General features: G+C 44.9%; 1 protein-coding gene across 2 annotated transcripts; it reads left to right on the plus strand.

Moving 5' to 3' along the window:
- The first annotated feature begins 9,701 nt into the window (after window positions 1–9,701).
- LOC311135220 (kelch-like protein 25) lies at window positions 9,702–51,405 on the plus strand. 2 transcript variants are annotated; one of them, XM_084169153.1, is made up of 4 exons: window positions 9,717–9,831; window positions 14,874–14,991; window positions 26,980–28,837; window positions 50,072–51,405. In XM_084169153.1, the coding sequence occupies exons 2-3, from the start codon at window positions 14,928–14,930 to the stop codon at window positions 28,797–28,799; spliced, it is 1,884 nt and encodes a 627-aa protein (XP_084025279.1). In that variant the 5' UTR covers window positions 9,717–9,831; window positions 14,874–14,927; the 3' UTR covers window positions 28,800–28,837; window positions 50,072–51,405. The 2 variants fall into 2 exon arrangements, with proteins under 2 accessions (XP_084025280.1, XP_084025279.1); XM_084169154.1 differs by lacking the exon at window positions 14,874–14,991 and having other exon boundaries at window positions 9,702–9,831.
- The last annotated feature ends 20,684 nt before the right edge of the window (window positions 51,406–72,089 follow it).

The following is a 72,089-nucleotide window of genomic DNA, read 5'->3' on the forward strand; positions in this document are numbered from 1 at the left end:
GGTACAGAAAGGATACTGAGATCCTTGAGAGGGCATACTTGTCAACCCTTGAGCTTAGCGAAAGATAACCTTGGTATGCGATGAATGCAGATCCGCATCTCAAGTTGCTGGATTAAAGGATTTCAACTGCTCTCATTGCTTTTGTTTGGGAAGGCTATCTGAAATTAAAGCCACATCTTCCTTTACTCATTTTATAAATCCAAAGTCCAATGTGTTAGAACAACATTGCTGGTGCTGATAATGAAGTGAAAATGACAGTGCAAGTGCTAGGATGGGCAAGGCAGCCTATCTGATCTCATGTCCATTCCTGCCCACTGTTCCTTTGCTTATGTGTCTAGCACTGGAGAAACTCCTCTGTTTTCATTTGGGATGCTTTGACTTGACGTGTTGCTTTTTAGCTCCTAGTTGACAAAGGGCCTCAACAGCGCTTCTCTATCAAACCCTGTTTTGGGCAGTTTTATTATTTCAAGTTACTATTAGCAGAATTGGTAGCCTCGTAATTACCAGACTGATAACAGAATGTAAGCTCGCGAGACTTCCGGATGGTTGTACGAGGTTATAGAATTGGAGCCATCTTTTTCCCCATTAGCCATCCAGAATGGTCTATGTGCCTTCAGTTTCATTACCCTTGTAACTAGAGCCTGTGATGGTCAGGGTAATGGCTCTGCTCTGTTTTTTTTCCATGGAAGAGAGGGGAGATTTATGGAGGGGCACAGGCAGCCCTGTATTCTGACGTTCAAAGCTGTCCATCACCCGGGATTGTAACGTGAGCAATCGGCCCAACACAGGACTTGGCATGCTCAGGATGGCTGAAATAGCATTTTCCATAAGGCATGAAGAGAGGGTCGTGAAATCCAACCACACTCTAGGCGCTGGGCCAAATGCTCCTCTGGCGCACTGCAACCTTCCCTCCCCCCACACAACTATTTCACACACACACACACTCCACCTCACACAAACTTGGAACATGTGCAGCGAGGACTGAAAACACACGAAGCCTCTGAAATGACACCCTCTCTCAGGCCACTTTATTACATTTTACATTTAAGTCATTTAGCAGACGCTCTTATCCAGAGCGACTTACAGTTAGTGAGTGCATACATTTTTCATACTGGCCCCCCATGGGAAACGAACCCACAACCCTGGCGTTGCAAGCGCCATGCTCTACCAACTGAGCTACAGGGGACATTTCATCAAGAGTATCATAGGTGCACACCTGTTCCAAGAGGAATCTGAAATACCAGCAGCATTGGTTATGCCATTTGATATCATTTGATAACTTTTAAACAGGAATTGCATTCATTTTTAATTGTTTTAAAGCGTAAACTCTAAACTCAAATTTGAGAAAATAATGCATGATTTGAGAGCAATGTAAGGGCATACACAAGATTCTCAGGATTCACTCAGGATTTCAAATAGGTTAAATAGAAGGATTAAAATAGATGTGATAATATCAGTTGCAATATTTAGAAATGGTTTCATTCACATGAGCTGAATCAGTTAGTTGGCCGTTGTTTTCAAATCGACATCACATGTACCATATGATCTATTCAAGGGATGGGCAACTGACAGCCCTCTATTGAAATTTGGTTGTGCATCAGTTTTTATCTTGTTACGTCAGTCACTGTCAGTCACTCAATTAGCCTATGTCAGCAAAAAAAAAAAGTGATTGATAAGTTAGTCTAGCCAGCTATCTAAACTAGTAGTAATAATGATCGAATTACCGACCATGAGCACCCAATTGATTTTGTTAGTCACACTCACTCAGATATCATATTAAAAGCTGCAAACATTTCTTTCCACCCTATGACAAAATGTGTAGAATTGCATGAAGTTAGTTAAACATTTTCAAACTCTTCTCTCCACCCTATGGAAAAATTTAACTTAGGGCCCCCAAAAGGCTGGGCCATCTCTGACTGCATGTGTGGGTATGGATATGGTTATGTAGACCCCCAAGCCACTGAGTCCCCGCATGATAAGGTCAGATTTTTTGTGGCCCCCACCCCCATCAAATTTGCCCATCCCTGTGCTAGACCATAAGGCATGAAGTGATACACCTTATTAAAGTGATACACATTTATTGGGATATTGGAGACACATTCTTTAAATGAACACTGACCAAGCAATTAGAATAGTTCATGAAGATTTCATTTCAGCTTTTCTGTCATCAAGTGTTTTACAGGTATTATTTACTCTGATTCTGCAGTTCTATAGTGTTGAGACATGCAGGGTATCAAAGTCAAAGACGTGCATGAATAGCATGGCTTGGCTGGCACATCACAACTCTTGGCTCACGTCAGCTCACGCATTTGATTTGCACTACACTAAACTACACAGCAGAAGGGAAACGAATGCTGTATATATTTCATGCTGAACACAAAAGCATCATTTCAGCAAGCCATGTGTCACGGTTTCGGCCGAGGCTGCCTCTCTTCCTTGCTCGGGCAGGCTTCAGCGTTCATCGTCTCCGGAATACTAGCTGCCACCGTTGCATGTTTCTATGTTCGTTTGCTTTTGTCTGATTGTTGTCACACCTGTTATCATTTAGTGTCATTAGTGTCCTATTTAGTTCTCGTTGTGTTTGTCAGGTGTTGTGTGTGATTGTTTTACTGTCGTGCCGGTAGGCTGGATATTTTACTGTTTGCTCGGTTGAGCTAGTTTGCTCCTTAGTTTTGGAGTATTTTGTCGCACCTGTTTGTGCGCTTGTGTTTACGCCTACGTGCGGAGCTTGTGCCTCAGGGCATTTATTTCGTGTTTGTTTTGCTGTGCCTCACTAAAGTCTGTTGGACTAACGTACTGCGTCCTGCGCCTGATTCCACCCACACCCACCTACATCTACCTTGACACCATGACACCCACCATCTTAGATTGTTCTGAAGTTTCTGTAGTTAGAAACAGATAAGATTGGCATTCCTGAAACATTATTTTGTTGAAATGTAATTGGATCTGGGAGAAATTAAGCTAATTGATTACACCCAAATTGGCCATTTTAATTTATAGGATTCAGATAATATTCAATAAATATAGTACCCAACATCCGATTTGGACCAAACTTCTTCCTACCAATGAGTAAGGCATTAGGAATCCCCCCACCCACGGACCCCCCACGCCAATTCAACATCCACAACCAGTATACTGTACCAGTTCTCTATATTTGACAAGCAGTATGAAGCTGCGGCTTGGAGAATTGCTTCTCCATACTATGTAATGTATTCCCAGTGAGATTCACTGATGGTTATTTTCCCCTGTTCAGAGAAATGTATAATTGAAGTCACTTATTTACCATAAAGAAGTGTGAAAGTGCCAGGTTTTGACCAGTAGATGCCGCTGTTCCTGCTATATCGCTACACTTTTTTAATACATTTTTGTAACGTAGACGCAGGGAGTCAGGAAGCAGGTGCAGTTAGTGAGTTTAACAACAATGAAGATGGAACGATACAAAAGTAGAGAAGCGTCTGACATGGAAACACAAACAATACTACTTGACGACTACTAACAAAAGAGTGCTATAAGAAGGGTAAGTAATCAGGGAGTAATGAGATCCAGGTGCGTAATGGTGGTTGCCAGATGTGCGTGAAGATGGGTTGCCAGGACCGGTGGTTAGTAGACTGGCGACATCGAACGCGAGGAGTGGGAGTAGATGTGACAGTACCCCCCCCCACCCGACGCAAGCCAGGGGGATGGCCCCGAGGGCGAGGAGCGGGCCGGTCAGCGAAGGTGGAAATCTCGAATGATGTTGGGATCCAGAATGTTGTCAACTGGAACCCAACGCCGCTCCTCTGGACCGTACCCCTCCTAGTCCACCAGGTACTGGAGCCTACCCCCACAACGTCGGGAGTCCAGGACGGATCTGACGGCATAGGCGGGGATTCCCTCGATGTTCAGGGGAGGTGGAGGGGTGTCGTGGGGGACAGCATCAGCCAGGGGACCAGGAACCACCGGCAAGAGGAGAGAAACGTGAAAAGAGGGTGAGATCCGGTAGTTAGAGGGGAGGTGTAATCTGTATGTTAGCTCGTTGACCCTCCGGAGGACCTTGAACGGCCCCACAAACCGGTGACTCAGCTGATTACAGGGCAGGCGGAGCGGGAGGTTCCTGGTGGAGAGCCAGACACGATCACCAGGATGGAACACGGGCGCCTCACTGCGGTGGCGATCCGCCTGCTCCTTCTGACGGCGAATGGCGCGCTGGAGCTTCACGTGAGCATTGTTCCACACCTCTTCTGTGCGCCTAAACCACTCGTCCACCGCAGGAGCTTTGGCACAGGAAGGAGTTTCCCTGCTGGAGCGTTGCGGGGGGATTTGGATTGAACACAAACCGAACACGAATTGACATAGTGGGCTACGTCCTGTGCCAAAGTGGGCCACCAGTATTTACCATAAAGGGATTGGATAGTGCGGGTGATACCTGGGTGTCGAGCGGCGAGGGATGTGTGTGCCCAGGTCAACAGCCGATCTCTCACCCCTGTGGGAACGTAGATGCACTCTGGAGTTTGGTCCAAATCCAAAGGGGGAAAGTGACCCCTTGTTATACAACCATTAAAGGAAATGATGTACTTAGAAAAAGGTCAAAGATGTGTGCAATGCGCCTGGACACATTTTCACAGGCCATCTATGATGATTCTTCACATTTTCTGAGTAACTCACAATAAATCCCTGTCTCTATGCCTCACATCTTTCACCCCAACCTCTCTCTACTGTTCTTAAGGGACAGAGCAACATAAACAACACCAGATGGCAGGATACAGAAACCACCAGTCTGAATTTAAATTTCACTGCTCCAATTACGTGTTTAAAACCTCCAAAAAGCCACACTTCTCATCTTTGTGACTTTTCAGCACTAACAACGTTGTTAATGTACGATCATTTAACATCAGATGCACTGGCTTTAAATAGATTACTTTACCACACTTTTTATTTCATAGGTCATAGTAATGCAATTAGACTGTTATCACCTAGTCATTTCAAGTGAATTCCAGGTAAACCACATCAGATCATAAAGCAGTTCAAACATACATGTTACTGTTTAACACTGCACAATACTGTATATATTTTATTCAAGAGAGGATCAAGATGAGCATGTTTGCTGGGATAACTACCCTCTAGTCTACTGAATAGATTTGTAAGGGATATTGTCCCTGTGTGTATTTAACCAAAAAATATAATATACTGGTAAACAAAATGTGTTGATAAGGCAGAGTCAACATATTGTACAGAAAGATAATGGATAACCAGAACACCATTGTCAATCACAAATAAGAGAATCTGCTCTCTAATCTGCTCACAAACCATGAACCGTGTCATGAAGCCTTTACGCAATAAACATTTTGTTCTGCAAAAACAATGTTGGTGCCAAATTGGTGTATAATATGGCAAACATGCAACTGAAGGTGCAAATACCCCTCCCAGCTGTTCAAATCTATGCCTACTTCCATAGATGTATTTTGATGATCCATCTGGTACCAGATCACAGGCTGTTCTCAACACATTATTCAGTTTCACTGATAGCTATCATACATCTAAATATGGGACTGCTGCAAAACCACAACGAGCTCAATGACCTGACATTTGCTAATTTACTATCAACTGTGAGAGACAGCCCACTCAGCATATCTAACCTAACCTGATCCAGTGTGACTCAGAGAAGACCAACTTACTGCAGCACTATTTGGGAGCACACCTCAGTCTGATACTCCCACCTCCCTCTAGCAGTTTCATCAGATCTGCCAACAATGAAGAGTTGGGACCAAGGGGAAGGGCTAATCTCTGATTTGGGACTGGCTAACATACTTTGTCTCTATGTCCTCAAATGTATCCTCAATCACTGCCCTCCTCCCTTCTCTGTTTTTTTTCATGCTATAATGGCCAAACAACCACTGAGGTTTGAAAATGGCTTGGTTGTATGTGTCAGTTTTCAGATAGATATTCAATTTGAATTAGTTCAGATTTCCCTATCTTATAATACTGATGTTGAAGAGCTTCAGTAAACGAATAGCTGACAAACCAATATATTTTCATATTATGAGGAATCTCAACAATGCCTTTAGAAAGTATTCATACCCCTTGACTTTTTCCACATTTTGTTGGGTTACAGCCTGAATTTAAAATGGATTAAATTGTGATTTTGTGTCACTGGCCTACACACAATACCCTGTAATGTCAAAGTGGATATGTTTTTAGACATTTTTACAAATTAATTAAAAATTAAAAACTGAAATGTCTTGAGTCAATAAATATTCAACCCCTTTGTTATGGCAAGCCTAAAGTTCAGGAGTACAAATTTAGTTTAACATTATTTTTTAATGACTACCTCAACTCTGTACCCCACACATTTCATTATCTGTAAGGTCCCTCAGTCAAGCAGTGAATTTCAAACACAGATTGAATCACAAACACCACAGAGGTTTTCCAATGCCTCACAAAGAAGGGCACCTATTGGTAGATTGGTAACAATAAATTAAATATCAGAGGAATTGACTCAGGGGTGTGAAAATGTATGTAAATGAGATATTTCTCTATTTCATTTTCAATAAATTTGCTACAATTTCTAAAAATATGTTTTCACTTCGTCATGATGGGATATTTATTGTGTGTAGATGGGTGAGATTGTTTTGTGCAATTTTGATTTCAGGCTGTAACAACAAAATGTGGAATGAGTATGAATACTTTCTGAATGCACTGTAGATCCACACAAAATGTTTAGTTCAATGAAGAAACTCTGATGAGTGGTAAGAACAATCAATCACTAAAACTGCTCTCTCCAAAAACCTGAAGCTTGAACAATTTTACTAATAATAATGTGCAAATATTGTACAGTCCAGGTGTGAAAAGCTCTTAGAGACTTACTCAGAAAGACTCAAAGCTGTAATCGCTGCCAAAGGTGATTCTAACATGTATTGAATCAGGGGGTTGAATACTTATGTAATCAAGATATACAGTGGGGAGAACAAGTATTTAATACACTGCCGATTTTTCAGGTTTTCCTACTTACAAAGCATGTAGAGGTCTGTAATTTTTATCATAGGTACACTTCAACTGTGAGAGACGGAATCTAAAACAAAAATCCAGAAAATCACATTGTATGATTTTTAAGTAATTAATTTGCATTTTATTGCATGACATAAGTATTTGATCACCTACCAACCAGTAAGAATTCCGGCTCTAACAGACCTGTTAGTTTTTCTTTAAGAAGCCCTCCTGTTCTCCACTCATTACCTGTATTAACTGCACCTGTTTGAACTCGTTACCTGTATAAAAGACACCTGTCCACACACTCAATCAAACAGACTCCAACCTCTCCACAATGGCCAAGACCAGAGCGCTGTGTAAGGACATCAGGGTTAAAATTGTAGACCTGCACAAGGCTGGGATGGGCTACAGGACAATAGGCAAGCAGCTTGGTGAGAAGGCAACAACTGTTGGCGCAATAATTAGAAAATGGAAGAAGTTCAAGATGACGGTCAATCACCCTCGGCCTGGGGCTCCATGCAAGATCTCACCTCGTGGGGCATCAATGATCATGAGGAAGGTGAGGGATCAGCCCAGAACTACACGGCAGGACCTGGTCAATGACCTGAAGAGAGCTGGGACCACAGTCTCAAAGAAAACCATTAGTAACACACTACGCCGTCATGGATTAAAATCCTGCAGCCCACGCAAGGTCCCCCTGCTCAAGCCAGCGCATGTCCAGGCCCGTCTGAAGTTTGCCAATGACCATCTGGATGATCCAGAGGAGGAATGGGAGAAGGTCATGTGGTCTGATGAGACAAAAATATAGCTTTCTGGTCTAAACTCCACTCGCCGTGTTTGGAGGAAGAAGAAGGATGAGTACAACCCCAAGAACACCATCCCAACCGTGAAGCATGGAGGTGGAAAAATCATTCTTTGGGGATGCTTTTCTGCAAAGGGGACAGGACGACTGCACCGTATTGAGGGGATGGAAGGGGCCATGTATCGCGAGATCTTGGCCAACAACCTCCTTCCCTCAGTAAGAGCATTGAAGATGGGTCGTGGCTGGGTCTTCCAGCATGACAACAACCCGAAACACACAGCCAGGGCAACTAAGGAGTGGCTCCATAAGAAGCATCTCAAGGTCCTGGAGTGGCCTAGCCAGTCTCCAGACCTGAACCCAATAGAACATCTTTGGAGGGAGCTGAAAGTCCGTATTGCCCAGCGACAGCCCCGAAACCTGAAGGATCTGGAGAAGGTCTGTATCATTTTACATTTTAGTCATTTAGCAGACGCTCTTAACCAGAGCGACTTACAGGAGCATGTATGGAGGAGTGGGCCAAAATCCCTGCTGCAGTGTGTGCAAACCTGGTCAAGACCTACAGGAAACGTATGATCTCTGTAATTGCAAACAAAGGTTTCTGTACCAAATATTAAGTTCTGCTTTTCTGATGTATCAAATACTTATGTCATGCAATAAAATGCAAATTAATTACTTAAAAATCATACAATGTGATTTTCTGGATTTTTGGATTCCGTCTCTCACAGTTGAAGTGTACCTATGATAAAAATTACAGACCTCTACATGCTTTGTAAGTAGGAAAACCTGAAAAATCGGCAGTGTATCAAATACTTGTTCTCCCCACTGTATATTAGTGTTACATTTTTCATATATATTTTTTACAAATGTTAGCATTTTTCTTACACTTTGACATTACAGAGTATTTTGTGTAGATAGTTGACAAAAAATGACAATTAAATCCATTTTAATCCCATCTTGTAACAAAATGTGGAAAAAGTCAAGGGGTGTGAATACTTTCTGAAGGCACTGTACCTGCAGCAGTACAAATCTCAAGTGTAGCTAATTAGCAAGTACCAGTATTAGGGATGTTTCTCTGCTGCCCTCTGGCATTCAGGAGATACTGTATCATTTAAGTTATATACTAGTTCCTCCTAAAACTGCATTTTAGGTTATTCTCTAGGTCTATCTCTATTGGACTGCATAATGTACCTTGCTTGCTTATACCTCCTTTTGTAAGTGACTTATTCATTCCCTTGAAGATGTCTTTTCTATGGATAAAGTTACGTTTTATTTACACTATATGCAAAAATATATGCAGCAGGGTACAGTTGTAGGCCTACTTCCACTAGATGGAACTCTATACTAGATTAATGCAAAATGATAGACATGAAGCCACACCAAGCAAAAAAAAAAAAAAAAAAAAAGGCTATATCAAGTCAACGTAGTACAAAACATGAACCGAATAAAAATACCTACCAGAGTAACTAACATGTATTTTTCCTTGTTAAATGGTTTAGCTTCAATGTTCATTCTCATTTTTCAGTTGATGTGGCATATTTTGTAAAAAGCCTTGTCTTTATAGTAATATCATGGCTAGGGAGAGAGGGAGTGCCCTAACATTTGTGGGAAGACATGAGGAAAACAATAATTTAAGACAAATTATAGAGGTTGCGGCGAGCGTTCTTACAAATTACTGTATCTCTGTACTGTAATTAATTGTCGACGGGCGTGCTATTGTTTTGCTGTTACCGTCAAGAGGAAGAGGGCGGAACCCACTTCGTCGTTCAATTCGATTGGTGTATTAGTTGTCAAAATCGCTCGTATTTCCATAAAGGTCTACTTTTATTGGTTGTTGTGCTGATTTGCATGAAATAGGTTCACGGGATTGGTTGAGGAGACATCAATCACTTGCAAGCGAGACCACTGGATATGAATTTTTCTGATTTCCCACCTCAGACAGAACCCAGTTGCAGACAAAGTGTCTTGAAAGGACCTCAACTACTAGAGTGAAATTTTAATAATGGTTTTAGCAATCAATCAGAAACTGTACACCTCTTGGATTCCCGTTTAACAACCATATTTATGTGAGTATACGGTTAAGTGTTATTAGTTTACTTTACAAATGTTCGTTTATGTGGATAATGTTTGCTAGCTTGTCATCTGACTAAAGTCTTGACAGAACAGGGGTAACAGTTAGCTAGCTGGACTGCGCTAGCTAAAGTTAGTTTGTTTTGTTAGCTTGCTAACTGTTAGCCTAGCTAAGTGGCTGGTTAGGCTGTTGAATAACTTATTTGCATAGTATAAGTAACTAGCTAGCTAGGTAGACAGTTAAAACAGGGTTACACCTGTTTCTTTGGTGCCACTTTGTGGTCACTCTAGACTAGAGCCCATTTCCCCCCTAACAATCTAGTTAATGTAACGAGCTACTCTAGTTAGCTTGCAAAGCGGTTAGGTAGCTTACGTTAGCTAGCTGGCTAACGTTACTCCTTTGCAAAACCATCGTGAAAGCGCTGACTACAGCGTTCTATTTTTAAAATATAAAAGCTATGTTTGGCCGTGGCTATAGCTGTGTCAGCAGCCTGGTTAACTTGCCTTACCAATGTGAGATTTTGCCATCATAATCAGACTATTCATTAGCTAGCGTTCAGTGCAACGTATTGGAATGCCCAGCTTTGATGGCCACATGTGGCTTGTGTTCGATTGTCTCAATGAAATCAATGGCACTACAGGCTCTCTACAGTTCTTTCAGTTCTGTCAGATAGCATGTGGAAGCTTTCTAGCCAAGCCGACTAGCTAATAAAATCACATTTGGATGTATTCAACTTTTAGTACACTTCAGATGTTTTAATATTGACTCAATTGACATCCCCACTCAATAACAAAACTGAAATACCATTAGCATCTACTAGTACTTCCTGACCCATTGAATATGACTAATTGAATAGCCATTGAAGTCTGTTGAATATATTTTTTACCGCACCTTTGTTTACACTTTTTGTTTGCATTTTACCAATTGTTAAAACTGCGGTTAGCTAGAGGTCCCTGAGCTGTTTCAACAGCAGTTGTAGCCTAGGTGATACTTTGTTACCTAATTATTTCTCAGACATTGGTTTGGATTAGGTAGCAGATTGTAACGGGCCAATGTGATGCTCCATGTGATGCCCTTGGCGATACTGTCTAAATACTCGATTCAGGTAAAAATGTATCTTAGAAATGTCTGTGTCAAGTTGCAGGTGGTGCTACAAAAACCAGAGAACTCAGAAAGATATTAAAGTGGAACTGACAGCATTTTAACTACTTTGCAGATAGTAATATCACATTCCCAGTTTATGCTATAAAACCAACGTTATAAGAGGTTTAAAAAAAATAGTTTCTATTTGACTCAAAATTCCATGACATAGAGTAAGGCATTGTTGGTAGAATAGATGGATGTAGTTCAATGCATGATTTAATATAATTCACCAATACATTTCTTGGTAGTCCAAAAAATATTGCTGTCAGGTTGTAAATCACAGCTGGCCTGGTACATTGTTTGCAGCCTCCACCCATAAGGGATGCACTGTTTCAGTTGAAATAACTCAATATTTTGGACAAAAACTGACAAATGGAACTAAGGCAGGGTTTTCCTTGTCCCATCGTGCTCTAGCGAGTCCTTGTGGTGGGCCGGGCGCCTGCAAGCTGACTTCGGTCGCCAGCTGGACAGTGTTTCCTCCGACACATTGGTGCAGATGGCTTCCGGGTTAAGCGAGCAGTGTGTCAAGAAGCAGTGCGGCTTGGCAGGGTCGTGTTTCGGAGGACGCATGGCTCTCGACCGTCGCCTCTTCCGAGTCCGTAGGGGAGTTGCAGCGATGGGACAAGACTGTTACTACCAATTGGATATCACGAAATTGGGAGGGGAAAAAGGGGTAAATGTACAAACAACAACAAAAAATAATAAATTAATAATAACATGAAAACAGCCTAACCAGATCTGCTAGGGTGAGTAAAATGATCAGAGTGAGGTGCTCTCTCATTTGTGTCGAAGTAGCTAGTAAGCTAGCCAACTTTAGCCAGTTAGCTTGGGCGCTTGACTGCCAATGTGAGGAACGCTCGGATGAACCCTACTCCTCGGCCAGAGCGTCCTGCTATAACAGCCTCCACTCTTCTGGGAAGGCTTTCCACTAGATGTTGGAACATTGCTGCGGGGACTTGCTTCCATTCAGCCAAAAAGAGCATTAGTGAGGACGGGCACTGATGTTGGGCGATTAGGCCTGGCTCGTAGTCGGCGTTCCATTTCATTCCAAAGGTGTTCGATAGAGTTGAGGTCAGGGCTCTGTTCAGGCCAGTCAGTTTCTTCCACACCGATCTCTACAAACCATTTCTGTATGGACCTCACTTTGTGCATGGGGCATTGTCATGCTGAAATAGGAAAGGGCCTTCCCCAAACTGTTGCCACAGTTGGAAGCACAGAATCATCTAGAATGTAATTGTATGCTGTAGCGTTAAGATTTCCCTTCACTGGAACTAAGGATAGGCCCGACCCATGAAAAACAGCCCCAGACCATTATTCCTCCTCTGCCAAACTTTACAGTTGGCACTATGCATTCGGGCAGGTAGGGTTCTCCTGGCATCCACCAAACCCAGATTAGTCCGTCGGACTGCCAGATGGTGACGAGTGATTCGTTGCTCCAGAGAACACGTTTCCACTGTTCCAGAGTTTACACCATTCCAGTCGACGCTTGGCATTGCGCATGGTGATCTTAGGCCATGGAAACCCTTTTCATGAAGCTCCCGACGAACAGTTATTGTACTGACATTGCTTGCAGAGGCTGTTTGGAACTCGGTAGTGAGTGTTGCAACCGAGGACAGACAATTCTTACGCGCTTCAGCACTTGGCGGTACTGTTCTGTGAGCTTGTGTGGCCTACCACTTCGTGTCTGAGTTGTTGTTGCTCCTAGACGTTTCCACTTCATATAACATCACTTACAGTTGACCGGAGCAGCTCTAGCAGGGCAGAAATTTGACACACTGACTTGTTGGAAAGGTGGCATCCTATGATGGTGCCATGTTGAAAGTCACTGAGCTCTTCAGTAAGGCCATTCTACTGCCAATGTTTGTCTGTGGAGATTGCATGGCGGTGTGCTCGATTTTATACACCTGTCAGCAACAGTTGTGGCTGAAATAGCCGAATCCACTAATTTGAAGGGGTGTCCACATACTTTTGCATATATAGTGTATCTAAGTGCTCGCTTGTCAGAAAAAGTAAAAAAAATAAAAAAAATAAAGTGTCATTCTACCTGGGGGTGTATATGAACAGGTTTTAAGATTTCATGTTGTTAAAACGCTGTCAGTTCCACTTTAAATCCATGTTTTGTGTCGAGTGAGAAATGCCTCTTGCATGTGTGTAGATCTTTGTATTGCTAACCTGTAATGGCTAATGGAGCATCACATTAGCCCGTTCCAATCTGCTAGCTAGGTTTGGATGGAAGTTAGGCTAGCTGCCCTCCACCCAGGTTTTCAAGATGATTCATCAGCCTAGCTACATCTTGCTGGCGGGCATATAGGGACATCATTTAAGGTCTCTGTTTAATAATAATCAGAACACACTACATACTGTTGATTTTTATTTATGGAAATAAGTTGTTTAAAATATATGTTATTTGCCCCCTACTGCATAATTCCAGGGCTACAGAATAATAGGCTAGTAGAGAACTGGGACCTTGGAGACTCAGAAACTAAAGCTAATATTAGTGCTGCAGTAAAACTAAATAGCCTCATTAGTTGTGGAAATTATTTTTCATATACAATGACCAATGGCATTGACAACACAACTTGGGACAGTGAATTTCCCTTTTCCAGGCCACACAAGATCACAGACACATGTATTAAGTTGATCCCACTTTAGATAGGAGATTCAGTCCAGAATATAATTATTTCTGTTTTAGATTGTAAGTGCTGCTAATATCCTGCTCTAGTCTCTTCTTGCTTAGTGTTCGGCTTTTCTCTCTGGTCCATTGGGAACAGGAGGGCAAAGTGGCCTCTATAACCATTGTTTCTCTGCCTTGAAGGATTAAGTCCCTCCCAACTCCTCACACCCCCACCCCCAAAGACACACATCTATTCTACTCGGAGGAGAATCTCCTTTTTGAAAGCTGCTGGCTTGAATGTCCCTGACTCCCTGGAGCCATTATTTCAAACACATTTTCATTACTCACTCACTGGCTGTCAAAGTAGTGTGAGTGTTTGAACCCACATGGCCTCAGTTGCACAGACACCAGCCATTTCCCAATGTGCCGTTGGTTCCTGGTTGAGTCCCTGCGGATTGATAGACGCTCTTGGTTATTAGGACAGACTGCAAGCCAGCTGGTGATCTATTCTGCATAACTAACGCAGAGACCAGTTGCCAGCTTCTGACTCGCCCTGAAAAAGCCCCCCCGTCCTCCTCCATCCTCCCTGTGTCTGACATGGAGGAGTAGCACTGGAATACCAACACTCTATGTGAAAAGATCCTGGAAAGGCATTCAGTCAGAAGGGCTAAGATGTCTGCAGAGAGAAGAAACAAGACAGAAAATAGGGACCTTTGTTTCCGGGTTGCCTAGTGGCAATGTCATTTAAAGGTCCTATTCATGTGTGAATGTCCTGGAGGTTAGGTCTAGTCTCACAGTGAATGATTCAGCACCGTCCCGATCCTGCTGGGATTTACTGACAGTTACTATTGGCAATAACATAAACCACCACAAGAACTCCTTTGGCCATTTTATGGTTCCCCGGCCTAAGTAATGGCCGAACTCACAAGCTGCATTGCTTTTTTTCCCTTTGACTTAAAATGCTTTGTTTACTGTCTATGCTACAACTGGACGATATGGGCATAAATGTAGATCACAATGAAACTGCCACTGTGTTGGAAGCATGCTGAAATCCGACAATAACACATCTGTATTGCACTTATCCTTATCGTGAGATTGATTAATTTTGGCTACATGAAATATCAGCCAGCCCAAATCCATCCTATCAACAATTGTTGGGTGAACCTTCTGTTAGAAAATACATTTTCTAAGGTTGAATAGACAGACGAGTCAGGCAACCCCACAAAGGAAAGGCACAAATGGAAATCATGTGATTGATTTTTTATTTCATCACCCCTCAGACGTCACAGCAGCTCTATCAGCCCAGCCTCTAGAGGGACCACTTTTTGGGACCGATGCAGACCCCTCCTCAGATCCTCACTGTCAGTGCCTGCACCTGGGTCAGCAACTTTTGCCGGCGTAAGTGGTACAGGACAATTGACCCCACGACCCCCTCTTCCAGCCCCCCTTGATTTTGACAAACCCCAACTGTCCACCCCACCGTTCCATGCGCCCCCTCCCTCCCTCCCTACCCTCTGCATCTGCACAGCTTGCTGTGTGCTCCATCTTTTGTGGCTGACCCATGCATTGTGTTCCCTGTCAACCTGACATTGTGAATCACCCTGCTGATATATGTATGCCTGCCTGTGCCCCCCAACCCGCCACAACTGACCCCAAACCCCTGTCCGCTACAGAATCCAAACTGCATGTCAGCACATCGACACACACGCAAACACACACACTAGGGCTTCACGACTTTGACAAAATATGGAAATGCAAATTATATTTTTTTTGTCCGGATATTGCAGTTGAGATTTATGAATTGCGATTTCCAAACACTTGGGTGAAAACTTGGTAATTCCATCAGACATGGTTTAAACATGTCAGGGTAGAGAACATCACTTAAAATGAGATCATATGAATTAATAGACCTACAAACTGTGCTAACAGAATAAAAAACCAAATTAAACATATATTTTCCAACATTGTTATACATATGATGATAGGTCTGATTATTACATTTCCATACACTATATATACACAAGTATGTGGACACCCCTTCAAATTAGTGGATTTGGCTATTTCAGCCACACCCGTTGCTGACGGGTGTATAAAATCAAGTACACAGCCATGCAATCTCCATAGCCAAATACTGGCAGTAGAATGGCTTTACTGATTTTCAACTTGACACCGTCCGACAAAGGATGCCACCTTTCCAACCACTCAGTTTGTCAAATTTCCTCGCAAATGCTCTTGTGGCTGAATGGAAGCAAGTCCCCACAGCAATGTTCCAACATCTAGTGGAAAGCCTTCCCAGAAGAGTGGAGGCTGTTATAGCAGCAAAGGAGGACCAACTCCATATGAATACTCATGATTTTGGAATGAAATGTTTGACGAGCAGGTGTCCACATACTTTTGGTCAAGTAGTGTATTAACAAACATTCTTTGTTTGTTAAATTTTTAACATGATCATCAAAATATAGGGTAAGTGTACCTATTAAGTACACCAAAATCTAAGTTTAGACATTTCTAACATGTACTGCCCTCATTTGTGTAATAAAAGTCTAGATAAAATAAAATATTAATCTCTCGTGAAGTTTTGACTTTACTTAAAACATTTTTATAAGACATAGACAAAATATGTAAAAAGTCTGCACTGGTCTTAATTGGTACTGCTATTCTTGTTAATGAGTTCAACTTGTCTTCTTAAAGCCTATCTGAAGACTGTGTTTCAAATCTCCGTCTCTACTGTATTACAAAGGGACAGCTGGTGGACCAAAAAACAGGATCAGCTGGATGATTAACGGACAACAATATGACAATGCCCCCACCCAAAAGTGCATGAGCAGTTGCCCAATAGTCATCTTCTTGTCCCTCATTTGTTAGCATTTTTGTCCACCTCTTGTAGGTCTTCTATCCCTGATATCCCTCAACCCTGATCTTATTCTTCTCGCTCTGCTTCAATGACTTCCTGTCCACTCCAAACGTTTTGGAGAGAGTACAGAGGTTTCTAATCTTGGTAAAGGCACCATCGCTAGATGCACTGTAGTTTTTGTGTCTTTAATCAACATAAATCTGAACATGATTTATGCTCTTGATCATTGAATATTAGGGGTATCAACACTATCCCAATGTGTTTCAATGCAAACCGGGCTTAATAGCGCATACTCGACTCAATTGGAAGAACAGTGATTATGGTGAATAGCAAAGTCTACTCATAAAATATTTGGAAACCAATTGTTTGGGGTATACATATACACTATAGACTACAATATTATGCACAGTTAGTTTTGATCATATTGAACAATATTTATTTATTGTCATTTACATTCTGTATAGAGGGAGTGCTTTTTGTGCCCACCTGAGATAAATGTAAAATGTACAAAAAGGTAATCTATGTACAGTACCAGTCAAACGTTTGGACACACCTACTCATTCAAGAGTTTTTCTTTATTTTTACTATTTTCTACATTGTAGAATAATAGTGAAGACATCAAAACTATGAAATAACACATATGGAGTCATGTAGTAACAAAAAATATATTTTATATTTCAGATTCTTCAAAGTAGCCACCTTTTGCCTTGATGACAGCTTTGCACACTCTTGGCATTTTCTCAACCAGCTTCATGAGGTAGTCACCTGGAATGCATTTCAATTAACTGGTCTGCTTTGTTAAACGTTAAGTTGTGGAATTTCTTTCCTTCTTAATGCGTTTGAGCCAATCAGTTGTGTGGGGACAAGGTAGGGGTGGCCTACTCATCTTGTTGGCTGACGAAAAGTAAATGTGGACAGTTCTTCAATATGCGCCTCGGAATTTAGCCTGTGAGAAAGACCCGATCCCGTGACCGAGAGCCATGTGAGTGAGAGGTGCTTCGGCACACAGCCGGGAGAAGGGAATTATTATTATTATTTTCAGCCCAAGGGCACAACAGCCACTGGCCGCAAAAGGCATGTTTTCTTTTAGGGGGGTTATCGCCACACAAAGGGGATGCAGCCTGGAAATTCGAGGCATTATCAAGTGCTTGTCAAATTGTGAATGAGAGACTGATGAAGTGTGTACAGGCTGCGCAAAAAACTAACCAGAGCTCATGCCTTTCATGTGACTTTTTTTTAATCATCATTAGTCGCATCATGCAGCCTTAGAATTAAAAATCAAAACATATACAATGCATTCGGAAAGTATTCAGACCCCTTGACTTTTTCCATATTTTGTTATGTTACAGCCTTATTCTAAAATGGATTAAATAGAAAATGTTCCTCATCAATCTACACCAAATACCCCATAATAACAAAGCGAAAACAGGTTTGTAGACATTTTAGCAAATTTATTTTAAAAAACAAAAAGAAAGTATTCAGACCCTTTGCTATGAGACTTGAAATTCAGCTCCGGTGCATCCTGTTTCCATTGATCATCCTTGAGATGTTTCTGCAACTTGATTAGAGTCCATCTGTGGTGAATTTAATTGATTGGACATGATTTGGAAAGGCACACACCTGTCTATACAAGGTCCCACAATTGACAGTGCATGTCAGAGCAAAAACCAAGCCATGAGGTCAAAGGAATTGTCCATAGAGCTCCGAGACAGGATTGTGTCGAGGCACAGATCTGACAGAGCTCCAGAGTTCCTCTGTGGAGATGGGGGAACCTTCCAGAAAGACAACCATTTCTGCAGCACTCCACCAATCAGGCCTTTATGCTAGAGTGGCCAGACGGAAGCCACTCCTCAGTAAAAGGCACATGACAGCCCGCTTGGAGTTTGCCAAAAGGCACCTAAAGACTCTCAGACCATGAGAAACAAGATTCTCTGGCCTGTTGAAACCAAGATTGAACTCTTTGGCCTGAATGCCAAGTGTCACGTCTGGAGGAAACCTGGCACCGTCCCTACTGTGAAGCATGGTGGTGGCAGCATGCTGTGGGAATGTTTTTAAGCGGCAGGGACTGGGAGACTAGTCAGAATCGAGGGAAAGATGAACGGAGCAAAGTACAGAGAGATCCTTGATGAAAACCTGCTCCAGAGCGCTCAGGACCTCAGACTGGGGTGAAGGTTCACCTTCCAACAGGACAATGACTCTCTAAGCACACAGCCAAGACAACGCAGGAGTGGCTTCGGGACAAGTCTCTGAATGTCCTTGAGTGGCCCAGCCAGAGCCCGGACATGAACCCGATCTAACATCCCTGGAGAGACCTGAAAAATAGCTGTGCAGCGACGCTCACCATCCAACCTGACAGCTTGAGGATCTGCAGTGAAGAATGGGAGAAACTCCCCAAATATAGCTGTGCCAAGCTTGTAGCGTCATACCCAAGAAGACTCAAGGCTGTAATCGCTGCCAATGGTGCTTCAACAAAGTACTGAGTAAAGGGTCTGAATAATTATGTAAATGTGATATTTCGGTATTTTGTATAAATTTGCAAAAATGTCTAAAAACCTGCCAAGAGTGTGCAAAGCGGTCATCAAGGCAAAGGGTGGCTACTTTGAAGAATCTCAAATCTCAAATATATTTTGATTTGTTTAACACTTTTTTGGTTACGACATGATTCCATATGTGTTATTTCATAGTTTTCATGTCTTCACTATTATTCTACAATGTAAAAATAAAGAAAAACCCTTGAATGAGTAGGTGTTTCCAAACTTTTGACTGGTAGTGTAGATGATAGCCTCATTGATTTCTACGATTTTTTCGTAGGGCACACTTGAAAACGCATCTGTAATCAATGCCTGCTTAACATAGGTGGCTGCTATGACTGAGGGTCTTTGATGCTGTTGGGGGCTTTTTTTCACCATGCAATCGTCGTAAAGTAGGGGATGGTTCTTCAAATGAATTAATAAATGTGTCGTGTTGCCTCTTGTTGTCGTGACGACTCTGAGGCACTTTTTGCACAACACTTGTATTTGGTCGATATTGGTTTGCCTGTAGCCAAAATACTGCCATAGCACCGAAGATGCGCCCTTCTTTGGCACCAAATCGACGTTCTCGTTAACGCTAGCAGCACTCATGTTTCCGACAGTCTGTGAAGCCAGTGTTGCAAACAATTCTTCAAAGAAAGTAGCTGTTGGTTACTCCATTTGTTGCTAGAAGTAGCTAGAAGCCCTTTCATGACATAATGGTGACGTCATAACGTTAATTTGTGCATGCACATTAACAAATATATATTTTTATACTTATGCTGTCCTTCAGTCTCTCATGCATTGAGAAATTGTCCAAAGCAAGGAGGCGGAGCCGCAGAGAGGGAGCAGAATGCGGAGGAGAGCAGCACAGCTAGGCTTAGCCGAGCGGGCACACACAAACATGGAAGTCGCTAAATCAACCAAAAGTTGCTGGGGCAGCCTTAAAAATTAGCTACAGTCGCTAAGTTGCCAATGCTGTGTGAAGCCCTTTCTCTCCTCACCAGCATCTAACTGCACGCTCTAAGCGGGGACGATTGTGATTGGCCAGCATGTGCATGCCATGCAGAGTGAAAGTGCCTGCTTGTGATTGGTCAGCATCCTCTATGCATGTAGGAAGTGGATGAACGGAGTCTTAACGCATTGGAGGAGGTACCGTAGTCTAGTTTCTGTTGTATTAATGGAGTGTCAAAGGAGAAAATCGCAGCCTCTTGCGATATGGATATTGCACATGTCAATATAGCAATTTCGATCTGAGTTCGATTAATTGTGCAGCAGTAATACACACACACACTGAGCTACTACTATGAAATTCAGTTGCTGAAACTGGGCTTTTATATACTCTTTGTTGTTGCCTGATGTTTGTTTCCAGGCCCTGTAGTTAAAATAACACTTGATCCTTTTGGGGATTTGAGTGTCGCTATGAGGTAGAAGTACTAACAGAGAGTGAGCAGCAGTGTGCACGCCACAAGATTTCTCCTCTATTAGGCTACAGGATGAAAAGCAACACATTCTAATGAATATTGAGTGCAATATCTGCTTGTCTCCTATTGGAATGACCTCAATAATTGAATGCTCTGTGGTATAATAATGGTTTGAAAGCTCCGGTTTGTATGAATTAATGTTATACTGCATGGTGGACATTGAGGGCAAGGTTTTTTTTAAAGGGATGCTAAGTGTTGACCATTAATCAACTGTCTCAAAACTGTAGATTTGCTGATATGCTTTGAAGCAAGTGCCAAGGAGTTAGCTAAATATGATTTAATATGCATGTAGACCATAGATGATTAAATAGGCTAGATAATGCATCTACTACAATTGAATGAATAGGATTAGGCTACTTTCAAGTAAGGTGGATTTTGAAAGGCTTCCCCACAAACTTAACAATTAGGCTGTGCTTTATGAAGGAGATTCTTCAAGAGGATTGGTAGCGCGGTATAGCTGAGGATCAGTTTCTGCTAGGCTTGTCACGATACCAACATTTTACAAACGATACCAGGCCAAGTATCACGATACCGAGTAGTATCGAGATACCACGGTGGGAAAAATCAGTGGTCTAGCATCCAGTTCCACCTGTCCCCCGGAAGCTTGTTCACGTTTTCTAAACGTTCTCCAAAAACCTGTCACTGAAATTCACACTTTTATTATAATAATAATATGCCATTTAGCAGACGCTTTTATCCAAAGCGACTTAGTCATGTGTGCATACACACTTTTACTCAATACAGCACATTTGAATTTAACTTCACACTGTTCAGTGTATAATAGAATACTGCATAGAATGGCTGATTTGCTCATATTTGCAAAGGCCTACCTGTGATTTGGCTGGAGGAATGGGAGGAAGGAATATACATTAGTGGAAGCTGCTGAAGGGAGGACTGCTCATAATAATGTCTGGAATGGCGCAAGTGGAATGGCATCAAACACATAGAAACCATGTGTTTGATACCATTCCACTGATTCCGCTCCAGCCATTACCACAAGTCCGTCCTCCCCAATTAAGGTGCCACCAACCTCCTATGATATACATGCATAATGATCTGCATGTCATTGTGTCAGTAAGTGGATAACACTGCATGAAACCTTTACTCTTCAGTTAACACACTCTCCCTCCCTTCCTCACACACACTGTCTCCCTCACTCTCATAAACACACACACACCAATCTCTCTCTCCCACAAACACACACTGCTCCCAACTTTTAAAACGTTAGGCACCAAACAGAATTTAAGGGGCACCAGAAAAAATAGATTTTTGATATAGTTTAAGCTTACAGTACGCCTATATGAATCCTACCTTTTGAACACATCTCATGAGTAGCAGACCATTTTCCTTTTTTTCCTGTGCCAATCAAATTTGCCTAAACCTACTGTCAACTTACCAGGATGTTAGCTAGCTAGGTAACATGACTGAACAGCGTTGTTTGTTATCAAACCAATAATTAGCGACCCGGGATTAGTTTAAAACGGCCCGCGACATGGGGTGTTTCTCAATGTGCATTCAGAAAGTATTCAGACCCCTTGACATTTTCATATACACACACATAACACACACAACCCAAGCATTTATTTGTTTTGTTACGTTACAGCCTTATTCTAAAATTGATTAAATTGTTTCCCCCCCCCCTCAGCAATCTACACACAATACCCCATAATGACAAAGCATAAACATGTTTTTAGAAATTTTTGCAAATGTATAAAAAATAAAAAACTTAAATCACATTTACAGTTGAAGTCGGAAGTTTACATACACCTTAGCCAGATACATTTAAACTCAGTTTTTCACAATTCCTGACATTTAATCCAAGTAAAAATTCCCTGTTTTAGGTCAGTTAGGATCACCACTTTATTTTAAGAATGTGAAATGTCAGAATAATAGTAGAGAATTATTTATTTCAGCTTTTATTTCTTTCATCACATTCCCAGTGGGTCAGAAGTTCACATATACTCAATTAGTATTTGGTAGCATTGCCTTTAAATTGTTTAACTTGGGTCAAACGTTTCGGGTAGCCTTCCACAAGCTTCCCACAATAAGTTGGGTGAATTTTGGCCCATTCCTCCTGACAGAGCTGGTGGAACTGAGTCAGGTTTGTAGGCCTCCTTGCTTGCACACGCTTCTTCAGTTCTGCCCACAAATGTTCTATAGGATTGAGGTCAGGGCTTTGTGATGGCCACTCCAATACCTTGACTTTGTTGTCCTTAAGCCCTTTTGCCACAACTTTTAAAGTATGCTTGGGGTCATTGTCCATTTGGAAGACCCATTTGCGACCAAGCTTGAACTTCCTGACTGATGTATTGAGATGTTGCTTCAATATATCCACATAATTTTCCTTCCTCATGATGCCATCTATTTTGTGAAGTGCACCAGTCCCTCCTGCAGTAAAGCACCCCCACAGCATGATGCTGCCACCCCCGTTTTAATGACTCCAACCTAAGTGTATGTAAACTTCCGACTTCAACTGTACGTAAGTATTCAGACCCTTTACTCAGTACTTTGTTGAAGCACCTTTTGCAGCAATTACAGCCTCAAGTCTTCTTGGGTATGACGCTACAAGCTTGGCATCTTATGAGTTTCTCCCATTCTTCTCTGCTGATCCTCTCAAGCTCTGTCCGGTTGGATGAGGAGCGTCGCTACACAGCTATTTTCAGGTCTCTCCAGAGAAGTTCAATCGGGTTCATGTCCGGGCTCTGGCTGGGCCACTCAAGGACATTCAGAGACTTGTCCCGAAGCCACTCCTGCATTGTCTTGGCTGTGTGCTTAGGGTTGTTGTCCTGTTGGAAGGTGAACCTTCGCCCCAGTCTGATGTCCTGAGCACTCTGGGGCAGGTTTTCACCAAGGATCTCTCTGTACTTTGCTCCGTTCATCTTTCCCTCGATCCTGACTAGTCTCCCAGTCCCTGCCGCTGACAAACATCACCACAACATGATGCTTCCACCACCATGCTTCACCGTAGGGATGGTGCCAGGTTTCCTCCAAATGCTTGGCGTTCAGGCCAAAGAGTTCAATCTTGGTTTCATCAGACCAGAGAATCTTGTTTCTCATGGTCTGAGAGTGCTTTGGGTGCCTTTTGGCAAACTCCAAGTGGGCTGTCAAATACCTTTTACTGAGGAGTGGCTTCCGTCTGTACACTCCATAACGGCCTGATTGGTGAAGTGCTGCAGAGATTGTTGTCCTTCTGGAAGGTTCTCCCATCTCCACAGAGGAACTCTGGAGCTCTGTCAGTGACCATCGGGTTCTTGGGCTCCTCCCTGACCAAGGCCCTTCTCCCCCGATTGCTCAATCATGTCCAATTACATTTTTTTACATGTTTAGTCATTTAGCAGATGCTCTTACAGTTAGTGAGTGCATACATTTTTTTTTTTCTTCATCCAATCAATTGAATTTACCACAGGTGGACTCCAATCAACTTGTAAAAACATCTCAAGGATGATCAATGGAAACAGGATGCACCTGAGCTGAATTTCGAGTCTCATAGCAAAGGGTCTGAATACTTACATAAATAAGGTATTTCAGTTTATTTTTAATACTTTTGCGAAAATTTCAAACAAAACTGTTTTCGCTTTATCATTATGGGGTATTTCTGTAAATTGTAGAATAAGGCTGTAACGTAACAATGTGGAAAAAGTCAAGGGGTCTGAACTTTCCGAATGCACTGTACTACCGTGATCCACAATCTCATGCTCCAAGTTCATTCTCTTGGAACGTTCTCTTGAGTACGTTCTTCTGAGGATGAGTGTGTGGAGAACGCATAAAACATTACATTTGAGAAGCACTCGCACTCCACCTACTGTATTAACTCACGCTGCATCTCCTTCTAGGACAATGGCAACGATAGAGACGAAACAAGATATACACAAAGCAAACGTTTTACTTCATAATTATCAGCTAGATGTATGTGAATAGTTGTAATCTAGCTAGCTAGTTAAACAGGCAAAAATTACCTAAAACTAATGTCATGCAAGGTAGAGTAGATGTAAATTATTCGTGGGTAGCTAGCTAACAATTCTTCGTGGCTAGCCTGTTAGCCCTATTGACTTACTATGGACTCACTGAACCTTCCTTCTTCTAGCCAGGACAATGGCAATAGAGACAAAACAAGATGTACACAAAGAAAACACTTTACTTCATACCTATAAGCCAGCTATATGTGAATCGTAATAATGTAGCTAACCAAATAGTATAACAGGCAACAATGACCTAAAATCAATGTTATCGAAGATACATGTCAAATCTTCGTGGGTAGCTAGCTAATAATTATTTGTGGCTATCTGGCTAGCTAACAGAAGTAGCTAGCCAGTTAAATCTATTGATTTACTATGGACACTCGACCTACACACATTACAGTGGGTATTTTAGGCGGGTAACCATGCCAACATTAACCCAGCATGTATTAACGCATCAAGATAAAATATTGTAGTCAGGCAACATATGAGATGTGAATAGGCAACATTTTTATTCCGAAGACAGAGTGTATTTTCTCTCGCTTCAGCTCAAATAATGTCCGCCATTGATTTCAAGAACATTTTAATTTTTTACATGGTTGTGTGATATTTCTTTGCATACTTTCCGTTGAAGCTTGCATCGACGCATGCTTCAAAATATGTACAAACGCATTCGAGAAGTGCCCGCCGTGCTCCGTTTCGCATACTTTGATTTGGACTCATGCTCCGACCCTCCTGTGCTCCAAGTTGAGTGCTCGGAGGACAGTAGTACGTATTTTGAGAAACACCAATGGTTTCTGAAATTATATAAAATGTGCGCAAATCCCCCCCCTTCAAAAAAGGCACCTCCAGTAATATGGGTCATGTTTTAAACCGTTTAGGCTAGAGACAAGACGTTTTCTTTGCTGTGAAGCTGCAAGCATGCCTGTCGCGAAGCGGTGCTCCATTTTTTCTCTCTGACACTGAGGCTGCATGACAGTGAATTTACAGAGTCTACTCAGACTGGTCTGTGCTCTTGGTTATAACAGATGATGAAATTATACAATGTATCAACATTGCTCGCTTTGAGCGCTGCTCCAATGTAACACATGTACAAATCTAACAACAGATCTCATCAGGGTCTGGGTCTGCATCCCAGCTCGCCATCATGGCGAAATTATGTTTTAAAAAAAACTGACGGAGGAATAGACGTGCATGAAGAGCAGACAGAGAGAAGCAGGTGTGAGGGCTGATAGGGGATGCAGCTGGCTGCCACACATGATGTGCGCATGAAAGTGATGATATTATTGGACCTTCACATACAAGAGACTAGTGGCTGTAGCTTAAATTCAACTGAATGTATAAACACAACTGACTAAACATTTTATAACAGGCGGCAGCAGGATCTTTAGATCTGTACGAAGTCGGTAGTATCATATGAAACGGTACTACGGTATTCTAAAATGTTGGTATCATAAGTATCATGACGTTTTGGTACTGTGATATTACCGTGGTACCGGTATACCGTGCAACACTAGTTTCTGCCCACTCTGTGGGCCCCGGCCGACCCTCAGTGGGCAGCTCTGTTTATCAAAAAATGCAGAGACTGCTGACCAGAGTCATAATTTTGCAGACATCAAGCAATACATCTCATATTGATGTTGTACCTACTAAGCACTGTTCATTTAAATTAGAGAAATAGTGTTGACTTTTGATTCATAAGACTTGAAAATACAGTAATTGGATGGATTTAGAAACTGATTTTGCAAGTGCCAACTTGCATATTATTAGTTGACTTGTTTGATTAATGAACCCTATATGCACTTTAGGATGAAATGTTTGCTACAAATAGGCTTAGAGAGGTGTAATAAAATTCAGATATAAGAACTTCATTCAAAAAGCAGCATGACCTCTAGATTAGAGCATGTGGTAGGCTAAATAAGTGATGGGGGGGAAATCGATAGTTGCATCGCAATATTATTCTGGGACGATATCGATACATTGACTTTTTTGTAAAATAAAATCTCTATACTTTTTGTGGTAGGTAGCGTTAGCTTGTTCTCAATCTTCTTTTTAAATGGTGAGCCAACATGTTTTCAGCACTTATTTCCATGACTGATCAAAAAATATGTATCATGCTCTCTCTTGTCTCTGCAGCAGACATACAGTGAGCAATATGTTTCGAACATCAAATCGCAATAAAATTGCAGTATCGAATCGCAATAAATATAGAATCGTGAGCATCGAAATACTTATCGTATAGGCACCTAAGGATCGTGATAATATCGTATCGTGAGGTCCCTGGCCGTTCCCAGCCCTACTAAATAATTTGAGTTATAAAATGGGTTTTCCCATTTGGTTCACTTATACAAATTATTCTGTATAAAGTTGTTATAATTTAGGCTATTTATCAGCATGTTGTTATTTTAAGAAGCCCTTTTTAATTGTGAAGGAATGAATGAATGTAAAAAGGCTGCTATAAGTTATTTCTTTGATTTAACAATAAATCCCTATTGAGACCAACTATAGGCCATAAACAGATATGCTTGATGTTTTTCCCCAGATATGTATATCTCATTTGTGTTTTTGTTATTTTTCTTTAGTTGGAGAAATTGAGACAAGCGACTCCCTGGGCCTGGAGATCTCTGAAACCATGTCAGTCAGCGTCCACGAAAACCGCAAGTCCCGGACCAGCACGGGCTCCATGAACATCTCTCTGTTCCATAAGCCCTCGCATCCAGACAGCGTGCTCACCCACCTCAACACCCTCCGAAAGCAGTGCATGTTCACTGATGTGACTCTGTGGGCGGGGGACCGCTCCTTCCCCTGCCATCGGGCTGTACTGGCCGCATGCAGCCGCTACTTTGAGGCCATGTTCAGTGGAGGCTTGAGGGAGAGCCTAGACAGCGAGGTGAACTTCAGAGACAGTGTGCATCCAGAGGTGCTGGAGCTGCTGCTTGACTTTGCCTACTCGTCACGCATCATCATCAATGAGGAGAACGCAGAGTCGTTACTCGAGGCTGGAGACATGCTGCAGTTCCACGACATCCGAGACGCTGCCGCAGAGTTCCTGGAGAAGAACCTGCACTCGTCCAACTGCCTGGGCATGATGCTGCTGTCCGATGCCCACCAGTGCAAACGGCTATATGAGCTCTCCTGGAGGATGTGCCTGGTGCACTTTGAGGCGGTGCGGGACACGGAGGACTTCTACGGCCTCAACAAGGACAAGCTGCTGGACCTGATCCTCAGTGACGAGCTGGAGATCGAGGATGAGCAGATCGTGTTCAATGCCGTGATGCGCTGGGTGCGATACGACCTGGATGGCCGCAGAGACTACCTCCCTGAGCTGCTGCGGGGCATCCGCCTGGCCCTGCTGCCCTCTGAGTGTCTGATCGAGGCGGTGGCCTGCGAGGAGCTGGTGATGTCAGACAAGAGGAGCCGTCAGATCGTGGAGGAGGCCATGCAGTGCAAGAAGAAGATCCTGCAGAATGACGGGGTGGTCACCAGCCCTTGTGCCCGGCCCCGCAAGGCAGGCCACACGCTGCTCATCCTGGGAGGACAGACCTTCATGTGTGATAAGATCTACCAGGTGGACCACAAAGCCAAGGAGATCATCCCCAAGTCAGACCTGCCCAGCCCCAGGAAGGAGTTCAGTGCCTGTGCCATCGGCTGTAAGGTCTACGTGACTGGGGGGAGGGGTTCTGAGAACGGGGTGTCCAAGGATGTTTGGATCTATGACACGGTCCACGAGGAGTGGTCTAAAGGAGCGCCTATGTTGATAGCACGTTTCGGCCATGGCTCTGCTGAACTGGAGAATTGCCTGTATGTGGTGGGCGGCCACACTGCCATAGCAGGCATCTTCCCTGCCTCCCCCTCAGTCTCCCTCAAACAGGTGGAGCGGTATGACCCGCTAACCAACAAATGGACCATGATGGCGCCGCTCAGAGACGGCGTTAGCAATGCAGCCGTGGTCAGCGCCAAGCTAAAGCTATTTGTCTTTGGTGGCACCACCATCCACAGAGACAAGGCCTCCAAGGTGCAGTGCTACGACCCTCTAGGAAACCGCTGGGCCATCGCAGCAGAGTGTCCGCAGCCGTGGAGATACACGGCCGCCGCTGTTCTGGGCAGCCAGATCTTCATCATGGGTGGAGACACTGAGTTCACCGCCGCCTCCGCCTACCGCTTTGACTGTGAGACCAACCAGTGGTCTCGTGTTGGGGATATGACTTCTAAAAGAATGAGCTGCCATGCTGTGGCCTCTGGAAACAAACTGTACGTGGTGGGGGGCTACTTTGGGACGCAGCGCTGCAAGACGCTAGACTGTTATGACCCCACGTCCGATAGCTGGAACAGTATTACCACAGTGCCTTACTCACTAATTCCTACTGCGTTCGTAAGCACCTGGAAACATCTACCAGCCTAGCAGCCTCTACATGAATAAGGAGAGGTCTCCAGAACTGGGTAAGCAATAAGCATATTGTTTTGTCCTAGTAATAGATGTTGGTAAAAAATGTATATATTTGTAAGAATTCATATGCAAGCACGTGCACCGTGTGTACATCCTTTGACAATATTAATGGAGCACTTTCCATAACGTGTCCTATATTTCCCCAAACACTGACTGTCTTTTCTCACTCAAAGGCTTTCAAGTGAAAGAGCCGCCGAAGTCTGCTAGCTTTTGACATGTACACACTCAGCAGACTAGTGTTGCCCGGTACCGAAACTTTGGTACTTTTTCGATACTATAACATGAAAAACGGTTAGGTACTAGAATTTTTGTTACTTTCGGTACTTCTGTCAAATTTGTCTCGCTTCGTCTACTGATTTAGAGAGCATCAAGTCTGTCTATCAGCGCAGCCGATGTCCCCTTATAGCCGAACGCACCGTGCCTGCTCCACTTACTCACCGCTAGCTCTAGCCTGTCCTGAGGAACCACTGCACTCACTCAGTCTGGGCTGCATCATGATAGCTCCCCACTCATGCTGCAGAGAAGTTAAAATACTTGAATAATGCAACACGTTATGTAGAAATGTTGCAACTGTTAATTACTGTTCGCAAAACAACGTCCATTAGAGGCTAGAACACTTTGCGATGCAAGAAGATACCGGTAGATTTCAGCTTTGTAGGCTAACTTTCCTTGCTAGCTTACAGCTGAAGCTAACATCCATTCACTACCCTATAGGGCTGTGGCGGTCATGAAAACTTGTCAGCCGGTTATTGTCATTAATGACTGCCGGTCTCATGGTAATTGAGCGTTAATTAACAAACACATTTAGCATCTCCAGGCCTCCACGCATACAAGCTGCTGATGCGCACCTTTGGAATATCTACATTTTAAAAGTCTAATAAATCCATTTAATATACACCATCACAATAAATCCATTATTTATTTTAGGCAGGTCTAAAGAAACATTATGATATTAAGAAAATGTATTTCAGTATAACAGAATATGAATCGGTCTATGTATGTTATTTGGCTAGTTCATTTAGCAGATTATATGTTTTTCATTTAGCAGACAAGATAAGTCCCGTGCCATTATTTTACATAGAATGACTTTATAGTAAGAAGAAAATAATTTACATTTTCCCATTCCGGAGAGAGTGCGCCTATGAAGTGGCTATGTTGAGCATAGCTAGATTTCAAGTTATTTGGCAACTTTAGTTGTGAATGATACACACCTTATATCTTATAAATCAGGCTACAGAGGCTGGATCCCCTGGGTGGCTGCCCTTCCTCCCTCCCCGGCTGGAGGATGCAGCAGCTGGGCTGCCTGGAAGACAGTAGCAGGGTGGCTCTGGGACTACCCAGAGGAAGCAGGTTCTTACAGAAGCAAAGTGAAACAGCATTGTTGTCATCAACATTGTTGCATGTCCTGCATTGACCATGCAGACTGAACGTAAGTGTCTTGTGGTCGAGGAACAACATGTGCTCCTTGAGTGACAGGGGGCGGGGCTAGGTCTGTGTGGAAAGCGGCATGGCGAGAGAGAGCAGATAAAGATTACTCAAGTAGCGAAGTAAACTATAAAAATGGACGTTACACACAGTGTATCACATTTAACAAACCAAACATTCAAATACCGTTATAGAAGGTAAAGTAAAAACCCAAACCGGTCTGTGCATCAATACCGGTATACCGCCCAGCCCTAGTTAGAGGGACAATGGAGAACTGAGTACCAGGCCGTTAGCGACCTGACAGTCACTTCCAACGCATGTCCAGAGTGCGTAAGAGGAGATTACCGTGACCGTGAGTCACGTGGCATTTGACTGCGGTCATGAGTCATGACTGTCGGTGTCACCGGAACAGCCTATGTAAACACCTTACTCTGCTTATCTTAATCGCATAAGGTCAAAATCGAAGTAAGCATATGCCGATTAAAACACATGGTTTTCTGCGCAATCTTTCAAATTATTAGGACATGTAAACACCGTGATCGGCGTTCCAGTTGTGTATTTGATCTGTGCAGGTGCTAGCACCAGCCCAGTGAGCCTCCTTCTTTAGCGCGAGTGAAGTGAGTTCGGAACAACTGAATGTATGCGTCTTAGAAGTAGTTTTCACATACCAACTTTATATGTCCGAATTCAATCAAATATTCTTCCCAAAAATAATGTGGTCGCTGTGGTAGAATGTTTATTTTGATTGCCGATTTTCTGCAATTATCAAAGTGCCATCAAGTAGCCTGATTTCATAATTGTCCATGTTAACAGGACATTAAGAAAATCGTTCTTCTTGCAAAGCATGTAAACGTTTTAATCAAACTATTATATTAATCTGACTATCCATAATAATTGCATTATTGTGTGCATGTAACTGTGCTCACTGTGTGTGTGAATGAAGTCCTTAGGTCTTAAAGAGACAGTGTACACTTTTCTAAAAGAAGAGATTGCTACCAGTACCTGAACCCCCACCCCCCAACAAAAACATAGCAAATAAAAAGTTGGTAAATCAAAGATTGCTTTTTCTATGGAAAGATTTTTGATTATTACAATAAAAAATGGAAGGGAAACAGATTCTTTTTCATCTGTAGCCCCATGAAATCAGCCAAAACAAGCTCAATAACTCAATGCATGCACACACTCCTATTGAAAAGGCATTCATCTGTATTGTGAATAGGCCTAGGCTACATCTTGATTTACCCAGTTTATCAATAGAGATTTACTATTCAAATAAATTATTTACAATTATGATATGTAGTTAGATTGGTAAAACAAAGTCAAATTGATTGTATGATTGGATAATTGATTCATTAATGCATACATGGCTGTCTGAAAAATGGACATAAAATGTCATGTAGTGATATTGAACTCAAAAGATCTGTCTGGATGAAGTGCCATTCTGTGACTGGATAATACGCCTTATTTTTTTGCCTTGGTATCGTTTCAGAATTGAGTATCATGATGGTATCAAGTATTGCGATACTAAACCTGGTATCAGTATCAAAGTAAATACTGACAGCTTAGCTTGTCTAGGTCCTGCTGTTTGAAGTGTGTGTGGTGGGGCTACTAAAAAAATTATTAAATAAATGGAGAAACTATCTAGAAGTGGCAACAAAGAAAAGCACAAACACTGCAGGACCTCTGATGGTGGCTTCTGGGAGTGGTAGCTACAGGAAGGTTTATCTGGGGGGGAATACCTGTGCGCCTCAGTCAGGATCAAAGTGACACATCCCACCCAGTGGAGCAGTGCAGCGGTAAGCCACTCAGACATTGATTTGTGATCTGCATTACAGAGGTTTTCCAGTCAATTGGCTATTAGCTCACAAGCTGGAGAACACGCTGGGGCTCAATCAGTGTAATTACAGAGAGACCTCAGAGAGCTACTCTATTAGGGGCGGGGTGCCTTGCGTTGTGAAAGCCAGGAGGTCCCAAATGTACCATTACCCCATTACATTTATATAGTCTAACGTACACTGTAATGGTTTCCCAAACTGTTGACATGTCCTGTTTTTATCATGAATAAATAATGACCAGATAAGCCCAACGCAGGCATTTTAAGGTTATGCTTGTGCCTCAATTGTTCACTGTTATTGAACATAGCATTTGGTTTCCTAAAATCTATGGTTATCTTATCTGAGAGGTAGATGTGTGTTTGCAGGTGCTGAGTTACTATAGTGGGGTTGGGTTATTGCTTGATGAACTAAAAAGACTTGCACCAAACTCATAACCCCTGTAGTCTTGATGGAAGATGTTGCCGCGGGGGACAGGGAGGCGCAAGTCAGTGTCCAGGCATCAGCCACCAGGCTGGTGAGAGTAGCAGACATATCTAAGTTCAGAGACACATAACCTCTGTGCTGAGGTTAAGTCTCAGTTCCTCTCTGAAGGGTTAACCCAATTAGTCCCACCATAACACCGGAGCGTTTTGGATTTATAACCTCCTTTAAACATTGTGTGTTTGATCTATAGACCAGCTAACAGTCTGTGTGATTAACAGGGGCTTAGCTAGAGCGGTGTTTGTGAGACTAGGGTGGACCTCTAAAGGGCCTGGTCTTTTTACAAAAACGTCTGTAGAGTCCGAATGGTTTAAGGTCCAAACTATTTAATAGGTATCTATGAAGAGCAGAGATGCTCACAACCACCCACATGGAACATGTTTTGCTCTATGACACTCACAAGCTACACAAGAGTCGTTAGAAGATAAGGGGTTCTTCTACATAGATCATAGGAAATCCCAGGACATAGTGTCTATAATACTGTAATACACTCACATAGTTGCTGTCACAAACTCCAAATTCCACACAGTTGTCACTGACTAGTGAGCAAACAAGTTCTGTACTTACAGCATTCATATAAATTCATGCTTATCCATTTTTTGCTTTGGCTGACCTTTTTTTGTAAAACTCATGAATACAACTGTTTATGTCAAATTGTTGTGTGTTTTACTTGTAGCCCTGAAAATAAAATGGTTAAACACTTAATTTTTAGGTTAAATATAAGGGCTGGACATGAAGATAAATGAAAGCCGATTTTTCCTGGGGTCTTGGGACTGATGGGGTTAATGACTGTTCCTGTGTGAAATCATTAGCACCCACCTCAAAGCCAACATCACAGGGCTCCATTTCACAGAGGAGCAGATGGCCCAGCTTCATAATTAGCCCCTGGGGGCCAGGCTACAGAGGCTGGATCCCCAGGGTGGCTGCCCTTCCTCCCTCCCCGGCAGGAGGATGCAGCGGCTGGGCTCCCTGGAAGACAGTAGCTGGGTGGCTCTGGGACTACCCAGAGGAAGCAGGTTCTTACAGCTGTTATTACAGCTGGTCTCTCCCTCTCCATTTCTCCCCAAACACCAAAGGACCTGCAATTTTTAACCAGAGGATTCACTCCATTATTTTTTAGAATGACCGCTACTGAGTTCCTCTGTAAAGGATTCATAGAGGTGAGGCAGTTGCGGTCATAGTGGAATAGCACTGTGTGTCAGCATATAAACAACAGAAGAGAACTGGAGAAGGAGTTCCATGAAGGATGGATACTCTGGAGCAGGCCTGGGAATCCTGTTTTAGCCCATTCATTTTTTTTTATCAACAGCAGCAGGCGAAAGGGAAGAGAGAGAGAAAGAGAGAGGGACTACCTGACTGAAGCCACACTTTTTCTCTCTGGTACTGCACCTGAATTTTACCATATTTATTTAACCTTTATTTTGACAGGGAGTCATGCTGAGACCAAGGTCTCTTTTACAGATGAGGCCTGTATACACATCAATACACACATCAATATACACATTGATATTCACATCAAAACATTAATAACTAAACACAATACTTGTATATATTATAATAATAATATGATGATGATGATAATATGGTTATTATTTCAACAGTGGACTGAAGATCACATTATGTCAGTAGGTACATTCTATGTCAGGCATGCGTATCTTAATCATTTTAAACTCCACTGGAGCGAAGAGATACTGGAGTAAAAAAACATCTTCCTCTTATCAGAGCCATATTTTAGTACTTTTAAAGGGCATCCCAAGCTCATCTGGCCATTAGCCTAAAGCTGGGCTATCAGATCTCAGGGCTTGTGAAACACAAGCTCACACATTTAATGGGGGCTTAGGAATAACCTTATCTAACCTCGTTGTTCCCCTGACTCCTGGCCAGCCCACAAGGAGGATTAGGGTTACAATGTGGATGGATATGGGTGGTCGAATAGTCAGGCTTATTAGGCTAATCCAATCCAGTACGAGGAATATTTTATGAAGTATATTTAATTCCAGTTCGAATCATCTGGTCCATTATATACATTTATGGCATTTTTTACAGCATTTTTCACGCCTTCACATTCACGCTAGCAGGCCAAATTAATCATATCAATATGGCAGATAGTTTCTATACAATGTTGGTCTCACAGGCTTTGCCCTCCCAAAGCTGTCGTTTTGGCTTTAATTAAAGTCCAAAGGGAGGTGTAGGCCTATTGGAAATCTCTCTTGGCACAGCGTTGTGCCTCTAATCAGCTGTGTCCCAGGGGTGACTGCTCACTCCTGACATTTGTTTGTGGAAAACACAGTCACACACAGGGACTTTTCTCCCGCTCAGGCTTTGTTATGAAAGAGTCTGTTGGCTGTGGGGCTGTGTTGTGTCAACAGGATAGGTGGAGTGTTAGAGGACACAGTAAAAAGCTCCACTTTGAGCTGTTTCATTGTGTCCTCGAGCTGCTGCTGTGGTCTGGAGGAATGCAGTCAGAGGAATAATTCCCCGTCACTGCTCCCTGAGAGAGACCTTCCTTCCTTCCACATTCGCTGGCCAGCTTCTCCCCCTGCCCCCTCACACTCCTCACTGTTTTGCAACGGTAAATCTGCAAGGCCTATGATACTTAGACCTAACTGCACATGACCAATGTGTGACAGGACTAGTGGAAAAGCGTCAAGCAGCAACCAAAGTCTTAATGAGACCCTACTTACAGCAGCACACTCAGCTCAGCTCCACACTGTTTGCAGTGGCTGACGTTAGCTGCGATGATTTTTATTATAGGCTTGAGTGTGGCTTACAGCTGACTCCTGTACAATATGAAGTAGGACAGCGGTTGGTTGTGGGAGGAAGAGGAGAAGGCAAGAAAGTGGAAAAGTGTCCGTGCTATGAAGAGAAAATATGTGTGTGTCTTGGCTTGCTTGGAGATGGGGAGTTTTCCTACTCTGTTATACAGTGAGTTCAGGTTTGATTTTAATTATGCCCAAGCAGAAAATAAGAGGATACTACTGTAACATCTTGAACTTTCACTCTCTGTCAGCAAACGGAATGTTAGCCTAGATTCAGTATGAATCAAGACACTGCACTAAAGGTCTTCTGCTCCACCCTATGCTATTATATTTTATAGCATGTTTTTATGAACCTGTTAGACCCAGAGGCGTCAATGTAATGATGGTTGACCATGACATTCTGAACAGATATACAGTAATGGTGTCTTTCTATAATGAACCAGTCTGTGAGCTTACCACCAATGCCCTGGGCAATTTGGCAAAGTGGCAGCAGAGATGTGTGACTGTCTGGGTGCCAGGGGATCTCTCCTATCAAAGACAACATCTGAGCTCCACCACAGTCAATGGGCCAGGGAGAGGGAGCCTGCCAGGCTGCTACACACCTCAGGCTACAGTCTGCCTGCTCTCTCACCAGAACTTTCTGTCTGAAACAGCCACACTGTAGACGAGCCTTAATGGCTGTAGTAAATGGGGAACGTTAAAGACGTTTCCTCTGCTTTAGTAGGGAAATGTAGGCCTAATGCTAATGGCCTGGGTGTTTTACTGTAACCATTTATCAGATACAATGGGTGGTCTCCGAGAAACAATGTTGTACTGTTTTTATACCACCATACCGAATGTTGACTATGTAGCCTAATCTACACGGAGCGCGGTCCAGGCAACTGAATCCATGAGACCTCATTGCTTTAGCCTCCAAGCCCTGGTGACCATATGTCATTTGAATAATTGTACACAATGGGCAACGCCTCAGAGGAGGAGAAAGAAAACATTTCCTTAGGTCGACATTTGGATTTACTAGATACCAACTCTACTATAGGCTGTGGCTGCTGTGCATACAAGGATGGTATTATTCTCTTGACGTTTTCCCTGGTTTGACCTCTCATTTGAGTTATGGAGATTTTAAAACCTTTCCAAAGTGAGTGATCACTGGGGCGAGTTCTGCTTTTACAAGCTCTACAATCAAAATTTTCCAAGTATTAATTAATCAACTCTGACAATACTGTGAAAGTTTTCATAGCCATCCGTTAAAAATTCATCATGGCCTTTTGAAAGATATTACGTTCAGCTTTGCCTATATGGCTGAAGATAAAGATAGCCTGGGTGTGTGGCATTTTGATAAATAGCCATCCTGATATATTTTTATGATGTTTTTCTCATGGCACTGGCAGAGCTTTGCCAGTTAAAGTAATTGCAGCTCCAAGTGTGTGTCCCACCAGGTGACATTGTTTTTGAGCAAGGTACACTGTATGTTACTGCTTCTCTTGCCTCCAGTCCAGAGGGATTGTATTGAGCAGCTGCATTGGGACTGTGCCTCAGTAATCCAGGTAATTTGCCACAGTTGGAACAGTCCTGACCCCATGCCAACCACCACCCCCTGCTTCCAGAAAGACTAAACCAGCTAATTGTGTCAGTGTTGCAGAGGCACTAAATCGGATTGTGTGGATATTAATCTGATCGCACAGCAAGCGGTTACGGAGCGCCAAGTCTAGGTCCAAAAGGCTTCTGAACAGCTTCTACCCCCAAGTCACTTTAACTCTACCTACATGTACATATTACCTCAATTACCTCGACTGACCTGTGCCCCCGCACATTGACTCTGTACCAGTACCCCCTGTATATAGCCTCGCTACTGTTATTTTTTACTTATCTATTTTTTACTTAACACATTTTTTTTTAAACTGCATTGTTGGTGAATGGCTTGTAAGTAAGCATTTCACTGTAAGTTCTACACCTGCGCATGTGACAAATAACATTTGATTTGATTATTTCTGGCACAGTACATGTTACTGTCGCAGGAAACATGGTGTTTTGGCCCAATGTACTGGAGAGACAACTGTTAAGCAGTGCTTTGACCTGATAGCTAGACACCGTGGGACACACATCGAGCAGACTCTCTCTCTCCCTCACAACACACAAAAACATACTCACACAGACTACATATAAACACACAGCTTCCTCTCCCCAGAATAGTGGGGCTAAGCTTTGCTTGTTCGGCATGCCCTGTGTAAATTGGCAGTGGATTTAGGCAACAATCTGAACATGCTGACATGGCATTGCACTGGACTTCCCTTTCCTGGAATCCACTGGCTCATTGCTATCTCGATCTGCCCTGAAATGTCCAACTTATCATCATCGCATTAGGCAGCAGAGCTATGTTCATTCTACTCCAGTCTAGACTGATGTCTCGTGTAGATAAGAATATCATGAGCCGTTATATAGCAGATTGTAATAAAAAATCTGGCTCCTATCATACAATTACCAGGAACGAGTGATATGCTATTGTGCTTTCTCTTATTTTTTTCTGCAAATAAAATAGCCTTTTACGCTTAGCTATTACTTTTCCACTCAGGAATGTAGTGTTAACCCTTTACACTCGGGCCTGTATACGGGTTGAAAATGGCAGATTGGGGCAATAATAAACACCTAAATTGGAACGTAGTGGCTGAACAGTAACATACTATCTGTACATAATGACGAGATGCTTATTTCTCCTCCCTAACAATGGTAGTCGTCCCAAGGCTGGAAGGCAGGCAACATAGAAACGCATTGGGCTTGTTTTGGACAGATTTTGGCTAGAGTGAAACCTCTCGCTTCGCCTCTTTCTCTCTGACACTATGCATGCATACAAAGACCGGACATTTTTCATTAAGAGCTTAATAGAAACATGCAGCAATAGCAAGCCTATTGTCGTACAGTATTATTGAACATGCAACGCCTGTAATGAATCAGTGAATAAAGTCATTTTCAAACATTTGCCAAAATGCAATTAGCTGGAAAATCCCGTGCTAAACCAAATGCGAGCGGTTGTGACAGAGATGAAAATCTCCATTAGAAACATGTGATAAGATGCATGACGACTAACGAAAATACACACGTGCCAATTTAATTCCACAAAGTTATGCAAATTAACCTATAGACCTATAAGCATTACCGGTCAAATGTTATTTTCGGCGGCTAACCGATTAACAGTTAGCCATTTAACATCCCTAATAAAATCACTAGGCCTATAGGCTATGCATACACTGCGTTGTATTCCATTGTCTCCTGAGTAAATTTGAGCAGAAAAAAAACATTGTAGGCTATTCCATTAAAACAAATAGCTAGAGCTTATGCGCACATTGTAATCAAAATTCAAACCTTAACTGGCTCATTTCAAACTATCTATACTTTTTGTGAGGCGCAGCCTAGTTCTGTATGATGGCGAGTGGTGGGCTCAATAAACCAGAATTGGATGATCCTCCATCATCGTTTAAATCTCCATTTTGGGAACGTTTTGGCTTCACAGTAGATTACAACCGCCATGGACAGACAGTTATAGATAAAACGTTAACAGTATGTCGCCACTGCTCAACAAGAATAGGCTATGCAGAGTGGCGCGTGTAGCTTGTTGTTGTCAAAGAGCCTCCGTGTGTGGCAAAAAAAAGTTAAGAGGTTATCTAGTTAATTGTAGATGGAATTAAAATCATGGATTTAAAAGTTAAATGAGAAGGATATGCTACAACGACCAAGAGCCAACAGGTAGACTGCTACTTAATAACTGAATGGAAGTGTTGTTATTTGTAACTGTAGGACAGGGAGAACGCGCATGCAGCCTCAACTAGGCTATCTAGCTAAGTTTGCTAGCTTAGCTAACTAGCTTCTCTCGATTTGATGCAGTCAGGACCGGTACTACAGTTGAAGTTGGAAGTTTACATACACCTTAGCCAAATACATTTAAACTCAGTTTTTCACAATTACTGACATTTAATCCTAGTAAAAATTCCCTGCCTTAGGTCAGTTAGGATCACCACTTTATTTTAAGAATGTGAAATGTCAGAATAATTGTAGAGAGAATTATTTATTTCAGCTTTTATTTCTTTAATCACATTCCCAGTGGGTCAGAAGTTTACATACACTCAATTAGTATTTGGTAGCATTGCCTTTACATTTTTTTACTTGGGTCAAACGTTTCGGGTAGCCTTGCACAAGCTTCCCACAATAAGGGGTGAATTTTGGCCCATTTCTCCTGACAGAGCTGGTGTAACTGAGTCAGGTTTGTAGGCCTCCTTGCTCACACATGCTTTTTCACTTCTGCCCACACATTTTCTATAGGATTGAGGTCAGGGCTTTGTGATGGCCACTCCAATACCTTGACTTTGTTGTCCTTAAGCCATTTTGCCACAACTTTGGAAGTATGCTTGGGGTCATTGTCCATTTGGAAGACCCATTTGCGACCAAGCTTGAACTTCCTGACCGATGTCTTGAGATATTGCTTCAATATATCCACATAATTTTCCTTCCTCATGATGCCATCTATTTTGTGAAGTGCACCAGTCCCTCCTGCAGTAAAGCACCCCCACAGCATGATGCTGCCACCCCCGTTTTAATGACTCCAACCTAAGTGTATGTAAACTTCCGACTTCAACTGTACGTAAGTATTCAGACCCTTTACTCAGTACTTTGTTGAAGCACCTTTTGCAGCAATTACAGCCTCAAGTCTTCTTGGGTATGACGCTACAAGCTTGGCATCTTATGAGTTTCTCCCATTCTTCTCTGCTGATCCTCTCAAGCTCTGTCCGGTTGGATGAGGAGCGTCGCTACACAGCTATTTTCAGGTCTCTCCAGAGAAGTTCAATCGGGTTCATGTCCGGGCTCTGGCTGTGTAGCTCCTGCAGCAAAGCACCCTCACAGCTGGATGCTGCCACCCCCGTGCTTCACAGTTGGGATGGTGTTCTTTGGCTTGCAAGCATTCCCCTTTTTCCTCCAAACATAACGATGGTCATTATGGCCAAACAGTTCTATTTTTTGTTTCATCAGACCAGAGGACATTTCTCCAAAAAGTACGATCTTTGTCCCCATGTGCAATTGCAAACCGTAGTCTGGCTTTTTTATGGCGGTTTTGGAACAGTGGCTTCTTCCTTGCTGAGCTGCCTTTCAGGTTATGTCGATATAGGACTCGTTTTACTGTGGATATAGATACTTTTGTACCTGTTTCCTCCAGCATCTTCACAAGGTCCTTTGCTGTTGTTCTGGGATTGATTTGCACTTTTCGTACCAAAGTACGTTCATCTCTAGGAGACAGAACGCGTCTCCTTCCTGAGCGGTATGACGACTGCGTGGTCCCATGCTGTTTATACTTGTGTACTATTGTTTGTACAGATGAACGTGATACCTTCAGGTGTTTCAAAATTGCTCCCAAGGATGAACCAGACTTGTGGAGGTATACCATTTTTGTCTTCTGAGGGCTTGGCTGATTTTCCCATGATGTCAAGCAAAGAGGCACTGACGTTGAAGGTAGGCCTTGAAATACATCCACAGGTACACCTCCAATTGACTCAAATTATGTCAGAATTTTCTAAAGCCATGAAATCATTTTCTGGAATTTTCCAAGCTGTTTAAAGGCACAGTCAACTTAGTGTATGTAAACTTCTGACCCACTGGAAATGTGATACAGTGAATTATAAGTGAAATAATCTGTCTGTAAACAATTGTTGGAAAAATTACTTGTGTCATGCACAAAGTAGATGTCCTAACCGACTTGCTAAAACTCTAGTTTGGTAACATGAAATTTGTGGAGTGGTTGAAAAACGAGTTTTAATGACTCCAACCTAAGTGTATGTAAACTTCCGACTTCAACTGTACGTAATCATATTGGATGATAAATAACCTAGCTATGACAAGCTAGCTAGTTAGTCTACTAGCGCGAGTCGGCTTGGTATGGTTGGTTGCTGTCTCTCCCTTCCTCCTTGCTCCCTGTGTCACTCGCTCACAGTACACACACTGCAAGGCCCCTCCACCTGCTAGAGCGGCACCTCTTCTTCTTAGTCAGGTTTTACGGCGGACTACATCCAAAAGTTGTATTGCCGCCACGTACTGTGCGAGAAGAAAATACAAGATCTCAAAAGACAAAATGTATGTTGATCAAAATAATCCTACTAGGGTTGGGCGGTAACCAGATTTTCATACCGTCATACCGTTTCTGTACCATACCGGGGTATACGGTATTACCGGAAGTGCACACAAGGCAATTTCTTTGGGGCAACAAGGCTCTTGATCCAGGAGGCGATTGAATGTCTCTGCTGTAACCAAGAAGCTTGATCTTGACATCTAGCCACTTAGCTAGCAAGTTAGCAAACCAAATGCTCAGCTGGATATAATTTATTTGACACATCTTAGATTTCTTATAGTTATAAGCAGTGGCGTAGCACTGCGGTATTGAAAATAATACTGTCGATATTTCAAAATACCCCGGTATACGGTATGTCACTCAACATGCTCCTCTACTGTTAAAATCAATAATCCATGTCTGTTCCCTACACAGACTTCCTTGCTACTTGAGCCGTGCAGTTTATCACGGTTGCAATGAATGCCACTTTCTTTACATACAGCATGTCTGGTTCTCTTGGTTGACAAACCTTCACCATGGGCTGTGGTGCATCCACAACCATCTCTTCAACACTAGTGTCACTTTCTCTCTCAATTATTTGATCACCTCCATATAGGAGATCAGATGGACCGCCCTAACTTTATCCACCTCAACCTCCTCCACCCTTACAGGGCACTCCACAAACTCTGGGACATGATCCCCACCACAATTCCAACATGGCCGTTCTTCACTCCGATCTTCCATAGACTCTTTCCGTCTGCACACATTTAAAATGTGACCAAATCCTTTACAGTTTTTCGATCGATCGTATTTAAAGGCTGCCTCTCCATGCCTTTAGGTCCTAGGTTTTGGGATAGTTAAAAGGCCAGTGCCAGAAGACCTGAGGGACCTACTGTGTACATAACTAAAAAGCATGTCTGACATGTATTGGGGTGCACAATCGTGGATTGTGAAGTGCACATTTGGACTCACAAGTGTTTGGCTTGCTTCTTTGACATCAAAGCGGTATTTATTATAATCCTCAACACTCATCTTTCAAAATACCTCTTAATTTACAGCATTTCCCTCACTCAAACAACAAAACATTTGCAAAAGTTGCCCAATTACCGTGAGGAATGGGGACAACTTGTCACGTGCAGTGTTTACTTTCAGAGTGGCTGTCAGTAGGGCTGTAACGTTTTGGTACGTATTGCGGTTTAGGGGTCACAGTTCGGTTAAGGTACAGCGGGAAAATGAAATGGCAACAGTTACTGTAGTAGAACAATTTTCGGGGGCAAAATACACAAAACTAATAATCACCCGATTTGTGGCCCAAGTCCAGCTTCTGTGATAACATTCACAATGTTCCTGGCATTGTCTGTTGTGACAGGGATTGTTATGTTGGGCCTCTCGTTTTCACGGGTCCAAAAAGTGTGACCAGTTTCGTGTAGACCTCGTCGGATCCAGACCCGGTCCGATCCATGTGAGGGAAGCAGCAGAAAAGTTAATCTGTAAGCTACCTACTTTATTAACCAGAGCTGATGAAGCACGAGGGAGAAAGAGGTGCTACTTTGGGAGATCATGGCGGAAGTGGATGTCGAGAGTGAAACGAGAAGCGTGTTGAGTGGAGAATACCTCCCTACGCATCTAAAGCTAGGATATACACTACAAGTCAAAAGTTTGGACACACCTACTCATTCAAGGATTTTTCTTTATTTTTACTATTCTTTTATATTGTAGAATAATGGTGAAGACATCAAAACTATGAAATAACTCATATGGAATCATGTAGTAAACAAAAAAGTGTTAAACAAATCAAAATATATTATTATTATATTCAAATAGCCACCCTTTGCCTTGATGACACACTCTTGGCATTCTCTCAACCAGCTTCACCTGGAATGCTTTTCCAACAGTCTTGAAAGAGTTCCCACATATGCTGAGCATTTGTTGGCTGCTTTTCCTTCACTCTGAGGTCTGACTCATCCCAAAGCATCTCAATTGGGTTGAGGTCAGGGGATTGTGGAGGCCAGGTCATCTGATGCAGCACTCCATCACTCTCCTTCTTGGTAAAATAACCCTTACAAAGCCTGGAGGTGTGTTGGGTCATTGTCCTGTTGAAAAACAAATGATAGTCCCACTAAGCCCCAACCAGATGGGATGGCGTATCGCTGTAGAATGCTGTGGTAACCATGCTGGCTAAGTGTGCCTTGAATTCTAAATAAATCACAGACAGTGTCACCAGTAAAGCCCCCCCCCCCCCCCCCCCCCACACCATAACACCTCCTCCATGCTTTACGGTGGGAAATACACATGCGGAGATCATCCATTCACCCACACCGTGTCTCACAAAGACACGGCGGTTGGAACCAAAAACCAAAAATCTCCAGGATGGACTCCAGACCAAAGGACTGGTCTATTGTCCATTGCTCGTGTTTCTTGGCCCAAGCAGGTCTCTTCTTCTTATTGGTATCCTTTAGTAATGGTTTCTTTGCAGCAATTCGACCATGAAGGCCTGATTCACACAGTCCCCTCTGAACAGTTGATGTTGAGATGTGTCTGTTACTTGAACTCTGTGAAGCATTTATTTGGGCTTCAATTTCTGAGGCTGGTAACTCTAATGAACTTACCCTCTGCAGCAGAGGTAACTCTTGGTCTTCCATTCCTGTGGCGGTCCTCATGAGAGCCAGATTCATCATAGCACTTGATGGTTTTTGCGACTGCACTTGAAGAAACTTTCAAAGTTCTTGAAATGTTCCGTATTGACTGACCTTCATATCTTAAAGTAATGACGGACTGTCGTTTCTCTTTGCTTATTTGAGCTGTTCTTGCCACAATATGGACTTGGTCTTTTACCAAATAGGGCTATCTTCTGTATACCCCCCTACCTTGTCACAACACAACTGATTGGCTCAAACGCATTAAGAAGGAAATAAATTCCACAAAGTAACTTTTAAGAAAGCACACCAGTTAATTGAAACTCAGCAAAAAAAGAAAAGTCCTCACTGTCAACTGCGTTTATTTTCAGCAAACGTAACATGTGTAAATATTTATATGAACATAACAAGATTCAACAACTGAGACATAAACTGAACAAGTTCCACAGACATGTGACTAACAGAAATGGAATAATGTGTCCCTGAACAAAGGGGGGTTCAAAATCAAAGTAACAGTCAGTATCTGGTGTGGCCACCAGCTGCATTAAGTACTCCATTGCACCAGATTTGCCAGTTCTTGCTGTGAGATGTTACCCCACAAGGCACCTGCAAGTTCCCAGACATTTCTGGGGGGAATGGCCCTAGCCCTCACCCTCTGATCCAACAAGTCCCAGACGTGCTCAATGGGATTGAGATCCGGGCTCTTCGCTGGCCATGGCAGAACACTGACATTCCTGTCTTGCAGGAAATCACGCACAGAACGAGCAGTATGGCTGGTGGCATTGTCATGCTGGAGGGTCATGTCAGGATGAGCCTGTAGGAAGGGTACCACATGAGGGAGGAGGATGTCTTCCCTGTAACGCACAGCGTTGAGATTGCCTGCAATGACAACAAGCTCAGTCCGATGATGCTGTGACACACCGCCACAGACCATGACGGACCCTCCATGTCCAAATCGATCCCGCTCCAGAGTACAGGCCTCGGTGTAACGCTCATTCCTTCAACGATAAACGCGAATCCGACCATCACCCCCGGTGAGACAAAACCGCGACTCGTCAGTGAAGAGCACTTTTTCCCAGTCCTGTCTGGTCCAGCGACGGTGGGTTTGTGCCCATAGGCGATGTTGTTGCCGGTGATGTCTGGTGAGGACCTGCCATACAACAGGCCTACAAGCCCTCAGTCCAGCCTCTCTCAGCCTATTGCGGACAGTCTGAGCACAGATGGAGGGATTGTGCGTTCCTGGTGTAACTCGGGCAGTTGTTGTTGCCATCCTGTACCTGTCCCACAGGTGTGATGTTCGGATGTACCGATCCTGTGCAGGTGTTGTTACACGTGGTCTGCCTCTGCGAGGACGATCAGCTGTCCGTCCTGTCTCCCTGTAGTGCTGTCTTAGGTGTCTCACAGTACGGACATTGCAATTTATTGCCCTGACTTTTTCCACAATTTGTTACGTTACAGCCTTATTCTAAAATTGATTGATGATTTTTAATTTATTTAATCTACACAAAATACCCCATAATGACAGTGAAAACAAGTTTTTAGGAATTTAAGTATTCATACCCTTTGCTATGAGACTCGGAATTGAGCTCAGGTGCGTCCTGTTTCCATTGATCATCCTTGAGAGTCCACCTGTGGTAAATTCAATTGATTGGACATGATTTGGAAAGGCACAAACCTGTCTATATACAGTCCCACAGTTGACAGTGCATGTCAGAGCAAAAACCAAGCCATGAGGTCGAAGGAATTGTCCGTAGAGCTCCGGGACAGGATTGTGTCGAGGCACAGATCTGTGGAAGGGTACCAAAACATTTCTGCAGCATTAAAGGTCCTCAAGAACAAAGTGGCCTCCGTCGTTCTTAAATGGAAGAAGTTTGGAACCACCAAGACTCTTCCTAGAGCTGGCCGCCCAGCCAAACTGCGCAATCAGGGGAGAAGGGCCTTGGTCAGGGAGGTGACCAAGAACCTGATGGTCACTCAGACAGAGCTCCAGAGTTCTTCTGTGGAGATGGGAGAACCTTCCAGAAGGACAACCATCTCTGCAGCACTCCACCAATCAGGCCTTTTATGGTAGAGTGGCCAGACGGAAGCCACTCCTCAGTAAAAGGCACTTGACAGCACACTTGGAGTTTTCTAAAAGCCACCTAAAGGACTCTGACCATGAGAAACAAGATTCTCTGGCTGATAAAACCAAGATTGAACTCTTTGGCCTGAATGCTAAGCATCACGTCTGGAGGAAACCTGGCACCATCCCTACGGTGAAGCATGGTAGTGGCAGCATCATGCTGTGGGGATGTTTTTCAGCGGCAGGGACTGGGAGACTAGTCAGGATCGAGGGAAAGATGAACGGAGCAAAGTACAGCGAGATCCTTGATGAAAACCTGCTCCAGAGCGTTCAGGACCTCAGACTGGGGCAAAGGGACAACTACCCTAAGCACACATCCAAAACAACGCAGGAGTGGCTTCGGGACAAGTCTCTGAATATCCTTGAGTGGCCCAGCCAGAGCTCAGACTTGAACCCGATCGAACATCTCTGGAGAGACCTGAAAATAGCTGTGCAGCGAGAGGATCTGCAGAGAAGAATTGGGTTGAGGTCAGGGCTCTGTGCAGGCCAGTCAAGTTAAACCATTTCTGTATGAACCTCGCTTTGTGCACGGGGGCATTGTCATGCTGAAACAGGAAAGGGCCTTCCCCAAACTGTTGACACAAATTTGGAAGCACAGAATCATCTAGAATGTCATTGTATGCTGTAGCATTAAGATTTCCCTTCACTGGAACTAAGGCGCCTAACCCGAACCATGAAAAACAGCCCCAGACCGTTATTCCTCCTCCACCAAACTTTACAGCTGGCACTATGCATTCGGGCAGGTAGCGTTCTCCTTGCTTCCGCCAAACCCAGATTCGTCCGTCAGACTGCCAGATGGTGAAGCGTGATTAATCACTCCAGAGAACGTGTTTCCACTGCTCCAGAGTCCAATGGCGGCGAGCTTTACACCACTCCAGCCAATGCTTGGCATTGTGCATGGTGATCTTAGGCTTGTGCCATGGAAACCCATTTCATGAAGCTCCCGACAAACAGTTATTGTGCTGATGTTGCTTCCAGAGGAAGTTTGGAACTCTGTAGTGACTGTAGCAACCGAGACCAGACGATTTGTATGTGCTTCAGCACTCGTCGGTCCCGTTCTGTGAGCTTGTGTGGCCTACCACTTCGCGGCTGAGCCGTTGTTGCTCCTAGGCGTTTCCACTTCACAGTAACAGCACTTACAGTTGACCGGGGCAGCTCTATCAGGACAGAAATTTGACGAACTGACTTGTTGGAAAGGTGGCATCCTATGACGGTGCCACGTTGAAAGTCACTGAGCTCTTCAGTAAGGCCATTTTACTGCCAATGTTTGTCTATGATTGCATGGCTGTGTGCTCGATTTTATACACCTTTCAGCAACGGGTGTGGCTGAAATAGCCAAATCCACTAATTTGAAGGGGTGTCCACATACTTTTGTATATAGTATATATACAATTTGATTCACAACTCGCCAGGGCGCACACACCTGAATGCACTCATGACTCCTTTCTATGCGCACCAAAATGACGATCTGTTTCTCTGAATTACCTTGTGAAAGCATAACACTAAAATCGTATTTTATAACTTAGCTAGTCATGTTTGCAATAGAACAAGCTTTCAAATCATGCCCACCTGACCCAGATTGTGATTTATAATGGACCGTTTTTGGATTGCATAAACAACAACAACAACAGTAATTGTGTGATGGCGGGGATACAGGGTTGTGTTCCAAACGAAACAACTATAAGTGTGCTTGCTCTAGTTCCTGAACAGCTAGGAGAGCTCAAAAAAAGCACCTTACAGTTGAAGACTCTTCTTTGAGTCATAAAAGTGCATTGATATTGCTTAGGAACTGTGCACACTTTGGATAGGTATGTGCCACTTGGAGACCCCAGTTAGTCCTCTCACTCAAACCCTTACAATGTTTTATTTCTTATGTTGCACCTACCCCACATTTTCCAGGAATAATCTTATGTTACTGAATGTATCCAGAGTATTTTCAGATGTTGTTATCGACAAATGCGGCGAAAAGTACAGTAAATGTAAAATGCACATAAAATCAACAGTGTAATGTTTGGATTCAGTCTTGTCAAGTGAACTGTTGTGTCCTCACCTTTTGGTCTAATAATCTTCCCATTATCTCCAAACTGTTCCCTTTCAATTGCTATCATGGTTATGCATATGCTTTTCATATTTCTTCTGTAAGAAACATTTCAATTTAGCCCTATCCATATAGGCAAATTCCCATGAGTGTAAAGGCTTAAGACACTGTATGGGGTGTAAAAGCAGGATGTGCAGAGATGTTGCCAACACAAAGCATTGGTAGACTTGATGGAGCCTTTTTGGCCTCCACTTCCAGGGCATGTTGCATCTTGTCTAAGAGCTACACAATCCTGATGCAGAAGGAGTTAAAACATAATTGGGCTTAATTGTCTGTCTTCTCCCTGTACTCATTTGTTAGTAGATTCCTTTACATGCTTTGAAGGTTGATACTGCAGGATTACTCAAATATTATTCCCTCTTTTTAAAGCGCTTTAACTCCTTTCATTACCAGCAAAGCAAAACTCATCGTAGACTGTCATTTTCGGTGCCGTTAAGCTTCTTAATGGAGCAGCAATTTTGTACAAAATTAAAACGACTTCAAGATTCCTGGAATTTCATTTCATTCCACATAGATCATTGCTTTTCCTACACAATTATTTTTTCTCCGAATTTGGTTTATTTCTGGAGTTTGTTTTTGGGATGACAGCCGAACAGAAGCGAAAACCTTTTTTTCCAGCAGCCCCTTGTAGGAGGGGGAACTTTTTAATGATAAAAACTCACATGCTGTACGTTATGCTGTTTTCCAATAAATATGCCAACCTGAGAGAAACCTTATTGCTTTATTCATGAGTCCCTGTGAACAGATTTGAATTACATAAAAATTACTGGCTGTGACAAGCCCTCTATATTAAGTGATTTTAGTGACTTCTGTAGTGATGATCAAAGAGGTGTGTAAGCACAGCAGTGCAGCGTGTGGATTTATCCTTCCCCTTGCTACCTGGATGCACCATAATATCCAGTACACCGGTGTGCTCTGAAATTGTTTGATTGCTGCTATTTAATGCCTCTGCACTCTCAAAGGGAAAGGATTAGCATGAAATTGGAGTGCAGTGAAAACATGTCAAGGTGACGCAGAGAGGATTAACGGTGCTTAGCTCGGAGGGCCGCAGAGGTGGGATGAGGGGCTTCTCTTCTCCAAATCCTCTGGGGAAACGCTCTGCTCGCTGCAGGGCAGGCTGCTACTGCTGAGAGCGGCTCACAGAGGAAGGGAGACGTAAAGAAAGCTTAACTTCAAATCCTCTGCCTCACTCTATAGGACCAGGAGAAAGAGAGAGGCACAAAGGAAAGGCTCTCACCATCTCATTTAATCCAGATGCATTCTAATTCTAAATGCTTTTTTTTTTTTATCTCGCTGGAGGATTTTGGAACCAGTTCAACCTCTCTAGTGTGATTTCACAGCCTTGTCGGAAGTGTGTAGGCCAAACTTGAATTAGAAACTGTACGCATGTCCTAGTTCTAATACCTGTTTAATGTAAGGGGGGGGGGAGGTTGCCTCAAAGCCAAAACCAGAAGAATACAACAGCAGATGTACAAGCTGTGTGCGCCCGTTTGCCAGGAAAACTCATGCCTCTGTCAATTCCGCACACATTGTTTATGGGGAAAAAAACGCCTTTACATGACGAGGATCTGCTTGAAAACCAACTGTTGAACTGCATGATTATTGTACAGTAGTCTTACTGTGAACCAATCTTTTGCACAACATGAATGTACAGTAATCATCTTGTACTTACACAATTCAGAACTAAGATGGCTTGAGTCTGTATTTCTCACTGGAGCTGTTTTGTCGTTTTGCAGTTTTCTCCCTCTGAGACTTGGGTTTCACTGTTTATCCACCTCTGTTCACAGGTGTCACATGTTTCCGGCCATAGTGACTGGCAGAGGCTTGCTAGGGCCTGCCTGCCTGCCCGCAGCACAGCGTGACGTGTGTCCATCGGGTGACGGGTGTGGTTCCGCCAGGGTCGCCAATTCCTGCTCCGCCCATCCCCCCCCCATCCCCCCCTCAGATTAAAGACTGTTCCAGATTATCTGAGCTGTGCGTGGTCCAACGACAGAACACAAGGTCCTCCAAGAGGGATGTCATCAGCTGGCTCTACTCCTTCATAGCACAAAGAGACATCCACACCATGCTTCCGAACAGTCTTATCCATGACCATGGAGAGAAACAGACACTTTATATACAGACCACTGACTTGGGTTGGGTATATTACTCAGTATTTCTGACTGAGGCCATTTTTAAATGTCTTCTTCTTTTGAGGGATCCACTACTAGATCATTCCACCTCTCAACCCGGGTGAAATAGCCTCAAGGGCTGATGTGTTTTTGTAAATGACAGTTGATAAACTACAGTAAGCAGGAACACTATCCGTTGTGGTGCTGTAGGCTCTCAGCACACAGGATTTATGAACTTGCAATAGCAAGTCAACTTTATAAAACAATGAGATATATTACAAAAACACAAAACGTATCATCTACCTTTCAGGGGAAATCGTTTTTGTTTGTTTTTTAAACTGCTTTTTGTGACTCGGCACAATTAGCTGTTGTAGACCTTATCATTTGAGTATTTCTTGACAAACAATACATATGTATTCATTGTGGTTGATATGTGATTTAGTGATACAACATTTGCACTTGGCACTAAACATTTCCCACTGGGCACAGACGTCAGTTCAACGTCTAGTTTTGACTTACATTTGTTGACAACTCAAATGTAAATTGAATGTGAAATCAGCTGAAGATGCCACCATGTCATTGGATTTAGGTTAAAAAATTTTTTTGATTAAACTTCATATACATTTCTGGGGGGTTGAAATTATGTGGAAACAACATTGATTCAAGCAGTTTTTGCTCAGTGGGTTGATAATGGGTCAATGAGGGTACTAACCATTGATACTGGGAATTTTTTCTCTGAATTTGGTTTATTTCTGGAGTTTGCTTGTGGGATGACAGCCGCACAGAAGCTACAACCTTTTTTTCCAGCAGCCCCTGATAGGAAGGAGAACTTAACAGGAACTTTTTAATGATAGAAACTCACTTTTAAACAGCAGTTTTCCATGTGAGGGGTGCCTTTAAGGACTGTAATAAGGCCTCCTTGTGAACTGAATTCCTTGTGCCTAATACTGGTAGGAAGGTTTGTCATAATTTCACTCAGTGTACGAATAAATGACTTTTTGATGCATGTTGACTGGTTCCATAAGTACAGGGAAAACGGCTTAAATGAGTGCCTCAGCTTGCCGTCTTGACTTGTGTCACACCTCTAATGCAGACATTCCAGAGGGCTTTGAAGTAGAGAAAATCAGCTTATGATAATAATTAGAGAGTTGGCTTAAGACCAGTGGGGATTTATTCCAGAATGTCATCCCTTTTCTGACATGGTTACTCTGATGAGAATGTTAATAGAACACTTCTGAGTGAATGGGCACAGAGCTAAATCAGCCAAATAGTAGAAGTAGTAGTAAGCTCACTTCACTGGCTATAGCAACGACAATGCACATATGTTCTCATGGTAGGTAAGATGAATTATTTAATGCAAGGTTTTTTGGAAGCACAGTTCAGTCCATATTTTATTTTGCTATAGGATTCAAAACACTATTACTATTCCAGTATGCAACATCAAATGACCCATTCTGTATTTTCACTTGTATATACAATCCTTCCTTTATGAGCACCAATAGAAAGACCCTGAGACAAACCTAGCGAAGGCAACGGTAAGTTAGCCTTGCTCAGCCTGCTGAATACATTGTCTGCCTAAATGAATGATTTAAGGTTTTATTCATAACGCAGTTTGCCTAGCAATCCTCTCCTCCACAGGATACAAGGGTCTTATCCTGTAATGTTTGCACTGCTACAGTGAGAAGCTATTAGCACGACACATTAGGCTGGGAGTGAAAGGTGTGGAAGCGGACCACGACTGATATTTCCTGCTCCTTCCTGGCCCCTCAGGGAAAAGAAACACAAACTTTAGATTCTCTCAGCTTTTTAAGGTGAAAGGAAAGTTTAAAAACAAGTATAATCCCCAGGCTCCAGCCATTTAAAAAAAATAAAGTCAAAATGGGTATATTCCTTTAGACGTTCACTCATCATCCTTACATCCGTCCAAATAATAACACCCACCCAATCTCCCAGTCGGACTGTCAGTGACAGTATGGCCACAAGGTTGCTGCGTCTCTGTTTATAGCCCATTACAGACATATTTCCCCCTCCCCTTTAATCAGCCTGTGTGGCTGTCAGCCCAGAAGCTTTAGCAGGAGTTCCAAAGGCAGCCAAGGGCACAGGCAGGCGTTTCGCCAGGCAGCATAGCAAGCCCCCTGGGCAGGTGGAAGGTGAGTCCTCTGCCAGGAGACGATCCGACCTGCCTCTCAGCCGTCTGGACAGACCACCTGCTGCCCTACATCATCACTGATATCACATATCATCCAATATCACCCTCCTTCCAACGCACATAATGTAGTGCCCTTAGGGTTCTACGAGGGACTGCTAATATCACACTCCTTTTTCATTATGACCAGTTAAGATTGTATGTGTTCAATGACCTAGTAGATTTATGGGCTTGTTCTGCATGGGAACTACAGCCAGGTGTTTAATTGGGATGGAACTGATCCCCAAAAATGATTAGTTGCTTTTCCATACTTATTTCACTGAGAAAACAGATAATTTGCAAGTATAAGCCTATGCTGTTTTCCATTCTAAGATGATGGCACAGGTGTATCACTGTACTACATAATGAGCTACTCTACCTAACTACTTTCAGGCTGCAGCACCTCCAAACTGTGAAATGGGATGGTCTGTGTATGACCCTAATAGCATGCTAGCGTTCACAGGGAGCTGACTCTCATTGAAATGCAGCAGCAGAGTTGTTCTGTTTTTTTTCCTTAGCTGCTTCATAATTGAGCAATCCTGGAGCATCCTCACTCATGTATATTTGAGCATATCCACTCCTCTCTTCCCAGTTCACAAAATCCCTCAAGCAATACTTAAATCTCGCTAAACTTCACAGGAGTTCAAAGTGCAACAATTGTATTTTCATGAAAGGCTATTACATAGTACATTGAAGTATTTTTGCCTACTGTTTTACTGTTAAGAAAAGAGAATAAAGAATGTCTTGTTTTTTCAAGCTCTTTTCTTGTATTTTCTGCATTTGCACAATGACTACATGCGTCAGTACATCCCCACCAATAAAGGAACCAGCTAGCAATAAATACATATCTCTCGATGTCCAATTATCTAGGAACATTCATCCATATCAATTATCTCTTGTCTCTCCTTTAGTGTTGCCATGTGCATCAATTTTAGGTAATTGGCATAGGAGAACTTTGACAGCTAGTAAATCTCCTCTTCTGAAATGATATTGTTCATAAGGCTTGAACATGAACAATCCCTTACCCCCGCAAGCTCCATGAAGAAGTTCACAGCTCTAGAACTCTGGGTGTCAACTAGAGTTATTGAAATTCTGAAATGCTTTGTTGTTTTAAAAGGCTTTTGCTTTCTGTCAACTTTGGAGTATCTTTCAATTCTCAATGAAAAAGGAAAAGGATCTGACGTATACTGTGAGCCACACTGTGGATGACCACCATATTGTGCACTATAATGTACATATAGAAGGCTAATAACCTGGAAGCTTCCCAGAGAGGTCATGGACACACACAGTACAGTTGAGTGGAGGAGTGATGCATGATGGTCAGTTAATCATCACATTAAGAGCACAGAGAGAGCCATTCACACTCACTCCTCGCTGTAATGCCAATCATAGATCAGGGCCTGTCGGATACTCTACCAGCTCATCTTTTATTTACCACTGATTAACAGAGACGAAAAAAAAAAAAAAAAGTTCCATTAGCACTATAAGTCAAAATAGGTCAACAACATGAGCAGCTAATCTCCCTCCCCAACGATGGGATTGTGACAGTGGTGTGCTGCTCTTAACCTCAATTGCTTAGCATGCAGTCCTGTTCTGCAGAAAGTCTATCGACCTTCTCTGTGAGTGCCTTGGATCCACAGACTCTCCTGGGGGTTGAGAGGTCAGCGGTCAAGCTGCAGGTTGGCTGCAGCCGCATTGTGTATGAGGGGTGGCTGGTGTTTCTGTTGTTGTGGAGCAGAGAGCAGCAGGCTAGGACTGGCCTGACTGCACCACTGGGACAGACAGAGCTGATAAACAGGAACAGACAATTGGGCTACAACACACCTCCACTACGAACAGTACTACAATTATACTGTATCATATACAGTGGGGAGAACAAGTATTTGATACACTGCCGATTTTGCAGGTTTTCCTACTTACAAAGCATGTAGAGGTCTGTAATTTTTATCATAGGTACACTTCAACTGTGAGAGAAGGAATCTAAAACAAAAATCTAGAAAATCACATTGTATGATTTTTAAGTAATTAATTTGCATTTTATTGCATGACATAAGTATTTGATCACCTACCAACCAGTAAGAATTCCGTCTCTCACAGACCTGTTAGTTTTTCTTTAAGAAGCCCTCCTGTTCTCCACTCATTACCTGTATTAACTGCACCTGTTTGAACTCGTTACCTGTATAAAAGACACCTGTCCACACACTCAATCAAACAGACTCCAACCTCTCCACAATGGCCAAGACCAGAGAGCTGTGTAAGGACATCAGGGATAAAATTGTAGACCTGCACAAGGCTGGGATGGGCTACAGGACAATAGGCAAGCAGCTTGGTGAGAAGGCAACAACTGTTGGCACAATTATTAGAAAATGGAAGAAGTTCAAGATGACGTTCAATCACCCTCGGTCTGGGGCTCCATGCAAGATCTCACCTCGTGGGGCATCAATGATCATGAGGAAGGTGATGGATCAGCCCAGAACTACATGGCAGGACCTGGTCAATGACCTGAAGAGAGCTGGGACCACAGTCTCAAAGAAAACCATTAGTAACACACTACGCCGTCATGGATTAAAATCCTGCAGCGCACGCAAGGTCCCCCTGCTCAAGCCAGCGCATGTCCAGGCCCGTCTGAAGTTTGCCAATGACCATCTGGATGATCCAGAGGAGGAATGGGAGAAGCTCATGTGGTCTGATGAGACAAAAATATAGCTTTTTGGTCTAAACTCCACTCGCCGTGTTTGGAGGAAGAAGAAGGATGAGTACAACCCCAAGAACACCATCCCAACCGTGAAGCATGGAGGTGGAAACATCATTCTTTGGGGATGCTTTTCTGCAAAGGGGACAGGACGACTGCACCGTATTGAGGGGAGGATGGATGGGGCCATGTATCGCGAGATCTTGGCCAACAACCTCCTTCCCTCAGTAAGAGCATTGAAGATGGGTCGTGGCTGGGTCTTCCAGCATGACAATGACCCGAAACACACAGCCAGGGCAACTAAGGAGTGGCTCCGTAAGAAACATCTCAAGGTCCTGGAGTGGCCTAGCCAGTCTCCAGACCTGAACCCAATAGAAAATCTTTGGAGGGAGCTGAAAGTCCGTATTGCCCAGCGACAGCCCCGAAACCTGAAGGATCTGGAGAAGGTCTGTATGGAGGAGTGGGCCAAAATCCCTGCTGCAGTGTGTGCAAACCTGGTCAAGACTTACAGGAAACGTATGATCTCTGTAATTGCAAACAAAGGTTTCTGTACCAAATATTAAGTTCTGCTTTTCTGATGTATCAAATACTTATGTCATGCAATAAAATGCAAATTAATTACTTAAAAATCATACAATGTGATTTTCTGGATTTTTGTTTTACATTCCGTCTCTCACAGTTGAAATGTACCTATGATAAAAATTACAGATCTCTACATGCTTTGTAAGTAGGAAAACCTGCAAAATCGGCAGTGTATCAAATACTTGTTCTCCCCACTGTAGCTAGTATAAGAGTTTATCTTAAATGTACTCAACCTACAGGTACCAAGTTCACAATGGGTTAAAAAATAAATAAAAAAAGCGAAATAATGTGGCTGCATAAGGTTGAAAAGCATTTGAAAATACAATTGTGCAATCTTTTTCAACAATCCATGGACTTCAAGCTGAGCTGGAATTCAGAACTAAACATCATAAAGCCAGTCAAAGTTTCCATAAGGACACAACTGTTGCCCTCCCTGTATTGTAAATAATGCATAGCAACCATGGTTTTAGATTCTGACAAATTTGTAAGATGAGCTGAGCCAGGTCCCTAGTTTTCCAAAAAGCTGAATTTATTCATTAGTTCCTACTTGCAGGTTTTCACATATCCAGTTTTCATGAATGTCTTATTAAATTTAGGATCAGGAATGTGATATTGGAATTTTGATCCTAGTAGCTATTCATGCAGAAGAGCAGAGGAATGGAGAGGAGAATGTCTAGTGAATGGATGACTGAGAAATAACATCACCTTCAAAACAACCCAATCAAGCTTGAGAATGGAATTATGATGGGTCAAGTGAAGAGCGATGGGCATCTGTGAACCCCCACATTGCACGAGCAATAGAACAGCAGAGTATGTTTTGTGAATGTATTTTCTCACAATGCTGGATGCGCCTCTCCTACATTTCATAAACAAAACAAAAACAATAACAAATGTGCTGGGGCAAACAATGGTGCTTTTTCCCTTAATGCAGATTCCAGCTTTAATGAACCTTTTTGTAGGGTTTGATGCATTTTCAGTTAGGGAAAATCAACTCAGACATTTTAAAGTGGATATTACAAACTTTAGAAGCTTTTTTAAAGGACATTTCCTGCAACAACAGGGTGGTCAAATTAAGATCCTACACCTGTACCTGTTCACTGAATGATTTTATCATTATTTACAGTTATGTGAATCATTTTATGTAAACATGCTGAGAACAGCCTCAACTGGCTAATTCTGTTTAATTCCAGAAAGAGGGGAATGTAGGAGAGAACATTACAATTCTACAGAAATGTGTGTGCTTTCCGCTCAAGCTGAGACACGCTCCACCCAGCATCTATGGAAATCCCAGCTCCTTAAGATTGTCAAGTTTACATAACGGGAGTCTGGAGCTGCAGCACAGGTAAGCCCAAGGCTCGCCAGCCCAGGTGCTCTGTCTCTGCATTACTCTGGGGTGATGTCATCTTTCTGTCTGTCTGGTAGTACATGTGGCAAGTGTAGGAAGGAATTATGTGAAAAAGGCTGCTGTAGATTCGGAGGTGACCTCCCAGTGCAGTGCTGAAACATGTCAGCTGCAGCTGCAGTGGGAAACCTGGCAATGACAACAAAGCATGTGCTGGATGCCACAGACGCACACACTAATAAGCCACGCGCATGCACACACTCCCGCACATACACACACACGTGCACGAACAGACGCATGCACACACACGCACACAAACACACACGAACAGTACAATATAACACTCTTTAATCTTTGCCAATCCTTGAGAGATAATCTTCTAATGCACGTTTCCTGCAGCTGAGTGGAGGAAGCAGCACGTCAGGGGAGAGCATTGCTCACACATCTACAGCACACAGAGGAATGAATCTGAGCACAGGGATTTAGCCACTTTGCTGCACTGCCTTTCAAAGTAGGACTCTGTTTGTTTGTTGTCATTGTTTGCGTTGCTGCTTCCATTGTCTCGGAAGTGAGAGGCACATTACGCAATTATGTTCACTGGTTAAAGAGGGGGAGAGGGGGAGATGTAAAGATTGCAGGAGGTAGGAGGTAGGAGTGTAATGTTTACTGTTAATATTTATTGTTTATTTCACTTTTGTTTACTATCTACTTCACTTGCTTTGGCAATGTTAACACACGTTTCCCATGCCAATAAAGCCCTTAAATTGAAATTGAATTGAATTGAATTGAGAGGAGTGGAGGGGAGAGTAGTTTCCATCCTCACGCCACATGGAAGAAAGCTATTTTGGAGGCAGTCATGTCAGGTGTGTGAATGGGGCACAGTGGGGGGTTGATGGGTCCTCCTAATATTCAGAGAGAGCACAACCTGTAGCAGCACAGCCTGCTGTCTTTCTACCCCCAGAGGAATACTGTACAGATAACATGGTATTAGTGATCATTTATTTGTATTGTTCCTTTTTATACTGTAATCTTGTTCTATAGATTTCCCCAACACATTTTACACTGTAATCTTGTTCTATAGATTCCACCAACACATTTTACACTGTAATCTTGTTCTATAGATTCCCCCAACACATTTTACACTGTAATCTTGTTCTATAGATTCCCCCAACACATTTTATACTGATGCAATTGTAATACTTTGCAGTTCCATAGTAAATACACTGCTCAAAAAAATTAAGGGAACACTTAAACAACACAATGTAACTCCAAGTCAATCACACTTCTGTGAAATCAAACTGTCCACTTAGGAAGCAACACTGATTGACAATACATTTCACATGCTGTTGTGCAAATGGAATAGACAACAGGTGGAAATTATAGGCAATTAGCAAGACACCCCCAATAAAGAAGTGGTTCTGCAGGTGGTGACCACAGACCACTTCTCAGTTCCTATGCTTCCTGGCTGATGTTTTGGTCACGTTTGAATGCTGGCGGTGCTTTCACTCTAGTGGTAGCATGAGACGGAGTCTACAACCCACACAAGTGGCTCAGGTAGTGCAGCTCATCCAGGAGGGCACATCAATGCGAGCTGTGGCAAGAAGGTTTGCTGTGTCTGTCAGTGTAGTGTCCAGAGCATGGAGGCGCTACCAGGAGACAGGCCAGTACATCAGGAGACGTGGAGGAGGCCGTAGGAGGGCAACAACCCAGCAGCAGGACCGCTACCTCCGCCTTTGTGCAATGAGGAGCAGGAGGAGCACTGCCAGAGCCCTGCAAAATGACCTCCAGCAGGCCACAAATGTGCATGTGTCTGCTCAAACGGTCAGAAACAGACTCCATGAGGGTGGTATGAGGGCCCGACGTCCACAGGTGGGGGTTGTGCTTACAGCCCAACACCGTGCAGGACGTTTGGCATTTGCCAGAGAACACCAAGATTGGCAAATTCGCCACTGGCGCCCTGTGCTCTTCACAGATGAGAGCAGGTTCACACTGAGCGCATGTGACAGACGTGACAGAGTCTGGAGATGCCGTGGAGAACGTTCTGCTGCCTGCAACATCCTCCAGCATGACCGGTTTGGCGGTGGGTCAGTCATGGTGTGGGGTGGCATTTCTTTGGGGGGCCGCACAGGCCTCCATGTGCTCGCCAGAGGTAGCCTGACTGCCATTAGATACCGAGATTAGATCCTCAGACCCCTTGTGAGACCATATGCTGGTGCGGTTGGCCCTGGGTTCCTCCTAATGCAAGACAATGCTAGACCTCATGTGGCTGGAGTGTGTCAGCAGTTCCTGCAAGAGGAAGGCATTGATGCTATGGACTGGCCCGCCCGTTCCCCAGACCTGAATCCAATTGAGCACATCTGGGACATCATGTCTCGCTCCATCCACCAACGCCACGTTGCACCACAGACTGTCCAGGAGTTGGCAGATGCTTTAGTCCAGGTCTGGGAGGAGATCCCTCAGGAGATCATCCGTCACCTCATCAGGAGCATGCCCAGGCGTTGTAGGGAGGTCATACAGGCACGTGGAGGCCACACACACTACTGAGCCTCATTTTGAATTGTTTTAAGGACATTACATCAAAGTTGGATCAGCCTGTAGTGTGGTTTTCCACTTTAATTTTGAGGGTTACTCCAAATCCAGACCTCCATGGGTTGATAAATTTGATTTCCATTGATAATTTTTGTGTGATTTTGTTGTCAGCACATTCAACTATGTAAAGAAAAAAGTATTTAATAAGATTATTTCATTCATTCAGATCTAGGATGTGTTGTTTAAGTGTTCCCTTTATTTTTTTGAGCAGTATATATCACTGTGACATATTATCACAGTTTGGTACTCTGTAGATACACAAAGGCTGATGGAAGGTCAAAGGCCTCCCACCGCTTCCATTCCTGGCGACATTGGTGTGACAGGGCCCGTCGTTAGTCACGGGAGGTACAGTGTCCAGTGCGTTGCAGGCACCAGGTAGAGCACCAGGGCTCCCAGGGGCCTGATGGACAGGAGAGGGGAGGAGAGGCGAGAGGTGTGGTCCCCTGGACAGATAATTCCTCCCACCCAGGGCTCATCCATTTTTAACAGTGCAATTAACAGCCTGTGTAATGCTGGAATCCTGGCCTGTTGGAGGGAGATCTCTCGGGTACGGAGCAGTGAAGAGAGGAGAGGACCATCTACCTGTCTCCTCTCTGAGAGGAGATTGCTCTACCTCTCTGGAAATCAATAGCAGGCAGCCATGGGGTCAAAGCACAGGCAATGTGTGTCAGAGACAGGATGTACAATATAATGGACCAAACCTGGCACTCCTGTCCTTTATCGAATCACTCTGCACTTTAGAACCCAACCCTGCTATATGCTGAATCACTCTGCTGCACAGAGGATTAAAGGCACCATGCCTTTCAAGAATACAGTAGAATACCGGGTCATAATACAATATAACAATAAAAGCCAATGAGGCTCTTTAACTGTGTTATATTACAAGTCACTGCAAAGGAGACCTTAGTTTCAAGCTTTGATACAACATATTATACGGTTATTTCTGAGTAATAGTTATAGTACGGTTATAGTACATGGTAAGGTGTTGTGACAATAATTTTAGATAAAACACTATATCCACCAATTTACATGTATTTTTTTTCATCAGAAATGATTGCTTATGGGTACCTTCATGTGTGTGTAGATATTACTGTTGTGTATTAAAATGGGTTTTGTTCCAAAACACTATATATCCATTGTTTAGCTGGAATGGAATGTCTGTATCCTGTATATTTGACTGTGATATGTGGTTGTCTCACCTAGGTATCTTAAGATGAATGCACTTACTGTAATTCGCTCTGGATAAGATTATCTGCTAAATGACTAAAATGTAAATATTTTACATACAGATCTCATATTACTGTATTGATTTATAAAAATGTACAAATGTATAATTTGTACAGTTCTTTGCAACAAAACTCTCTGAAATGAAACCATCAAGTGATAGATTTCAAACAAATACATGTCTGGATAAGAGCGTCTGCTAAATGACTAAAATGTAAATGTAAATGTCTGTCATCAAACAACCCCATGCCATGATTAGATGGTGAAAAAAAACACCCATCTCTTTCATAAGTTCTTTAAACAATAAAAGCTCATTTAACAACATTTCTGAAAATGGATATATGGTGTTTTGGAATGAAACTCTTCAATTATAAAAGGTCACGGTTGGTGCACAGTAATCTATTTGCTCTGATATTATGCCCAGACAACACAGCAGCCATACTGCTGTTATTCTCTAGTCTAGTCTTCTCTCCCCTGCTCTCTCCTCCTTCTCTGAGTGGCCTCTCCTCTCTCTCTGGTTTCCCCGGACAGTACTGCAGTGGAACACATTACTCTGGCTCAAGTAGCCACCCTGACGCATTGTCTCCTGCAGTGTGCAGGGTAAATACAGCTGCTCCCTACCTCCCTACCTCCCTCCCTCCTGCAGTAGGTTATATGGGCTGACAGGGCCAGCTGCTGGGGCCAAGGGGGGTGACGGGTGGGGGTGGGATGGGCTCAGGCAGTCAGTTAGGGGGCTCCACCACATGCTCCTGCTGCCTGGGAGTCACCTTGTTGCTGTATGTTTGTATGACACTCTTAGGACACTGTGAGTAGGTGGGGGTGGAAAAGGGTATAAACCCAATGTTTAGAGGGGTAACCATCACTTATGTCTGGAAGAGTAATCCCCCTGAGGCGGTGCAAGCTGTAATTTTGTTCCCCTAGAAGCTAGTGAATGACAATGACAGTGAACAAAGCCGAGGCTGAGATATTAGGTTTCCATGAAGGGCAAAGAAAGGTGTTTGGGCAGGAGTTGGGTTAAATATATGTTGACAAATTCTCATGAGAAAAGGAGAGAACATAGGATAGGCACACACAAACATTGAGTGACAAAATAAGATTGCTAAGAGGACACTTTCTAGTAGACACTTTCTGTAGTTTCACAAGTTAGGTGTTGAGGATTTCAGCACAGGGTGTTACAATTCCCATTTTACAGCTTCCAGATTAAATCAGAGAGAGAGAACATGCTGTACTGTCAGAGGGAGGGGGAAACAGGGGAAACAAGGTGAAGAATTCACCATAAAACTGTATACACATCAAAGATACTGTATTACTGGTCTGGCATGGATGTGAGATTCACTCAAAGGTCACTCAAAGGTCACATAATGAACATTGACGTCTGTCCTCCCTCTAAATTTACCATCTCTTATCCATGGGGATCGGAAGAGGATATATGATGGATATGATAGATTCCTGTCATTCTATCATAGTACGACTAATTCTTCATTCATTCAGTGCCATCCATCAGCTTTTACCATTCCAGCAGAAATCTAAAGTGCCATGACAGTATAGTTGAAAAGCAGTCAGATCTGAAAGATGGATGGAACATTCATATGCAGCAATTATAATCGGCAGTGTCAGCGGGTGCTGTAGGTGGGTGTGGTGTGGGAATCAGGCGCAGGACGCAGAAGATAAGTCCAAAAGACTTTAGTAATGCACACTCAAAACACGATCCAACAGCCCGGAGGCGAGAAAATGCGCACACAGGCGTAAACAAAAGGGCGCACTAAACATGTGCGAAAAATACTCTCCTACACAAAGGAGGCAAGCTACAATAGCGCACTGTAAATAGTAGCGCACCAACACGACAGCGAAAACAATCACACACAACACCTGACAAACACAACGAGAACTTATAGGACACTAATGACGCTAAACGACAACAGGTGTACATAATCCAGACAAAACCAAACGAACATAGAAACATACAACGGTGGCAGCTAGTATTCCAGAGACGACGAACGCCGAAGCCTGCCCGAGCAAGGAAGAGAGGCAGCCTCGGCCGAAACCGTGACAGTACCCCCCCCCCCCTTGACGCGCGGCTCCAGACGTGCGCCGACTCCGGCCTCGGGGACGACCAGGAGGACGCGGAGCAGGGCGCGTCGGGTGACTACGGTGGAATTCTGTCAGGAGAGACGGGTCCAAAATGTCTCTCCTCGGCACCCAGCACCGTTCCTCCGGGCCATACCCCTCCCACTCCACCAGATATTGGAGACCCCCCATCCGACGTCTCGAATCCAAGACCGCACGGAGTACGCCGGTGCCCCCTCGATGTCCAACGGGGGCGGAGGAGTCTCCTTGATCTCATTTTCCTGGAGTGGGCCAGCTACCACCGGCCTGAGAAGAGACACATGGAACGAGGGGTTAATACTTTTATACTCAATAGGTAGTTGTAATCTGTAACACACCTCGTTCAATCTTCTCAGGACTTTAAACGGCCCCACAAACCGCCGACCCAGTTTCCGACAGGGCAGGCGGAGGGGCAGGTTTCTGGTAGAGAGCCAGACTCGATCACCAGGTGCGTACACCGGTCCCTCACTGCGGTGGAGATCGGCGCTCGCCTTTTGACGACGGGGGGCCCGCTGCAGGTGGACGTGTGCAGCGTTCCACGTCTCCTCCGAGCGCCGCACCCACTCATCCACCGCAGGAGCCTCGATCTGGCTCTGCTGCCAAGGTGCCAGAACCGGCTGGTAACCTAACACACATTGGAAAGGGGTTAGGTTAGTGGAGGAATGGCGTAGGGAATTCTGGGCCATTTCTGCCCAGGGAACGTACCGTGCCCACTCCTCCGGCTGGTCCTGGCAGTATGATCTAAGAAACCTACCCACATCCTGGTTCACACGTTCCACCTGCCCATTACTCTCCGGATGGTAACCCGAGGTGAGGCTCACCGAGACCCCCAACCGCTCCATAAAGGCTCTCCAGACTCTGGAGGTGAATTGGGGACCTCGAACAGACACAATATCCTCGGGTACCCCGTAGTGCCGGAAAACATGGGTGAATAGAGCTTCGGGGGTCTGTAGGGCAGTAGGAAGGCCCGGCATAGGGAGCAAACGACAGGCCTTAGAGAACCGGTCCACAATGACCAGTATAGTAGTATTCCCCTGTGAGGGAGGAAGGTCAGTGATGAAGTCCACCGAGAGGTGAGACCATGGTCGTTGTGGAACGGGCAGGGGTAGTAACTTACCTCTAGGCAGATTTCTAAGCGCCTTACACTGGGCGCACACCGAGCAGGAGGAGACATAAACCCTCACATCCCTCGCCAACGTGGGCCACCAGTACTTAGCACTAAGGCAGTGCACTGTCCGGCCTATACCAGGATGTCCAGAGGAGGGTGACGTGTGAGCCCAATAGATCAATCGATCCCGAACCTCGAGCGGAACGTACGTCCGACCCTCCGGGCATTGAGGAGGACTAGGGTCGGTGCGCAACGCCCGCTCGAGTTCAGCATCGACCTCCCACACTACCGGTGCCACCAGACAAGACTCCGACAGTATGGGAGTGGGCTCCACGGACCTCTCCTCCGTGTCATACCGCCGAGACAGTGCGTCTGCCTTACCGTTCTGTGACCCAGGGATGTACGTGATCTTAAATACGAACCGGGTCAAAAACATATTCCACCGCGCCTGGCGAGGGTTCAGTCTCCTAGCTGCCCGGATGTACTCCAGGTTACGGTGGTCAGTCAAAATGAGGAAAGGGTGTTGAGCCCCCTCAAGCCAGTGCCTCCACACCTTTAGGGCCTGTACCACGGCTAACAGCTCCCTGTCCCCTACGTCATAATTTCGCTCCGCCGGACTGAGCTTTTTGGAATAAAAAGCACAGGGGCGGAGTTTAGGTGGCGTGCCGGACCGTTGCGAAAGCACGGCTCCTATACCGGCCTCTGACTCGTCCACCTCTACCTGAAATGGTAAAGAGGGATCCGGATGCGCCAGCACCGGAGCCGAGGTAAACAGGTCCTTCAGCCTCCCAAAAGCCCTGTCCGCCTCGGCTGACCACTGCAAACGCACCGGACCCCCCTTCAAAAGAGACGTTATGGGAGCTGCCACCTGTCCAAAACCCCGGATAAACCTCCGGTAGTAATTCGCAAACCCCAAAAACTGCTGCACCTCCTTCACAGTAGTTGGCGTTTGCCAATTACGCACGGCTGACACCCGGTCAACCTCCATCTTCACCCCTGACGCAGACAACTGATAACCCAAAAAGGAGATTGACTCCTGGAAAAACAGACACTTCTCTGCCTTGACATACAGGTCGTGCTCCAACAGCCTCCTCAACACTTGGCGCACCAGAGCCACATGCTCGACTCGGGTAGACGAGTACACGAGAATGTCATCTATGTACACGACCACCCCCTGCCCCTGCATGTCCCTGAATATCTCATCCACAAATGATTGGAAAACTGAAGGAGCGTTCATCAACCCGTATGGCATGACAAGATACTCGTAATGGCCCGAGGTGGTACTAAAGGCTGTCTTCCATTCATCGCCCTCCCTAATGCGCACCAAGTTGTACGCGCTCCTGAGATCTAATTTAGTGAAAAAAACGCGCCCCGTGCAATGACTCCGTCATGGTCGCAATCAGAGGAAGTGGATAACTGTACTTCACCGTGATCTGATTGAGACTACGGTAATAAATGCACGGGCTTAACCCTCCATCCTTTTTCTTCACAAAAAAGAAACTTGAGGACGCAGGGGAAGTGGATGGCCGTATGTATCCTTGTCTCAGAGATTCGTCTATGTACGTCTCCATAGCTCTCTTCTCCCCCTGAGACAGAGGATACACATGGCTCCGTGGGAGCGCAGCTCCTGCCTGGAGGTCTATCGCACAATCTCCCTGCCTATGGGGAGGCAACTGCGTCGCCCTCGACTTACTGAACATAATAACCAAATCCTCATACTCAGGGGGAACGTGCAATGCGGGCACCTGGTTTGGACTCTCCACCGAGGTAGCCCCTACGGAAACGCCTAAACATCGACCCACACACTGGGCAGACCACTCCATCAGAGCCCTCTCCTGCCACGAAATAGACGGGTTATGGATACTCAACCAGGGCATGCCCAGCACCACCGGATACGCAGGCGAGTCGATCAGAAATAGCTGGATCATCTCCTTATGACCCCCCTGCGCACACATCCTAAGTGGCGCCGTGACCTCCCTGATCAAGCCTGATCCCAACGGACGGCTATCTAGGGCATGAACGGGGAATGGGATGTCAACAGGAAGAAGGGGAATCCCTAATTCTAAACAAAATTTCCTATCAACAAAATTCCCAGCCGCGCCTGAATCTACCAGCGCCTTATGCTGGGAATGAGGTGCTACCTGTGGAAAACGCACAGGTATACAGAAGTGCGCAACAGAGAGCTCTGGGTGAGTGGGGCGCCTACTCACCTGGAAGGACTCCCCAGTGCGGGGCCTGTCGTCTTCTCCCCTAGGAGGCCATCCCCAGCACCTAGCCGCGGTGTGTCCTCCACGGCCACAGTTGGTGCAGGAGACGGGCCCCCTCGTACTCCGACCCCTCCTCTCTCTAGCGCCAGCGCCCCCAAGCTCCATAGGGCTCGGCTCGGAGGCGCTGGAGGGTGAAATGGACGGACCCCCCTCGGAACGTCCGCGGGTAGCCAGCAGGGTGTCCAGCCTGATGGACATGTCGACTAACTGGTCGAAAGAGAGACTGGTGTCCCTACAGGCCAGCTCCCGACGGACGTCCTCTCGTAGACTACAGCGGTAGTAATCGATGAGGGCCCGCTCATTCCACCCTGCATCCGCCGCTAGAGTACGGAATTCTAACGCGAACTCCTGGGCGCTCCTCCTCCCCTGCCGGAGGCAGAACAGACGCTCCCCCGCCGCTTTCCCCTCCGGTGGATGGTCAAACACCGCCCTGAAGCGGCGGGAGAACTCAGCGTATGTGATGGTGGTAGCGTCTATCCTCCTCCACTCGGCGTTGGCCCATTCCAACGCCTTGCCGGTAAGGCAGGAGTTGAGGGCGGACACGCTCTCGTGTCCCGAGGGCGCCGGGTGCACGGTGGCCAGGTATAGCTCCACCTGGAGAAGGAAGCCCTGACACCCGGCAGCGGTCCCATCGTAGGCCCTCGGGAGCGAGAGTCGAATTCCCCTGGGTTCCGGAGCGGGAATGGGCTGACTGGCTGATGGTGATGGCAGGGGAGGTGGAGTTGGGGGTGTCCCTCGGGTCTCCCAGCGTTGAAGTGTGTTAATAACATCCTGCAGGGCGGTCCCGATCCGAAGGATCTGGTCATTCTGCTCCTGGACCCGATCCTCCAAAGTCTCCTGTGCTGCTGTGGCTCCTGCTGATTCCATTCTGAATGGTGTGTGATTCTGTCAGCGGGTGCTGTAGGTGGGTGTGGTGTGGGAATCAGGCGTAGGACGCAGAAGATAAGTCCAAAAGACTTTAGTAATGCACACTCAAAACACGATCCAACAGCCCGGAGGCGAGAAAATGCGCACACAGGCGTAAACAAAAGGGCGCACTAAACATGTGCGAAAAATACTCTCCTACACAAAGGAGGCAAGCTACAATAGCGCACTGTAAATAGTAGCGCACCAACACGACAGCGAAAACAATCACACACAACACCTGACAAACACAACGAGAACTTATAGGACACTAATGACGCTAAACGACAACAGGTGTACATAATCCAGACAAAACCAAACGAACATAGAAACATACAACGGTGGCAGCTAGTATTCCAGAGACGACGAACGCCGAAGCCTGCCCGAGCAAGGAAGAGAGGCAGCCTCGGCCGAAACCGTGACAGTACCCCCCCCCCTTGACGCGCGGCTCCAGACGTGCGCCGACTCCGGCCTCGGGGACGACCAGGAGGACGCGGAGCAGGGCGCGTCGGGTGACTACGGTGGAATTCTGTCAGGAGAGACGGGTCCAAAATGTCTCTCCTCGGCACCCAGCACCGTTCCTCCGGGCCATACCCCTCCCACTCCACCAGATATTGGAGACCCCCCATCCGACGTCTCGAATCCAAGACCGCACGGAGTACGCCGGTGCCCCCTCGATGTCCAACGGGGGCGGAGGAGTCTCCTTGATCTCATTTTCCTGGAGTGGGCCAGCTACCACCGGCCTGAGAAGAGACACATGGAACGAGGGGTTAATACTTTTATACTCAATAGGTAGTTGTAATCTGTAACACACCTCGTTCAATCTTCTCAGGACTTTAAACGGCCCCACAAACCGCCGACCCAGTTTCCGACAGGGCAGGCGGAGGGGCAGGTTTCTGGTAGAGAGCCAGACTCGATCACCAGGTGCGTACACCGGTCCCTCACTGCGGTGGAGATCGGCGCTCGCCTTTTGACGACGGAGGGCCCGCTGCAGGTGGACGTGTGCAGCGTTCCACGTCTCCTCCGAGCGCCGCACCCACTCATCCACCGCAGGAGCCTCGATCTGGCTCTGCTGCCAAGGTGCCAGAACCGGCTGGTAACCTAACACACATTGGAAAGGGGTTAGGTTAGTGGAGGAATGGCGTAGGGAATTCTGGGCCATTTCTGCCCAGGGAACGTACCGTGCCCACTCCTCCGGCTGGTCCTGGCAGTATGATCTAAGAAACCTACCCACATCCTGGTTCACACGTTCCACCTGCCCATTACTCTCCGGATGGTAACCCGAGGTGAGGCTCACCGAGACCCCCAACCGCTCCATAAAGGCTCTCCAGACTCTGGAGGTGAATTGGGGACCTCGATCAGACACAATATCCTCGGGTACCCCGTAGTGCCGGAAAACATGGGTGAATAGAGCTTCGGCGGTCTGTAGGGCAGTAGGAAGGCCCGGCATAGGGAGCAAACGACAGGCCTTAGAGAACCGGTCCACAATGACCAGTATAGTAGTATTCCCCTGTGAGGGAGGAAGGTCAGTGATGAAGTCCACCGAGAGGTGAGACCATGGTCGTTGTGGAACGGGCAGGGGTAGTAACTTACCTCTAGGCAGATTTCTAAGCGCCTTACACTGGGCGCACACCGAGCAGGAGGAGACATAAACCCTCACATCCCTCGCCAACGTGGGCCACCAGTACTTAGCACTAAGGCAGTGCACTGTCCGGCCTATACCAGGATGTCCAGAGGAGGGTGACGTGTGAGCCCAATAGATCAATCGATCCCGAACCTCGAGCGGAACGTACGTCCGACCCTCCGGGCATTGAGGAGGACTAGGGTCGGTGCGCAACGCCCGCTCGAGTTCAGCATCGACCTCCCACACTACCGGTGCCACCAGACAAGACTCCGACAGTATGGGAGTGGGCTCCACGGACCTCTCCTCCGTGTCATACCGCCGAGACAGTGCGTCTGCCTTACCGTTCTGTGACCCAGGGATGTACGTGATCTTAAATACGAACCGGGTCAAAAACATATTCCACCGCGCCTGGCGAGGGTTCAGTCTCCTAGCTGCCCGGATGTACTCCACGTTACGGTGGTCAGTCAAAATGAGGAAAGGGTGTTGAGCCCCCTCAAGCCAGTGCCTCCACACCTTTAGGGCCTGTACCACGGCTAACAGCTCCCTGTCCCCTACGTCATAATTTCGCTCCGCCGGACTGAGCTTTTTGGAATAAAAAGCACAGGGGCGGAGTTTAGGTGGCGTGCCGAACCGTTGCGAAAGCACGGCTCCTATACCGGCCTCTGACTCGTCCACCTCTACCTGAAATGGTAAAGAGGGATCCGGATGCGCCAGCACCGGAGCCGAGGTAAACAGGTCCTTCAGCCTCCCAAAAGCCCTGTCCGCCTCGGCTGACCACTGCAAACGCACCGGACCCCCCTTCAAAAGAGACGTTATGGGAGCTGCCACCTGTCCAAAACCCCGGATAAACCTCCGGTAGTAATTCGCAAACCCCAAAAACTGCTGCACCTCCTTCACAGTAGTTGGAGTTTGCCAATTACGCACGGCTGACACCCGGTCAACCTCCATCTTCACCCCTGACGCAGACAACTGATAACCCAAAAAGGAGATTGACTCCTGGAAAAACAGACACTTCTCTGCCTTGACATACAGGTCGTGCTCCAACAGCCTCCTCAACACTTGGCGCACCAGAGCCACATGCTCGACTCGGGTAGACGAGTACACGAGAATGTCATCTATGTACACGACCACCCCCTGCCCCTGCATGTCCCTGAATATCTCATCCACAAATGATTGGAAAACTGAAGGAGCGTTCATCAACCCGTATGGCATGACAAGATACTCGTAATGGCCCGAGGTGGTACTAAAGGCTGTCTTCCATTCATCGCCCTCCCTAATGCGCACCAAGTTGTACGCGCTCCTGAGATCTAATTTAGTGAAAAAAACGCGCCCCGTGCAATGACTCCGTCATGGTCGCAATCAGAGGAAGTGGATAACTGTACTTCACCGTGATCTGATTGAGACTACGGTAATAAATGCACGGGCTTAACCCTCCATCCTTTTTCTTCACAAAAAAGAAACTTGAGGACGCAGGGGAAGTGGATGGCCGTATGTATCCTTGTCTCAGAGATTCGTCTATGTACGTCTCCATAGCTCTCTTCTCCTCCTGAGACAGAGGATACACATGGCTCCGTGGGAGCGCAGCTCCTGCCTGGAGGTCTATCGCACAATCTCCCTGCCTATGGGGAGGCAACTGCGTCGCCCTCGACTTACTGAACATAATAACCAAATCCTCATACTCAGGGGGAACGTGCAATGCGGGCACCTGGTTTGGACTCTCCACCGAGGTAGCCCCTACGGAAACGCCTAAACATCGACCCACACACTGGGCAGACCACTCCATCAGAGCCCTCTCCTGCCACGAAATAGACGGGTTATGGATACTCAACCAGGGCATGCCCAGCACCACCGGATACGCAGGCGAGTCGATCAGAAATAGCTGGATCATCTCCTTATGACCCCCCTGCGCACACATCCTAAGTGGCGCCGTGACCTCCCTGATCAAGCCTGATCCCAACGGACGGCTATCTAGGGCATGAACGGGGAATGGGATGTCAACAGGAAGAAGGGGAATCCCTAATTCTAAACAAAATTTCCTATCAACAAAATTCCCAGCCGCGCCTGAATCTACCAGCGCCTTATGCTGGGAATGAGGTGCTACCTGTGGAAAACGCACAGGTATACAGAAGTGCGCAACAGAGAGCTCTGGGTGAGTGGGGCGCCTACTCACCTGGAAGGACTCCCCAGTGCGGGGCCTGTCGTCTTCTCCCCTAGGAGGCCATCCCCAGCACCTAGCCGCGGTGTGTCCTCCACGGCCACAGTTGGTGCAGGAGACGGGCCCCCTCGTACTCCGACCCCTCCTCTCTCTAGCGCCAGCGCCCCCAAGCTCCATAGGGCTCGGCTCGGAGGCGCTGGAGGGTGAAATGGACGGACCCCCCTCGGAACGTCCGCGGGTAGCCAGCAGGGTGTCCAGCCTGATGGACATGTCGACTAACTGGTCGAAAGAGAGACTGGTGTCCCTACAGGCCAGCTCCCGACGGACGTCCTCTCGTAGACTACAGCGGTAGTAATCGATGAGGGCCCGCTCATTCCACCCTGCATCCGCCGCTAGAGTACGGAATTCTAACGCGAACTCCTGGGCGCTCCTCCTCCCCTGCCGGAGGCAGAACAGACGCTCCCCCGCCGCTTTCCCCTCCGGTGGATGGTCAAACACCGCCCTGAAGCGGCGGGAGAACTCAGCGTATGTGATGGTGGTAGCGTCTATCCTCCTCCACTCGGCGTTGGCCCATTCCAACGCCTTGCCGGTAAGGCAGGAGTTGAGGGCGGACACGCTCTCGTGTCCCGAGGGCGCCGGGTGCACGGTGGCCAGGTATAGCTCCACCTGGAGAAGGAAGCCCTGACACCCGGCAGCGGTCCCATCGTAGGCCCTCGGGAGCGAGAGTCGAATTCCCCTGGGTTCCGGAGCGGGAATGGGCTGACTGGCTGATGGTGATGGCAGGGGAGGTGGAGTTGGGGGTGTCCCTCGGGTCTCCCAGCGTTGAAGTGTGTTAATAACATCCTGCAGGGCGGTCCCGATCCGAAGGATCTGGTCATTCTGCTCCTGGACCCGATCCTCCAAAGTCTCCTGTGCTG

The sequence above is a fragment of the Coregonus lavaretus genome (genome assembly GCF_964263955.1).
Source record: "Coregonus lavaretus genome assembly, chromosome: 9".
Lineage (NCBI taxonomy): Eukaryota > Metazoa > Chordata > Actinopteri > Salmoniformes > Salmonidae > Coregonus > Coregonus lavaretus.

What these genes read in the sequence shown, in the direction of transcription:
- LOC311135220 (XM_084169153.1), top strand. Translation starts at nt 14,928, where the DNA reads ATGCAGACCCCTCCTCAGATCCTCACTGTCAGTGCCTGCACCTGGGTC. An exon ending in GGTCAGCAACTTTTGCCGGC is followed by an intron (nt 14,992 to 26,979) that starts GTAAGTGGTACA and finishes ATTTTTCTTTAG; the next exon opens with TTGGAGAAATTGAGACAAGC.